The following is a 71,650-nucleotide window of genomic DNA, read 5'->3' on the forward strand; positions in this document are numbered from 1 at the left end:
TTAACCTGACCAGAACAAGAAATGGAGTAACTGATGAGAAAGAAGCAGGAGGAAGTGGTATATATAGAACACTACCAGCATGTTAGAGTTGAAGCTCGATCAAGGACAAAGACATTACAGCAAATTAAATAAACTCAACAGGACTTCATTGTTCAGAATCCTCCTAAAGACGGTATCATCAATGAACGCATAAAACAGAATCTATACGTAAATTGAGTACAAAATGCCCAAGTGAAAACTATGCATTGCAATAAACTTACCGTAAATATCCAGCACATGGGGGTGTGCAAGCACACAGACACAAAGAGGGAGAGACAAGGTAGAGTGAACTTAAAACTCTAACCACACGCAGTTCCAACTTCCAAGATAAATACTATAGTTTAGCTTGAAACTTACATTTCTGTCAAAATCCAGCATGAAGCATCGCTTGACATCTTCCTGTGTAGGCTTACAACCACAACGATCACGTCTTGAAGTCAAATCTGAAAACTTGGAGTATGTATAGTGTAGAACAGCAGCCTCCTCAAATTTTATTTCTCTGTATTTTGAAAACAAATTTTGTTACATCATAAAAGAACTCTGATTTTTCATTTGGGGCATTGAAACAGAAAATGGACAAGGAAATTCACATCTTCTGCTACTTTTTCTTTTTTCTTGACAGGAATAGAAAAACTGAACAGTTGAATATACAATTCATCTGACTAGCACATCAGTTCCCTTGCGCTGGCCATATTGTACAAACCGTTTTTGTTCTAGAAAACAACCCCAAGCTCTAGTTAAATGTTTAAGTTTCTAAAAAGAACTGATCTGTCTATAATCTAAACATCCACTGAATAAGAAGCAAAAAGCACTATAAGAAGACAAACTGTACCAAATATGGCAGTGTCAACACTCCACCTACACTCCCACAACCTCGTTGTCATTTTTCTTTGCACTCAATTAGATAATCACCTATTAGGCAATTTTTACAATTTCATATGAGAAGCCTTCTCTCTCTCTCCCCCCCCCCCTCCCCTTCCCCCAAAATGTGGATAGTTGGTACTATGTTTTTGGCAGTTGTATTAAAAGAGTGTGAAGGAAAAGATTTTCAAGATAATAAGCCCACTGGAAACAATTTTCAACTGTGTTCTGAAGCAATAGCATGTATAAGATTTATGATGCAATTTATAACAGCTGTGAAATAGAATGTATAGGAAAAAATCAGCCAAAATGGACCCAAATTTCTATGTTTCAGGCACAACATGAAACAATCATCTCTATTTATGTGAGAAGGGGCAGTGATATAGGTCCAGTTTGCAACAGATATGAAGGAATTTAGCTAAAAATGGATGTTTAATTTCAGTTCATATCATAAAATGGAATCTACTTGGGTTCCTTCATGTAGTTATGCCATCTGTGAGCTCCATTGGGGCGAAGATTCTCCTCAATACGAGCAGCTGATTTCCCATTTCCATAAGTCATAAAGTAATTTGGGTTACCACGAGTTGCTGCCTTGTAACTCCCAAAGTAAGTTTCTTTGTTGAGATGATCAAAATTCTTCTTGAACATTGAGACCTATATTAAGTTGTTGACAGAGAGATAAAAGGCTTAAATACAAGAATCTGGAGAATGACCATAATTAATTTGAAAAGATACATATATAGAAAACTTACCTGTTGGTAAAAGAAAAACAAGGTTTTACATGAATAATACAGAGATTTGTAGGATACCTAAGCAATTTCTATCTATATAGAATAAAGTTTCCATCATCTAGCCTTGATGATTATGGTTGTTATTAGTTTATCCTGGTTTGTCTTTTGGTCATAGTGTGTGTGTGAATCATCATGTAAGAGAGCAAGTCTTTCTCTTCGACATAATGTCTAGACATTTTACTATTACTTCTCTCATTTTTGTCTCAGAAGTTGCAGATTCAGCAACAGCTGCGACATAAGCTGATTGTTTTCCTTTACTATATGAAGTTACTACTTCTACTTCATACAAGAGGATGATAATAACCATTTTTTACGTCCTTTTCCATGAACCTGGGGATTCAGCTCAGAAAGAATATCTGAGGCCTGCAATTTTCTAGCAATACAGAAAATGAAAAGGCACCCCAATAGTTTGAAAAGATACCAATCTTTATAAGATTTCCATCATCATCACCTATTTATAAGATTGAGAGACTAAGGATTTTATCAAGGTGTATATCCTTTAACCAAAATAACAGTCATAAGACTGAACAGAAGCATTTGAACTAAGGTCATAACTTCTGGGCACAAAAATCTCTAGAACTAAATGCAGAATGATTAGAATTGTAAGGCATGCTCCATTTTTGTTTGTGTTTGTTGTGACACAGAAATTCTGACTTGAAACAAAGGAATTTGTTGCTGAAACTGCATCATTAGGTTATTCTGAAAGTGCAATTGCCAAATCCACAAGTGAACTTAAGGGCAAGAGATGAAGAAATCTTACTTCACTGAAGGGCTCCTTTATATCGTCCCGTTCAATGCTACTCTCCTGAAGAAAAAGAGAATTGTATTTTGTTTAAGTATAACCTTAAGGATACAAGAGACTATCAGTCAATTCCTATGCTATTCTAGCAACTTTTCAAGACCAGAAAAATCCACAATTGAAAGAAGCTCACTTACATAATTAGGAAAAACTACCATATCTACATCTTCAGGTACTTCTGACAGCAGCTGTTGAACAGAGTAATGGCTGGTGCCAGCAGGATATATCAACTCATCAGTATCAAGATGTATAATCCAATCCATACCAGCTTCCTGAGCAAGTTACCAATACGATGAGGCAACAAAGACAGAAGGACGCAGAACAACAACTAAAGCTGCTATTATTAATTTAGTTAAATGAAAAGTCATACTCTTGCCATGACGATAGCCATTTCCATGTTAAGCGTTTGCTTTACAAATAACTCATAATTGCATGGCTTATAGAAGAAGTTTGCCAGCCAAGATTCATTCCATATACGGCTGCAGCATCAAAATTCAGATCAACAAAATTGCAGCAATCGCTTGTAGAGGTCTTGAAGGAAAAAGAAGAGAACTTTGCTCATGTAGAATCAACTATAAAACTAAATCTCAGAGAATGAAAATTCATCAAATTTAAAGGACAGTAGTTCAGGACATGAAACAGGAGAACTAAAATTACTAAATTAAGGGAGGAGGGGCGAAGATTCAAGAATATTGCACCATCATGGCCACATTGTATTACTCTTTTAACTTATCCTTGCTTCTCCAAGCAACTTCATTGCCCAATAGCTGTTCAGCCAACTTATTGCCTTTAAATTGTGCACTGAACAATGAGTCTAGAAAACTAGAGAGGTGCTTCCTTGCAATTCCAATTCAATTCATGAGTTACTGTACCTTGACTATGTCATGACAGAGAATCCAATTTCTGATTCCATTACATTGACAAGGGAATAACCATAAAAGATCTCAATGTGTCAGGTTGTCTAGCATTCAAAACAACAACATAAACTTCAAGCTGTGAAGAAATTTAATGTGAAACTATGAACTTGTGAAAAATCTTAATGAGACAAAATGACAACCAGATATTTACTAACTTGAATCATTTATCTGCAAGTAAATGATGTGAGCAGAGCACTGAATGGCAACCACTGGGTCAACAATAGCAGGCAAGTTATGGAAACATGATCAGCGGGCAGAAAGACTGACCTTTTAGCTTGTTCTTCTTCTAGTTCTCTTGTCCTATATATAACTTTTACTCCCTGGAAAATCGTACCACTGTATTTCAGCAAAAAACTACTTAAAATTTCAAATGAAACCCAATATCAGTCTAAGCCAAATGGAATTTTAAGATCGATAAAAGGTTAGGTCTTGATACTCACTGGAATGGACTCTAAAACTTTTGATACATTTTTGGATGCAGCTTTCCTCTCCACAAACATGAAAAAGTTTGTTATCCCTAAAACCTTATGATAATATATCCATGGCAGTGTCTGCTCTAAGCCAGCAGAAGTGCTTGTTGTGATACATATCTAACATAAAAAAAACGTTCCATCAATAAGTGCTTATTGATCCAAGTCCTATGAGGCAATAAACAGCTGTGAGCTACACAGAGAGCAAAGAGTCCTTGCAAAAAGTTAAATGTGCAATCTGGAAAAAAAAAACAAAAAACAAAAGAGGAAACTTAATACATACTCTTGTGCTCCTTCAAGGAGGCAAAACGTAACAAACTTAAAAAACAGAAAAAGATTTCAAAGGAGGCATAATGCCTTTATTAGGAATGAATATCCTAAAGAACTTATACCAAATCAACTGGAAAAATCTAATTGCGTTTCTCCCACTCTAATCTATAAGTACTTATGCTTCCTTCCTTAGTTATTCCCTGGATCAATCCTCTGATTTTGTTATTTGTACAAACTAGTGCACCTATTTTAATCTCCTTAACATTGCTGCACTGTCTTCAATACTTTTCTCTTCTTTTAACCTCTTAGAGATATGGCCGATGTTGTAACTATATTTACTATTGCTCTTTGGATCTTGAAATTCTCGCTTCAACTACTCAAATGAGTGACATGATTTTCATGATTTGCACAACAACCGTACACTCAACATGCTTAGGTATATTTTCATTTTAAAATTTGCTTCTCTTTCGTGCTAGCACATCTGTATCAGTTTTGTTGAGAATAATTTCACTTGTTAACTCACCCTTTGTCCTTAATTAAGTTCCCATTTTCACAGTATTCCACCAGCAAAATTTGTTGACCAAATGGACGCATTCTTTCTACTTAGTACTACAAATCTACTGGACCGGATCAAATAGTGTAGGATCTAATGAACTACATTTCGGTTTGAGCTCAAAACCAAAAAGTAAAAGGAAACGGAAAAGACTGTATATCAAACTCTTTATTTGATTTCTTTGTAAGCTGAGAAATTCATGGCGAATGAAACGTATAAGACTAGCTGCAAGAACTTTCACATAAATATTGCCTTTCCAACTTATTAAGACAGAATAACATCTAGAAGACCCTTTAAAAAGGCATCTAGATTCCATAATTATATTGATATGTAAAAAAGAAATGCTTATGAGCAGTATCTTTTTCTCGTACTTTGCCCTCAAAACCTTCACAAACCAAAGGAAATTTTTCCACAATTCTTTATCAGTTCTTCTCAGCATAAAAAAAGAATGATCTTGGACCCAAACCTTAACCTTTTTTGTCCTCCTTTAGGCATCAAGCATCAAACAATTACCTACTATTCTTGACTTCCCAAAATTCAAGAGCAATAAAACATGTATAGAACCACAGAGTTGTTCCATCGAAGACAAATATGTAATTTCTCAACAAACTTGGACCATGTAGAGCTAAAGAAAACACTCTATTATCCAGGAATGAATTGTTTTATTCTGCATAGTGCATAAAGAAAAAATAACAGAAACCAAAAAAAAACCCTCCTAAATTTGAACGGAAAAGGATGTAAGATACTTAATAACTTATTCATCAATGTTTCTTACATCGTGTTCAGCATCTGCATGCAAACACATGCACGTAAATAATTCATTTTCATACATAATTACGAATTACACACAAAAAAAAACTCCCAGAAAAATACGAAGTCCACCCCAAAAAAAAATTGAAAAGCTCTTAGCATTAAACGCATTAAGAAAGGAAAACAAAAACCACTCTTGAAGAGAGAATTTTTTACGAACCTCAGGCCCCTTTTCGGATCCGGATCCGGGTCCAAAACTGAAATTCCAGTTCCTATAATATGTGAACGATGCCACGCGGCTTTGGCCAAGAACATCAGCACATGCATCAGAGGAGGACGAGGATCGACCGGGTCCGGCAAGGTCCATGGCCAGGAACCCAAGAGGGTCATTTTCGTTAGGCCATCGGGTAATCAGGTCGGGTAACCCGCCACGCCATTGAATAATAAAAGCAAAGGTGGCGAGAGAGATTAAGAGGACTGAAAGAAATAGTAAAAGGCGGGAATGTGTCGATGTTGAGGATACAGACGACGAAGAAGAAGCGGGTCTTAGCGTTGCATGAAGACCCGCCATTGAAATTCAAAGAAAAAAACTATACAACAGTGAAAACTTTTCCTATTGGCTTATTTTTATTTTCATTAAGAGCTATTGAATGCTTTGTACATGTCTTTATAGTCATAAGTTATATCAGAGGTTTGAGAAAGAGAGAAACAGAGAGAGTTGGTGTGTGTGGTGTGTGAGAGAAAGGAGATGAGACGGAGAAACGAGTTGAAACTGAACTTTGAAGCAGATAGAAACCAGAACGAAAACAACTGAAAAAAGACCCGTTGTGTCGTTTAGGTAATTACTACTATTTCTTGTTGCAGCTCTTCTTTCTTTATTTTTTTTCATCTTTTTGTCATTCAACTTTGGTCTTATTGTTTTTTAAAATTTTCTACTAATAGAAACTCCTTTTTTTTTTCTTGTTTTCTCCTTTTTGTTGTTCAACTTTATCCTGGTGTTTTTAAAATTTTTCCTAGAGTAGAAATGAATTCTCCTGCTGGATTAAAATCTTTTCAAGATAAGATACCTATTATCCGATGTTTTTTAATTTTTTGCTTTGAGATAAGAAACGAATATCTAAAAGTTGTTTAAGAAGTATTTTAATGAATCTCATGTGGAAAAAAAAAATAGAGAGATCATGTGAGAAAAAAAAAATAGAATGTCATGTGAAAAATAGAGAGGTGAGAATGGTACGAGGGAATCTCCCTCTGATACGTAGAGGTTAGCATGGAAAGGAAAGAATAGTGATGGAATTAGGGATGGTAACGGGGTGGAGTTAGGGCGGGATAGCAATGGGGCGGGGGACCCGTCCCCCATTCCCCGCCCTGCTGCCTACAAACTCCCCCCGCCCCGCTTCCCCCGCTAGTGCCCCGCGGGGCTAATAAAAATTTGTTATATAATTTTATTATGGTTAAATTTTAGCAAATAATTAAGTACTAAAATATCAACATATCATCAAATTATTATTCATTATAATTTTACAATTGAAACTTATAAAAACAATCAAACAAAAATTATTTGAATACAATCCAACATGATGAAATAAATATAACTAAAGTAGTCAAGTTTTCACTTTTGGTACAAATACAATCACTAATTCATTATTGTGCTCTTGTGCTTTTTTTAAGAAAAAAATGTTATTGTATTAAGTGTAATTAGGGATTTAGTATAAATGTATTAGTAAATTTAGTATAACCAATTAATAATTTGTATTAGTACACATATATAATTATTAGTATAATTAATAATATCAATATCAATTATATTATATATACTAATAGACATCATATAATACATATAACTAATAATATCATTATCATAAGTTTGTAATTAATTAAATTATATATTATATATAATTATATACATAAATATATTTTATATATTTATTTTTTTAAAGCGGGTGTTCCCCCGCCCCCGCCCCCAGCCCCAATCCCCTCCCCACTAGCCCCCCGCGGGCACCCGCCCCCATTGCCATCCCTAGATGGGAAAAAAAATCTAATTATTGTTGTTGAGTTATGGTTTTCGTTCAAAAATGGGTGGAAATGAAAGGAAAATGAAAGTATCTCCTTTTCTTTTCCTTCGATATTTAATCCCAACACAGCGAATGGAATTATGGAAACTATTTTTCTCTAGTAATCCTTATCCTTTCCTTTCCTTTCCCTAGCTTTCGTTCAATCCAAATGGTGCCTTAATTCTTTTGAATTGTCAGTAAGAGTGGATCAATTCATTTAATAAAATGCTCTACATGTGAAATGTTTGAACAATTATAAGTAACATTCAGTGTGGGGATGTAAATGGAAAAATCAAAAAGTCTTGCACCATGAAAATGAAAGGGTCTGCAGACCTAATAAAGTAGGCACACAACTAAGTGAATCAAATGAAGTATGTAATTCAAATGAAGTATTTAATTTTTTTAGTATAAGTGAAAGGTTTTGAATTCGGAACCTGTCATTTACACTCGCTTCTCCCGTACCACCCAATCTATCGCTACCCCAAAAATTGGTATTAGTTCCCGATTGGTTTTTAGAAATATTTGGGCTTCTTTTGTCACTCACTTGGTAGCTTTTGATCGAGTACATCCATTAAAAAGACCATTTTAACCTATTATATTTAATTTCCAAAATTACTCTTTTTCTTACTTTTCCAAATTATAGAAATGGAATAATACAAAAATAAAGATGACAACGAAATCCTATCTCAATGAAATTGATACAACAAGTTCCTTTGAAAAAAAAAAAAACTTCTTCCACTGCAAAAAGATGTTGCACAAAAAAAAACTTGAACGCTTAATACGAGCATAAATTTTAAGATTCCAAACATTTTTTGAAGAGAAACGCGTACAAACATTTAGCAGTCTACAGCAAAATATATCTCACTACTAGTAGTAAAATGAAATACAAGAATTTAAGAAAAATGAAAAGTGATAGATTTAGATATACTAAGCATATTAGCAACGGATCCATGAATTTGAATATTTGGAATTTAAAGACATTGATCAAAATAAGCGATTTGCAAGAAAGACACATACACCTCAAACTAGTTGGTTTTTAATCACAAATTACAACAAAAATGTCGAATGTGAAATGGAAAAGAAAGAAATAAAAAAAAAGTGGTAAACTTAATTAATCAAATGTACAAAAAGGTGAAAATTAATCTCGAATAAAGATTAAGAAAGTACTTTCAACTCAAAGTTTGATTAAGCTTATTTTTATGGCTATTTTGTCCTTTACACTAAAGATGGGATTGAGGAAAAAGTAATAGAAAGGGCCTACATGAATTTTCTTTTTCCAAAAATCAAAAGGGGTGTACTAGATATTTTATGGACCCCAAGGTTTAATTATCCATTTTTTCAGTACTAACTTTTAAATAAGAAATTGATGGTAGCAGAAAAGTATTTGTTGGAGAACAATTAGTTGCCCATTAAAGTCCTCCTTTTCCAAAGAGGTTAGATACATATTCCCTCAAGGTAGTGCTATTATTCTCCATATTGTGGGATGACTGGATGATGTACCATAAGAAGACAATATTTCCAACCATTCTAACAAAGAAATGGTTAAATTCCTATCAAGGCAATTCAATTTTGCTTCTACCTTACTTATTAGGTAACTCTTACAACATTTTTTGGTAGTATATATTCTGATACATTGAAAGAGGCAAATTTCAGTTTTTTTTTTTTTTTGGGCATTTGAGACAAAATGAGAAAGTCATATTCTGGTTCTGGTGGTTATTAACTAGATGTGTTTGTAGCATAAAAATTCCACTTAGGATCCCAAAATAAACATTTATCAAGAAAAGATCAAATTCCACACAACAAAACTGGTTTGTATTACTTGGCTAAATGGTGCTTAGCAACTTAATTTGCAGTAGGCAGGGGCATGTTGGCTGCTGCCCCTGATGAATGAACTACATGCTATTAATGGTCGAGAATGAACTTTTTTTTTTTTTTTTTGTCAATCGTCACTTCTTATATATAATATCCTACACTATTCTAATATAAGGGATAGACCCAACTGGATCTAAAGCGACCGGTGAGGACTGAACTACCACCGGACCAGACGGATGCACTACGTATTCATCTGGATTTTTTTTAAGAAGCTGGTGGAGAATGAACCATATTATCTCAGTCCAATTTGGACCGTACATTTGGAAATCAAATAAAATTGAAATAAATGGTCTTGATCGAATCTAGCTGATGTGGTCCGATACGAATCGGCATACAGCCACTTAGATGCAAGCACAAACTCTTAGGGCTGTCAACATGTCGTGTGGTGTTTGTATCGTGCACACAAAACCTCGAAGCCATCCATAAAAAAGGGAAAAAGCGATTCAGCAAACTTATGGAAGTAGCATAAGTTGTTTGATCCTTTAGCTCTCTAATCCCATGCATGGTTCAACAATCAATACACTGCCAGCCAAGAATGTACTGATACTTTCGTCAAGGTTTCTTGAACAAATACAACTTGAATAGTTACCAATGAAACAAGAAAAGTAACCTCTAAAAACGTGGTCACTAATCATAATCCTCTGCTTCTGTTGAAAACAAATATGTTGCTTCTCACAAATCAAGAGATTTTTGTCATGGAGCAAAATGAATCTTTTGAATATTCTCATACTGAAATGCTTCCCATTACTGAGTTAAAGTCACCTGTTTATTAGCTTTAATACGTCTCCAACCAAATGAAGTGAACCAGTGACAAGAACCTACAGACACAAATTGCACATCAAACTGATCAGAAAAGTTGCAGATGATTTTGAAGTAAATGAATAAGATTGATATAGTATATAAATCCAAATTCTCTCATGAATTGAAAATGGGAACCAGAAAAAAAAAAAAGAAGAAGAAAACCAAAAACCAACTACTTTTCGGGAAAGAATTACAAGTCCTATCGTATTGTTTGATAAAAATGTTTGGGATCACTTTCTTGAAATTCATGAGTAGGGGAAGCGAGTATAAGAACTCCAGCATCATATTTGTGTTTTCGATAATTAGAAACTCCAATACCAGGAGAGTTGATCTAAATGTAACTTATAAATGCTCAGGACGACAAAAGTTCCATAAAAAAGGATTCATGACAATACGAGTAAAATCACATTTTATGCTTGTCAGGTACCTGAATCCTAAGACGTGGATTTTCTTTAACACAGTCCCTCAACCACTTTATTGTCTGTGGCAGTGAAGAAACCACCGTACTGCATGCAAAATTTCCATCTGCAGGTTTGCAATGAGAAATATCCTCATAAAGGAAATTATTTGGTGGAAAACAAGCAGGATTTTCCTTCTTAAGAGGCTTCTCAGGAAAACCTGCATGGCCAGAGGTAAATGTACATTAATGCGCAAATCATCAAGACAAAATCATGTTCAAAAGCCCAGATTTCCCATAAGAAGAAAAAAAAAACCAGAAAAGAGCACCAAATAATGTCACATTGAATAACCTTTATTTACTTCCAGTTATACAATTGAACTTTCTTCAACCTAGTATTTGAAGAACAGAAGCTCATGTGCTGGTGCTGTGAAGGGGTGAGGAAATAGATAGGGTGGATTTTACAGTGGACATGGGAAATGGTCTAATCAAGCACTTGATGAGGTACAAGGTTAAGAAACTCAAATCTTAAAACTGGTATGCATTCAGCCATAGGTCATCAGTTCTACCCTAAAACCAAAAACAGGGAACATATGGCAGGTTAACAATCCAAATTCTACGAAGATTGCCTTCTACACATAGAAACAATATACACTTTTTAAGTCTTCAACAGCTTTGTAGTGGAGCAGTTTTAACAGTTTTGGTTGACATCTTATGATGTTGCTTTTTGTATCTTTTTTTGGCCCTTTTATGACATCAGAATTTTTACAGGGCCGTTATGTCATAGCTACTTATTAATGATATTAGAAAGTTCTCTTTCTTCATGACTGAACAACATGTTGCATTGTTTGTTAACTCAAATCAAGACATCTACAATCTAGGACTTCAGACTAGGGAATTGGGTTTTAGAGTAGTGTAAGTGCTATATTGTGTTGAATTTAATTCCCCAATTCAACTGTTTGTCTTGGTTATGTTATTTTGAAAGAAGTTTGATAAAAACTTCCTATGAGGCATGGGTAGCAAGATCAAGTTTCAATTCCACAAACAAACGAAAGGAAGGCAAACAAAGATAGACAATTTCACATTTCAACACTGTATCCAATATTGATCTGGAAGTCAGGAAAGGCAGGAAGCATTAGAGCCAATATCAACTGGATAACGTAAAAGTTTTAGCCTTAAGCTACAATAGCAAACCAGGCTTAACACCATGCAGGAACTTAAGTAAAAGCTTTGCAAACCTCTGCCATCCTCCTCCCTCCCTCCTCCTACTTGCCAGCAGGAAGAAAGAAAACAATGACAAACTATTAGACATGCATTTTATGAGCAGAAAGTTACCTTTTCCATGTAAAATTTTTTCCCATATTCTCTGAAGGTTAAATTGCCATGTCAAGTCCTTTGCAGGTAAATGAAAGGGAACAGCTGAGGCACCAGAAGTGACCTTGTTATATGTTGAGATATTTGGGACAAAAATGGCTTTTGAGAAATGTGTGCCTGAAAAATAAAAACGAAGTGACATCCATCATAACTAAATTAATTGCTGAAATGGTGTAGACCAGATATTTGTATTCATTATGAATAAAGGTGCAAAGTTAAAGAAAGACAGAAATTACAAGACATGGGCAAATACCATGAATTTCTACTAGCAACAGAATAGCTTCATCTTATGCTGGTACACAATGTAAAGACTAAAAAACTTGGGGGCATCCATGCTAAACAGGATTAATCTCCTTTGGATTAGCCTACGGAAAAGCTATTACCAAATTGAAGAACAAAAACTGACTGTTAAATTCATCAAAAAATTTAAAAAGATGACTTTTCAATATAATTGATTTAGGATCTTGAGAACATTTCAAGATTTTCACTTAAATGAAGAAATTTACATTGGCAACTCTAAAATTTCATCTTGTGAAAGCAATTACATCAACTCATAAATTTCTAAGCTGAAACAAACTGGAAGGACCTCGACCTTGATGCTTCAGTCACAATGAAACTAGTCACTTAAAAGTAATGGTGCTAAGTATTCTTCGGTAAAGGTTACATGAAATTGGAGAAACTGAAATAGGTTGTGAAAGTTCAGGTAGCAAATTGCTTCTATTTAAGAGGGGCCTAAGTTTCTCAAGCAGGTAACAGGAAAACAACAGATGCAAACAATTAAAATAGACAAGAAGCCAGAAAGACTTAAGGTCTTCAGTACCTAAGGTAGCACAGGTATTCACAAGCTGTGGTAGAAGAATCTGAGGATCTCTCACATCCATGCAATTGAACAAAAGAATCTGAAATAAAGAAGCATTACTTTTCTTGAATCTGGGTTGAAGGTGGATAAAAATAATCTCAATTATCTGGAAACTAAGGTTAGAAGAGATCTGGAGTCATAAAGCTCAACCACAGGAATGAAAAGAAATATGTCAGCAAAAACACTGCATGTCACTCTTCATGAAAAATTACCCGCTTTGATATCTTGTTTGATTCTTTGCTTCCAGTATACACGAAACCGTTTTCAGAGACTTCCTCCCCAATTCCAGTCTTGAGACAGGAATCTAGAGGTAATAAATTCTTGTCATCTTTCACAACAGTGGCAAACCATCTCCCACAGGCTTCCAAGCTTTCAGGACTGTGAGCTCCATCTAAGTAGAAGGTCAGGTCTCCTGAAGCTGCTCCATTCACCATGGACACAGTAGAAGAGTTTGAAGAAGAGTCATGAACAATCTGAGCCCTTCCAAAGAGGCGTGCAGTTGAAAGACCCCTTATAAATGGCTCTGGTAAACTGTCTTTGTCGTCCTGATTTCAGAGTAACATCTTAAACGCACAGGCAACAACACAAAATCTTGCAACTAAATGTACCAGCAACAAAAAGAAGAGCTACCCACAACTTTTCAGCAAAAAGCTGCTAAAAGAAATGTCAGGCAGTTTTTCTTGATCAAGTAGAAATGAAATGCATCAAACATTCAAACAAAATACAAGTTGTTGTATCGTTCTTGAAGAATAAAGACTTTAAGCAGTTCGTATAAATATGGAACTGTTGAAACAACCTATACTAGCCATCTACTTTCCCTGACTTCTTCCTCCAGCTCTGGTAAATTTAAGGAGCCATACTGGAAAGTATCCATCTTATGGTATTTCAATCAATTTATTATGGAATCATCTAACACCAGATTTCCTCTCTCTGACCACTTGGTATTTGAGTGCTTTCTTTTCAATAAGAGATTCTTGAAAGTGTAGGTTTTGAAAATGGGAAAGCTGCATCAAAATGGTCACATTTCGGATGTTTTCCCAAACAATGCCTCCTCCCAATGTCCACAAATGATAACCTCTCATATAGTGAGCATTCAAGCTGAAAGTGTCAATTCTATGATGTAGAGTAATTAATAATACAGTCATCACATATCATCTGCACCTTCCACAATTCCTTAATTTGAGAGAAAACTCTCGGAATAAGAGAAAGGGCATCAAAAGGTTGTTACCGCATTATAAGAAAAATGGCTCCATATGATGTCACATACTAGTTAATGCAACAGTGGTTGTAAACTGAGTTTCAAATCAATGGAAAGGGGTATGCAGAATTTAACTAACATGTTGGAACAGCTTTTCCCAGTTTCCTGTACTTCGAATCCAGCTTTTACAAAGAGAGGCAGCAAGTGCAGCATTGGAATACTGGTGATCACCAGACAAGCTTAGCTTTATTCCATCTAACCATTTGCAATCAATTGGTGCAACAACTTCCAGAGGAATCTGCAAAAAGCAAAACAAAATCAATAATACCCCAAATGTAGGATATAAATACTGGTTCTTTGCAGATGTGTTATGCTTCTAAATTTAATTCTTTATAGGCATAGACAAACACAGACAGGAGGAGAAGCAATTTGTAATGCAGTGCTTTGCGACATATACTCTTTGGATGATTTACTTTCTACTACCACATAATAAAGAAAAGGCAGAGAAAACATATTAGTTCTGTTACAAGAATACCCTTCCTAACTTATTATCTACAAGTTCCTCCCAAGATACCTGTTCACATGGTATCAGAGCAAGAGTCCTAGGGTTCAGGTTAAACATCTAGCAAAAGTACTGTTCACATCGCAGTGTTCACGCGTACTGTTCGTCTCGAGTTTTGACCCTTTCTTGGGTTTGAAGTGCTATTCGCTATGGCTGAAAGTTTATCAAAAGGTATTGTGACGTCCAATAATATTATGCCAATGGTGATGCCTCAAATCACAAATTGGAAGTTGAATGATACCAATTATCAACAGTGGTCAAAAGCTGTTAAGATTTATCTGACAGGCTTAGGAAAGCAACGTTATCTCACAGATGACTCTCCTACGGAGGACAGCAAGAAACTAATGTGGATTCAAGAGGATGCCCAAATTCTTGGAGCAATATGGAATTCTATGGAGCCACGAATTGCTTACATGTGTTCTCATTGTGAGACAACAAAAGAAGTTTGGGATTATGTCCGGTTATTATATTGCAGTAATCTCTCACGGATGTATGATATTTCTTTGGAATATTTTCAGTTGCAACAAGAAAACAAGACTACTGATATTCTCCTAACAAGTTCTACTAACCACATAACAAAGAAAAGGCAGAGAAAACATATTAGCAACTCATTGCACAGCCTCTTACATGAAGTATTAACAAAATCTTGTTCTGAGAAATAATGGCTAGTAAAAGTAAGTGAAACCTTGATTTCATGTAACAGTGCAATCACTCCAGAAAGAATTAACAGAAACATGCACATTACCATCAGTTCATTGGCCCTCTCACTAAGAACATCCATTGCCTCAGAGCGTTGTGGTACAGTGAATGCAGGGACTTGAGGCTTCAGAAGGAGGTAAGATATCATCAATCCAATTCAGAAAAAACTTAAAAATGAAAACTGCCAATTTGGTTCAAACAAATTTTTGCCATAGATAATCCATAACAAGGAAAGCCGCTGTGCTAGCATTTCAAGTATAGGACAGAAAACTGAACCTTGAAAATTCCTGCCTTATGAGATGCAATCTCAGCAAGTGTATCTCCTGCATATTTTAATGGCAAATACATAAGTTTTACATACTTTTGCATCTATCATTCACCTGATGCAACTTTCAATCACCACAAAAGGTAGAATAAAGGAAGCCTAGAGCAAAATCAAGTTCAACGTATCATGTACTAACAGGTAAGAGACTAGTGAAAGAACAAAAGAGAATACTAACAGGCCAGATGCTTTCTCTAAGATCATAAACAGAGATTATACCATCATCGGGCAACACATCAAATAAATCAGACAGGCAAGACAAATGAATGACAATAAAGCATAAATTCTAATCAGAAGGACGCACCCAATGCTTCCATGTGATCCATACCCAGAGAAGCAATGCCACAGACAACAGGTTCCTTGATCTGCATAGTATTAAGTACCTTTTCTTACTACATTTGATATTGTATTCTTGCCAGCACAAAATGATCATGTGTCGGTTATACATTGGTACAAATTGTCAATGTTCTTTTTAGGTGATTCTGTAAACCTACTAATTAGAAAGCAACACAAATACAAAATCAGATAGCAGACAAAAGCATCAGCACAGCAAGTTTGTCAGAAGATGCATTACCACATTTGTCGAATCCTTCTTCCCTCCAAGACCAACTTCAATAATAGCAACATCCACCTGGAAATAGAACAAATCCTTCAAACTCACTCACAGGACATACTGAATGATGCTAGCAACTTGAAATCTTACCTTTTCTTCTACAAAAATCTTAAATGCCATAACCGTGAGGAATTGGAACAATGGAGGCATGGGCAAATCCTCTGTAAGGTTTTCCTGCAGGTCAAGCTTCAACAATGAAGCCGATTCATTCTTTAAATTTCTAACAACCCGAACTTGTTGCCTAGTTTATTTTTAACAAGGATCAACATTATTCATGATTTTCCTACCACATGAAAAAAACTGAAAATCAACAAAAATCTCACACTTTATCATGTTTGTATTAGAAACAGGAAAATAGTAATAAGAAGTCCATATCAACAAATATGAAAAATCACAAAAGTCACATACTTTTTGCCATGTTTGTATGAGAGGCAGGAAATTTGCAATCAGACATCCCCAACAACATTTCAATGTATTCACTTTAGACTTGGAAGGTAAACAGACCTATTGAGAATCTGGATTTAAACCGTACTTGATTTTATTACCATGTAAGGCATTGATAACCCCAATTGCGTGAAAATACAAAACCATGCACTTCAAAAACTGTTTTTGTGAATAAGGACATTCATAAAAAGAAAAATAAGATAGTTGAATAGGAGGATCTCTAAAGAAACCAATGGAACTTTAGTGCGCTCAGCAGATCATACAGAAATGATCGAATGCCCCAAAAATGCTATGAGGTGCTCCCAATGGTTGAACTAATAGAATAGGAGGATCATTAAAGAATTTCAGTTCATAAAAAGATGTACAGATACCTTACCTTTAGTCGGTGCCAGCAATCCCAAAAATGCAATAGAAATTTATCTTCTGTGATGTCCAACCTACAGACCAATTCAAAGACATTACTGAGTAGTAGTATTACAATGAAGATCCACATAATTATGAAAGAAAAGGTTTTCAGCTTGAAGTTACGGCACAATGGTGCTATCACCATAAAAAGCATTATCAGATAGCTGAAGTAGTGTACTAAAAACATAAAGAAAGAAGCTTAGTTATCGCATATGAAAACATATTTCTGACACAGGTGTCGGGGAAGATATTCTGCACGTACAGGCTACATGCATTTTTTATGTATACATGCATATTTGCAGATTCTTATAAAGATATGTGTGTCAGCATCTGTGTCCTTAATAGTTCACCAACCTACAGATCAATTCAAAGACAGTTTGACTAGTAGTCTTACAATGAAGAGCAACACAACTAAAAAAGGAGAGGTAATCTCCTTCAAAATATGGCAAAATGGTGCTATCATCATAAAAAGCATTTATTGACTAGCTGAAGTAGTGTAGTAAAAAGATAAAGTAAGAAGCTTAGTTCTTTCATACGAAAACATCTGTCTGACACAGCAGTATTAATGTAAAGGTCCTAGTTTATATCCCCACTACACATTTCTTGATAAGCTTTTGCTTCACTACCAGGTTTTGGTGAAGAAATTCTGCACCTATTGGCTGCATGCAATTTTGTTTTATACACGCACATTTGCAGTTTTTATAGAGATATGTGCGCAGGCATCTGTGTACTTAATGGTTCACCAATATTTTTCCTAATGAACAATTTTGTGTATATCTTGAGATTGACGTTTATAATCTGAAATATTGTTCTCCAACCTAATTTGTAAGACATATGAACTTTACCTTCCATGCTGTGGATTCAAATGTTCTATTATTAAGCAGATACCCAAAATTCATTTGATGCAGTTGTCATCATGCACATAGCAAAGAATATTAACATCCCAGAATATGTACAACAACCATGGATGTTTAGATCTTTAACAGAAATCTTCATAAACTTTTTGACATTTGCTATATTAAGGGAAAAATATATACCAATATTCACCTGCCTACAGAACATTAAACAGATCAGTACCACAAAAATGCTTTTAGCAAATGTCTTCTACAATAATTTCAAGTAGGAGTATAAATTTCATCAGAGGTCATGCATGTCATTTCTCACCCGTTGATACGGAATCTCTCTCTAACATCAATCAAGTGTGGAGAAGTAAAAAGTCCAGTTCTGAACCCACACTCTCGCAGTATAGCCTCACAAAATGCGCATGTTGAACCCTGGATAAGATTTGCATTGCAAGATAACATAGAACTAGAAATGAGAAGAGACGGATAAATATCCCCCATTCACAACTGAAAAAAAAAGGATTGCAACTTACATGGGTAGTAAGGCAGAATCTCTGGTACCTAACGTTTACAATATACAGAGACAGAACTTCTTCCAAACGTAATAAACACCCAAGCAGTACTACAAGCATCGGTACTGAACATAGTAGAAATTTAGCTAATAGATGCAAATTTGGAAGAAAAATGCCATGTCAAATAGTTTTGCGAAGAGATAAATCCATATGGATGGATGTGTACTAATTTCTTTAAGATATTTAAGAGAAGTCATTGCTCAGTTAAGTACTGTATCAGCAGCAACACGAAAGGTTTAAAATCAATCTAAACTATCCTCACTTTTTACTTTCACAGTGGTTTGACTCGCTTCTGAGTAGCTAAAAGACAAATCAATATACCTAAACAAGAATAGTCAGCACATTAAATTTGTCAAATAGGCAGTATCTTGCCACTCAAGAAGCCAACTTAGGAATAAGTAGCCTCAGCTTGCCAAACTTATGGAATCAACAATAGATAAAGAATCCATGTGAGCAACTTTGTTAAATATTTTAAGGGTAAGTTACACTTTAATCCCCCCGTGATTTAGTGCCGCCATGGTTTGGACTAAAGTGTCAAAGTGACGGAATTTGAATTCCATAATGGAGTCAACTAAAATGTCAAAAATACCCCTATGTTAAGATGGAAATTATTTGTTAACCACATGGGGGGTAACGTATAGATTTCAAAAACCATAAAGGGTTTATGTGGAAAAACACTAAACCATAAGGGGCTAAAGTGTCATCCACACTATGTTTATATATCTTGACCACTTCACTCATTTTAGTTTCTAAATGAGGATAATTTCGACATTTCAATTGGTTCCATTATAGAGGACTATTTTTGTCACTTTGACACTTTAATCCAAACGATGAGGGGGTTATGTATAGCTTTTGAAAGCATAGGAGGGTTATGTGGAAAAGTGCTAAACCACAGAGGTACAATGTAATTTACCCATATTTTAATTCCTTCAGTGTACCATGTGAGCAATACTGCATCCACACTAATCTTGAACAACTCCGCCAATACAGTGGGACTTAAAAAACCAAAAAATAATGATGTTCATCATGCTAACCTGAGTACTGCTAGCAAAGGAGAAATTAACTTATCAAAGCACGTCTCAACTTATAGCTAAGCTGAATGTACCTTTCCCTTAGTTCCAGCAACATGGATGGTTTTAAGGCCACCAAGATGTCCTTCCAAGCCTAAAATCTGCAAGAAAAAATATATCTTTATAGTTTTCTGCATTCACATTTTACGTGAAAGAAAAATAGAAAAGCAATGAGTGACTGCGAAAACTCTAGAGCCATTTGTAAAGGCATGCATTTTCATTGAAGATGTGCAAATGGTAATAAAAGCCATAAAAATTTACAAGAAGAATGTAATAATACAAGCTCATTGCTTTCACAAAAAATTAAAGGTGCACTGAAGGCCTACCACAAACCAAAAAATCAGCACATTTAATTACTTTTTGAAGGAAAAAGCAATGGTAGTTGTTCTTTCTTTGTCTGTAATTGGTTAGCAGTAAAGCTGACTTGTACTATCCTTCATTTTTCTGCATTTTGTGTGTGTTAGTCATATTCAGTTACTATTTCTAGTTAGAAAAAAAAGAGCAGAAGTTATTTTCATTGTCCTTGATATCTAAAGAAAGCCGTATACAGTTCAGATTGGGGAAAACAAGATGGAAGGGCCAAACCAAAGAAGAAGTTGATTAAAAAGTTTTGGCCATTGAACCCTCAATCATTTAAAGTTATTAGGCGAACTTTATACCTCTTTCCTGTTCTACATCACATGGTTTCTATATTATGCTCCAAAGTTTTTTAGCCAGATAAACATTAGATTTTCCTAAAATGGCTTCTTTTGCTCTCCTTTGACAATCTATTACTTTAAATTATGCATGATCTTAGATTCCATATGTCCCAACTTCCAAGAGAGGTTCAGGACAAAAAATTGAGTATCCGTTAGACTCCAATTTTACTATGGAGCACTTCACTAACAGAACTAGAATTAAATAAATGAAAATGAGTGGTAACAGAAGCCATAACGAATTCTTCAACTGTACTGTGTGGAACTAAAGGAACCAGTATTAAGGTTAAACAAATAATTTGGATCCTGCTAGAAAACCAATTCCGTATTACTAGCAGAACCTGACACTTTTAGAGTGGCATCAGAAATATAGAATAGCAGATAGTTTCAAAAGAACCTTTTAAATGATTAGTAACTTATGCAACATTAAGAAGTTAAGCAATGTATCATTACTTCATGAACAAAAAGAGAAAACACTAACCTTGATGTACATCAACATTCTGTCCAATTTCTTGTATTTGCCACCTATCTTTGATGCACCTCCACGTTTTTGCCTGGTGATGAGAGAAGAAAGTGCTTCCATGGCAGTCTCATATGCAGGTGAAAGCCTCAACGCTGCTGAGTCTTCTTCTGTGGTTACATCCATATCCATGGTCTTCACAGCCCAAGTTGACATCTTTCTAGAGCTTGGATCTAAGACATGAAGCCACAGAAGCATTTCACTTAGTGATTACATAGAACACATTGAAAGAAAAAGACTTAAATTATAATTAACTCCAATCGGCTTCATATAAATTTGTCTTACATGCAAACAAAGCACAAGCAAGGAATTCATGCTGTTTATGCTTCAAGATCTAATATGTACCCACAATAATGAACAAAAACAATAAAAGGAGATAATGAAGAGTGATTTTAACAAGAATATGAGATAAAGACTGAAATACATATGACAAACAATAACAGTTGAGGAAAAAGAATAAATTGAAGGCCCAAGTACCCTTTCACTAAATTTGAAAAATATTCAACCATGTCTTGTTACCTAACAGATCGCTAAAGGGCCTTGACAAAACAAAAGGAAAAAGCACTTGCAAAAAGGAATGGACAAAAAAGCAGATCACTGGTACCTTTCTGCCTGACAATCTCTTGTGAATGCAGCCTTCTGACTCCAAAGAGATCAAGGTTACAGTTGAAAAAGGGGAAGCATGGAACCTTCCAGTTCAAGTTATATGGAAAAAGCTGTTCTTTTAAATGGAAGAGCAAAACACCAGGTAGTTCCTGCTTCACATACAGCTTTAGGTGCACAAGCATCAGGTGGATTCAATCTTGTGTGGGACAAAAGTTGACTAATAACCGGCAAAACTAATCATATTTTCAGAACATAATATCTAGAATTATTAACTGCTAGGATAGTAGGTGTAAAACAGACAACAGCTAAAAGCTGACAGAAGTGTAGAAAGCAATGAGCAACATGATTTAAACAACATCCATTAAGTTCCATGCAAATTAATCAACACAAACACCTAATTGAAAACCTAGTTCTTGCATTCATGGAACCTTGAGCAAATGCGTCACCTCAAATCTAGAATTATTAACTGCTAGGATAATAGATGCAAAACAGAAAACAACTAAGAACTGTTAGAAGTGTAGGAGACAATGAGCAACATGATTGAAACAACATCCATTAAATTCCATACAAATTAATCAACGCAAATACCTAATTGAAAATCTAGTTCTTGCATTCATGACACCTTGAGCAAATGCATCATCTTAATTTCCAACCAAACATAACAAAAAGTTTGAGCTTTTTCCATTCACAACAGTTCCCCTTCCCCCTCTTTTGGCTCTGTGAGAATAAAATTCAGTCTTAACAATCATCCAGAACAACATTTTATCTTGCCATGCTACATGAAAGCAAGCCATATGCACTATCAACCAATATTTTCTAACTAAATTAACTGTTAATTAGTGAAACGAACAGAATGAGACCTAGTAAACTGAAGTTTGAACAAGTAGTTCTTTTCTTGCGACCTTTTTGTTTACTAACATTTAAATATTTTGATTTCTGTACTCCACTATATAAGCACGTATGTCCATGACATAACAAATCCGTCCCCACCTTCTGAAGCAAGCAAGTAGCATGTAAACAAGAAAAGAAGATGCTTAGGAAAACAGATTCACCAAGGGCTCCAATGTTTCAGGAGTCCGGGTGCTCAACTCATTGAAGACACCTTGAAAGCAACAGTTGCTTATATCATCTTTAATTCAAAAAACCAAAAATTATTTTTTCAATCAAAGTAATCTTTAATCCCTAAATAAATCCACCATCCAATTCTCTCACTCGCTGTGAGTTCTGCTCCAATATACAAGATAATAAACCATCTTGATGCCTCTCTTCAGTTAACCTTTATAATCATTCACCAAGTTCCATCAAATTCCATAGTGGGCTCCAAGTAAAATAACTACATAAAGAGTTGAAGACACATTTAAGCCCAATTACCGAGTAATCTAATACTTCCAAATTAACACTCCATGTCAACTCAAACTCAAAGACTTCTCCCAAATTCAATCTAAAAGTTACCATATCAGTTCTTTTCTTTATTCCTTATGTCTTTCTTCACTCTCAGAGGCAGGAAGAGAAAGAACAAATATTTAAATTTACAAAAATCCCAGAATGCATAACATCTTTTTCAAAAAATAAAATGAAAGAAAAGCATATAGAACAAGATACAATGCAGAAAGACACTGAAAAATTTATGGGTTTGGGAGATTACTCTAGAAGTATCTGGAAAAAAATGCATGGTGTTGGTGCTGCAGAAGCCATTCTTCTTTTTCTTCTTCCTCACATCAACTGCCCTTTGTTCTAGTGCGTGTGTCCGTGGATTTGGGTGACAACGGCTAACTTTATTGGTCGCTGCTGCTAAGGCAAGCAAAGTGAAAATGGACCATATTTATGGAATGTTTGGTCAAGAGGGCTCTGCTAGTGCCACTTACCTTGTAGCATAGCAGTTATTTTAGTTTGTACTTCCTAGTTCCGACAGTGATTGCCCTGCAACTCGGCACTTTTCCCCGTTCCTTGCACCACAATTTCGGTCCTTTCTTTTTTTTATTCTGTTTTGGTTAAAAAACACCCGCGATATGTTTTTCTGTTACAGGTAAAAATATAAAATTAATCTTTTTTACGCTAAAAATGTGTATATATATATATATATATGGATCTACATGCACGTCACATTATTTTAATTTGAATTTAAATACCAAATTTTACATAAATTAATCTTTTATAAACTAATATTATATACACTATTACCACTGGCGATATGTTTTCTGTTTTGGATAAAAATATAAAATTAATCTTTTCTATACTAATCGTGTATATACATGTGAATCTTATTGCATGTCACATTATTCTAATTTAATTTAGGGAAAATCGCCAATTTAGTCCCTAAACTTTTTTTTTCCGTCAATTTAGTCCATATACATTATTTATAGCCAATTTAATCCCTAAACTTATATTTCGATTCCAATCAAGGAACTTAGCGGCGGCGCCACCTCATAATTTCCATCGGCTTCCAGATCTAGGAACCCAGAAGGGGTATTTTAGGGACTTCTATATTTTTCATATTTCCCTTTGACTTTCATCTTATTTCTATATGGTCTTCACCTTCAACGACACCTCCCTCTCCTCTATCACATCAGAGCGTCTATTCCGGGCTATGCAGAGCGTCTACTCCGTCCTCTGCTCCCTCAACCTCCAGGACAAGGTCTCCATCACCACTGCCCACTCCCTCGCCGTCCTCCAGACCTCCTACCTCCCCTTCGCCTGCAGGTTCCACCCGGACCTCACCCCCTGCTTGACTGCCATCCTCAACTTCCATCTCAAGACCGGCTCCCCTTTCCTCATCAATGCCTACCCCTACTTCGCCTACAAGGCCAACCCCAAGCAGGTCCCTCTGGAGTTCGTCCTTTTCCAGCCCAACTCCGGGATCGTCGATCCCGCCACCCCTACTGTATTTATTCCAGTGTAAACAATTATAATAAACCCCAGTTTCCTCGAAACTTTGTAAAAAAATTAAAGAATTTCCATCTTTGCCTCCTCATCATCGGGATGAATTATGCAGAGTTATCTCCTTCAAAAGCTTGTTAAAGTGCTGGGAAGAAGATCAATGGGGTGCGTGCCATAGCTGCTTTGGCATTGTATAATGTATAGTTCTAATATATAGTATATCCAAAGCCTTACTCATCATTACGCACCACATACAATTTGTCTGGTGCTCAGCGAAGAAGGGCCGGCTTAGATTATGGGCGCACCAACTACGAATGCTTTGCAAAGTTGAATTCCTTCAGGATTCCGCTATTTGCTTTGTATCTCGACGATCCCGCCACCAATCTCCACTACGACAACATGCTTTTCGCCCAGATCGACGCCGTCCATTTCGCCGTCGAGTCCTTGGGGTTCAAGGACGACGCGGTGTGCGTCCAGATCTCCGAGACCGGCTGGCCCTCCAAGGGGGACACCGACGAGGCCGGAGCCACTCCGGAGAATGCCAAGAAGTACAACGGCAACCTCATCAACAAGCTGGTGTGCGGGAAGAAGGGGACGCCCATGAGGCCCAACGCCGACTTGAACATCTATGTCTTCGCCCTTTTCAACGAGAACATGAAGTCCAGCCCAACCTCCGAGAGGAACTACGGCCTCTTCAAGCCGGATGACTCCTCGGCCTACTACATTGGCTTCAACAGCACCGGTCTCCTTTCCACTTCCTCCAATACCTCCACTACTCCTAGTAGTACTGGTAGTAGCAGCAGCAGCAGTAGTAGTGTTCCTCTTGGCTCCTCCTCCTCCTCCGGTAGCACCACTTCTTCCACAGCAGTAGTAGTATCATAAGATGAAAGTCAAAGAGAAATATGAAAAATATGGAAGTCCCTAAAATACCCCTTCTGGGTTCCTAGATTTGGAAGCCGATGGAAATTATGCGGTGGCGCCGCCGCTAAGCTCCTTGATTGGAATCGAAATATAAGTTTAGGGATTAAATTGGCTATAAATAATGTATAGGGACTAAATTGACGGAAAAAAAAAATTTAGGGACTAAATTGGCGATTTTCCCTTTAATTTAAGGACCAAATTTCATATAAATTAGTGTTTTATATACTAACATTATATACACGACCACCACTGGTGATATGTTTTTCTGTTTTGGGTAAAAATATAAAATTAATTTTTTCTACACTAACAGTGTATATACATACGGATCTAAATGCATGTTACATTATCATCTTTTATACACTGACATTATATACAATATCATTACTGTATGCATGACAGCTAATTTGAATTTAAAATTCAAATTTTATATATGTATCATACATCTAATCGTAATAGTGTATACACGGTTAGTATATATAAAATTAACTCATTATATATATATACATATATATATATATATAGTATGCACATATATATACTTGTATATATATTGACAATGCATAAAATATTTACCAAAAAATATATGGCGCACTCAATTACAAGGAAACTTCTCCAAGGACATATTTACCATAGGGAAAATTCTGCAGGCACATCAAGGGAATCTTAATCAACTGGGGAAAATATACGAAAATGTGATTAAGACAAATTACTCCCCTCTTTTCTATTTTCTAACTGAAAAAATGATTTGTGATTATAGATTTCTTTTGCATCTCCATACGTTTTTTGTTGTCGACTGGACATATTACATTATTACTGATACAATGGTTCTACAAACCTAGAAGTCAATGATTGAAATCGTCCCTTTCTAAGCTTTCTTTCTTTAGTATTTGAGAAGGAAAGTAGGTTGTAGTCATTAAAAGACTTCCTTGTCTTGATCAATTTGTTTGTGTATAATCATTGATTTCTTTTCTGGAACATAATTTGGAAATTTCTTACTACTTCATTAGTAAGGAATTTCTTTAATTTTCTGTGATATATAACTGATTTTTCGAAAGCTGCTACTGATAAGTAGGATTAATAAATGTCATACTCATCTTAGATAAGGTACTAAAGCAATATGTGTTACCTTAAAAAGGTTTTCATTATTATCATTTCAATGAAGCAAATGAATTCACAAAAATATGCAAGTCAAACTCATTAACTTTTAGCCCTTAAACTTTAGGTGTTCACGTTGATTTTTGGAGGTCGGTGTGCATAGAGAACACACTAATTTCTTCTAAGAAACCAAGCTAGTTTGGATATATCCTACTTGCATTAAAAGACACCTTAACAAATGACAATCTAGCATTGCTGATTTATGTAGAAATTTACTAAATTAACTCATTACACATTCTAGCATGGTTAGTTTTGATATTTCTTTTATTGATCTAAATTTTCTAGGATTTGATTATTAGATTGAAATTCCTTAAATTTATCTTGTCGGATCTCATATTAACATTGGAGTTTAAGTCAATTCATTAGTAGATGTAGGAGAAAATAAGCCATGCAGTTGAAATATACACAAATAGTCTCTTTTTTTTTTGTCAACACAAGGATATCCTGACTTACGTCTGACTAGTCTCCCTGCGGTAGTACAGAGCCCACCCTAAGGATGCACCACACGGTAACAAGCAGGAGCCAAAACTGTGACCTCTGCATAAGAACCCAATGAGGTCACCATCGAGTTACCCGCTAGGGGCTATACACAAATAGTCAAAGGACTATGAATGTTTTATGATTTGATTATCATATTGAAATCCTTAAATTTATCTTGTCGGATCTTATATTAACATTTGGGTTTGAATCAATTCATTAAAAAATCCGAAAAAAAGTAAGCAGTCCAGTTGGAAAGCATACACAGATGGTCATGGGACTATAAACGTTTAAGTATTTTTTGACTTTCACAGTGTAATATTCTCTTGATTTACACAGATGGTCATGGGACTATAAACGTTTTAAGCTTACCCTTTTTTCTTTTAGATATTACCTAACACATGCTTAAATTAAAATTTGCATCTTCAAGAATGTATGGTCCCCTGGAAGGGACTAAGGAAAAAAAAATGTTTAGTTATTTTCTACGGCTGATCTTGTTCATAGTGTCACTTTGCAAAGTACACGACTTTTGACTGTTGCACAAAAGAGCTGTATTAAGTATTAATAGGTTTAGTTGGCTTGTCGGTGGCCAAGAAGGAAGCGTAGGTGAGGTCAAAATCATCTTATATAATATATGCTTTATATTTTGTTTTGAGAAATGATATGTTGGATGATATATATTGAATCTTGAACACAAAATTTAAGAGAATAGTGGTAGGCCATATCTATCTAAGGCCCTATTTAATAATTTAATTTAGTACTTAAACTTAATATATTCAAATTTTAACATATTCAAACCATTTGATAATAAAAAATTGAACATCTGAATTATTTAAGCGACACTGAATTTTCTAAGCAAAACTTGATCTGAAAATTAAGTGATAACCTATTCATTTATCATTGAATATGATATGTACTCAAGTGTATTAAATTTAATAATTAATAATTTAATGATTTCAGACTTCAGTTTTATCAAACGAGTAATTTTTTTCATTGCTCTTTTCTTTTCCCTATTTTTCATTTCTTTAATAACTCTCTACATATCTTTTATATGAAGTATGAACCGATCAAATGAGTTAATAATGCAACTGCAATGTTATATCAAATTGAGTATTTTCATCAATCATTGCTATCTCTTTCTTTCTTTTTTCTTCCCTTTTTTTTCTTTTCTGTTGTCTGGAGCTGGATTTTTTATTTTTTTTTGGGAGCAAAGAGTTGGAAATCAGCTTGGTAATACTAATATCGTAATGGATACATCTATTCTATTAATAACTGAAATTTCGTTATTTTTTCCTTTCTCAGTATCCCTTGATCAATTAGGAATTTCATCATTTTCATTAGGAAGTAGCAAAATTTGTCAAAGCTACAAACATGTAGGAACAGTGGAACAATAGTGGTTGTGCTCATCCATGCTAGAAAGTGTAAATCACGGATTATAACTCCAAAGTGATAAAACAAAGTTTTTTTCCCTCAAAATTTTTTTGAAGGTATTGCTAAAACAACCTTATGAATTGATACACACACCTTATGCAACTAGTACTTTTTTTTTCCGGAGACGACAACTATTGTATAACTTATCTATCCTATACTACAGGGAAGGGGGAGCCAAAAGAGGCTTTGTATTAGGGGATAGTAGGTACACAGATCTTCCTATACCAAGAGAGTGCTTTGATATAACTCTTAAGACGCACCAACAGCCCAAGCAGGGTCTTAAGACTCACCTTGGTGGCCACTGAGCCAAGTGGTTATGCAACTAGTACTTAATACCCAACTTAACTGATAGGGATATTATGAAGCAACTGTAAAGTTCCAATATAGCTCTTAAATTCTTCACTTTTCCACTTTTCCTTTATAAGACTTGGAGTCTTTTTCTTAATTATTAAAAAAAATGCATACAAATATGGAGCTTTCCCTTAATCATTAAAAGAAAAAAAATCCATACAACTGCAGATATCTCTAGTGGCAAACTGCAGAATTCAGAAAATCTGTAATTACCAAAGCAAGATGCTCCTTGATCTATGGCACTAACCAGACAGTCCACTCTTTTTGAATTTTTTGTAAGTGTATCTCATTTATACTCTCTTTTTTTCGTGTCGTCCAATTCAACGCTCTCTCAACTAAACAGTCTGCTTATTGGTACTTTATAACAAGTTAGCTGGCCACCCAACCACTAATAATAATTAATTTAGCCCTTTTCACACCCAGAAGAGAAGACTATTCTTGCTTGTCAGCAACATCAATAGACGATGATATTCTCTTGAAGATTCGAATTTTCGACAAAGCATGTGTGCGGTTTCTTTGTTTAGATTAAAAAAAATACAGAGAGAGAAGCATGTATTAAATAAGTAACAAAGGATGCTACAAGATCAAATAAGAGCCTAAGAGCACAACAAAATCAAACAAGAACCTAAATAGTATCTTTTTCTTGACTTGTAAATACTTAAATCTTATCTCAATATCTCATATTAAATAATAAAAAAAAAGGTAAAGCACGTTCCCTAGAAACTAAATATCCTTTTCTTTACTCGTAAATATTTAAATGTTATGTCAATATCTCATATTAAGATTATATGTAAAATTTAAATAGAACCAATTTTTTTGTCTATTTTAATTATATTCTCCTTTTTCTTGTATTCTACTATTATTTTTTTCCCCTCATATACTTCTTCCTCTTCTCTTTCCTTAGCTATTAGTGGCCTTGTACATACCCATAAGGACACACGTACAATTGAAAGAGACTAGTGTAATTCACGATCAAACATTGTAAATAGTTGGGGTGGTGGAATGTGGATTAATGGCGGGGCAAGATGGTGGCTTTACTCAGTTTTAACAAAATGGAAAACTCACAAAACAGGTCGATAATCAGGCAGGCAAGACAAGGTGCTTCAACTGAACTATGATTATTAGAGCAATAAGCAAAATTTGAGGAGAGATCAGATAAAAGCTTGTGAAGGACATTGATCAGGTAATTATATTACATGATCGTCTATTATTGATGTGAGCAACAATGAGAGGCTCTATGTTTCCATTTAAAACAGAGGTTAGATCAGGCAGTTGAATACCAGTTTTTACATCTTGTACAAGCTTGGCTGGGTAAAACACGTATCTTCTAGTAGTCTCTTGACACCACAAATCAACAATGGCACTTCTGTCAATGTCTTCTACCTTTGATATTCTCTGGTTCTCCAAAACAGTAAGAAGTTTGGCCTTTAAGCGGTTAAGGGCCTTCATCTTGTTGGCAAACTGGCTTCTTTCACCTAGGAAAAACAGAATCTGTCAATGTCTGTGAATTGACTCCATCATCTACTACTTCAGCTATCATTTGCAGCAATGTGGGCTTTAAAGAATCAATGGTTGCATATCACATCATTCCAAATATTCACGTAAAACTCAAAAAAATTTCAGAAAAGGAAAATTTTTTTTTTTAAAAAAAAAAGAACAGCCCCTCAAAAGTAACAATGTTCGCTTTCAGGATAGTACAAAGTTTTCTACAATGAGGACTTCGAAGTTGTCTGAGGTGCAAGCATCCTTTACTCTGGTGTTTTGTGATAAGGTGCCATCCTTTATTAATTATTTCTCTTCCCCAAAAATCTTGTTACCAGAACATAACTTCTTAGAGGCACTCCACATTTCCAGTTCCCTGTAGCTAGGACCTTATGCTATTTGTTAGAAAAGAAGAGCTCCCATATCATTGCAGAAATGTCTTCCAGGAAGGTACAATAAAGGGAAACACGTATATTCAGTTTGCATACAGGTAAACAAAGGCAGCAAGAATATAATCCTGAGACACAATTCACATGCAGATCCATGCTTCAGTTGATTTAAATTTATGTTAAAGCCTCTAATGAGTACAATCTGCAGAATTTTTTTTCCCCATTACTGACAATGTGCAGAATATGTTTCTCTATGCACCTTTTGAATCCTTACAATGTGCAAAAAGTCTACTTAGATGCTACTCCAAAAAAAGATAAACATACTATTCAGCCTCATTATTAGATATCGCTGAATCTATCACAATAACTTATTCCACCCAATGACTACAGTAAAAAGGTTATTAAATAAACTTCAATTGCGGTAGTTTCTCTTTCAAATAAATTCATATATCAAAAAACTTCTATTCAAATTCCAGATATCAGTTGGTGCTAATCATGTCATGCAGACTGGAACGAGTTTTTCATCATCAAAACTGAAACATAGGTTTAAGAAGCTTTTTGTTACCTGTTGCTTTAACAGTAAAACCAGTTGGAATATGCTGTATGTGGACAGAAGGGCTAGTTCTAGAAAGATATTCTTCATCAGTTGATGAGAATGAGATCATTAGAACCTTGTCGTCAATAAAGATGTCGGGCACTGATTCAAGAAAAAGAGGAATAACATCCACAGTAGCTGAACTACCCTGCATTATATTAAGCCAGAAACTAGATTTTTCAACAACAGGATGTATATACAGTTTGTGGAATAGATATTTGAATGACACCAAACACCAGAAACACTTATTCAGGGCTAGTAGAAAGAAACAGTAAGTCAACTGTAGATCAAAAAGAACACAAATGAATGCTGAAGACAATGCGATGTTATAATAATTGAATAACCAAACAAGATCTTTCAACAAAAAATTCCAAACCCCTTTCCATAAGATCATACAAACGGCTCCCACAAATGATGACAGTTTAGATTGCAACTTGCACATCCATCCTTATTACAGAACTGAATAATTGTCACTGTAAAGATCAATCTCCAATATTAACAGGATCCAATCAACATGAAGTTACACGCACAAGAAGTAACCTTTTATTACTACAATGCCACAACAAAAGATAGTCAACTACAGTTTCAAACTCAAAACATATAATTCTTATAACAAAATCACTTTTTAACGATTGACCAATTATACATCCGCTATTACTGGCCTCACTGAAGTCAATAATACATTGACAGTGAAGGTGTGATTTTTGAACAAAATGCCTGTGGACTCTTGTCCAAGCCCGGTTAATGAACTTTTTCCACGTTCGAAAACCCAAAAAGAGACACTTCTTAGATGGAGACCTCTTATTGCTGCTTCGTTATAAGATAATAAACAACTGCTTTTCGCATCAACAAAGAGAACCTCCATTTGTTCAAATGGAGGAAAAATTTCCCAAACAAACACTTTCCAGTTTTTCATATGAAAGCTTTGCTATGCTTCAAAAGAGACCAAATGTACAGATGTAGTGAAGATCTTTCCTCCTCATGCATAAACTTCACTTGTTTATGGCACCATAAGATGCACCGCTTATGCGAGTGCAGCACTAGTCAGTTCAGCCTGCATTAAGCTTACTTTTTAGGAAAGACATCCTCACATTTTATCAGAACTAAATTATCATATTTATGGGTTTTTATTTGTATTAAGAGGTTTTCACACTATAGAATTTTGTACGACTGTTTCTGATGCATCACTCACATAAGCGATAAAAATTGTCTTTAGAAAAAATAAGCTTCTGCCCAACTTCAGGATGCCTGTACAAAATGTAGAGTACTCCCCATCCTATCAATCCGGTACTCTTAAGCCTTGTCTAAATCCATGTCTCATCACATTTTTCTCCTTCTATGCTAAATGATTAATCACTGGAATTTTTACAACTATGCTTGAAGTGACAACCTTGAACTAGTTTGCCTAATGAGATCCAAATAATGTCCATTGGCTTTGCAAAGAAGTTAACTTCAAATTTTTGTTACTAACAAATAAGAGAACAAAAATTAGCAGTTAAAGGGGAAAAAAATGGCTGCTTGAGAAAGCTGTGCCAATAGAACAACAAATGAATCACTAAATTGAACCTCTGAGATCTAGGCTAAAAGAAGCTCTATTCGCACCTCAGATGCCAAGGATCCATCAGGCGAGGCTTTTATCATACGGTGAACACCTCTTTCTCCCATCAGGTAGCCATAGACAAAGTTTGATTCAAACTCAAGGATTGCAGACTTGATTCCACCATTCTTTGAAGGAAATTTCTCAATTATCCTCCACTTGTGACCTTGCTTTTCAGCCCACTTAATGTACATTTGTACCAGTTGTTCGGCCCATCTCTGTATCAGAATTTTAAAGCATTCAAAAGTAGAACAAGACAAAATTCAATAAAGTATACTGTTTAAGTAAAATCTAGTTAAGCTTAAGAGTTTAAAGTTGTAGACAACATTGAAATACAACTTAGTAACTGAAGACAAACCAAACTCTCTAAAATGAAAGCATACTAATTGCCTAAAGGCATATTTAGAGGTTCTCCTAAATCTCGATGAATTTGCAGGAAACGAACATGGAAAAAGAAGCAGTCCAATCATAGCTGAAAAGTGTTTTATCACATGCAGCAACCAATAATTTGATCATTCCAATGATACTTTTCGAAATCTTCATAAGCTAAACCCACGCAAGGTGTTGGCATTGTATTGACAGCATGCTAAATCTACTCAAGATGTTTTCATCATGTTGACAGCACGTAGTTCAGTAAAGAAGAAAATGAACAACAAAATTGACGAACTCACTCCATGCCCAGTTACCTAAGAAGTAAAAAACAAGAGCACAATACCCCTAGCCTCTTATATGTTCGTTTCACAACAAAAGCAACATAACAAGAATATTAGAAATTATAGACAGAGATTCAAAGAGACATAAAACGAAGTACAAAATATAGAAAATTTAAGCACAAGAACCATAACTGAGAGCCATCATCCAATTGCAGAGGCTGAGAAACCAAAAAAAGCATAAGATGAGAATAAATGGTGTGAAGAACAGACAGTTAAGATCCTATATCGTGAGCCCAATTCAACTTTGCTCAGCAAATACAACACAACTGGCAAATATTTTGTACTTAATTGCGCTGGAATTAGTGTAAGAATATAGTAAATCACAGGCTTTCCATTGCTAGTCAGCTAAGCAAAGCTACAATGGTGCCACAGTCACAGCAGGAAAAGCAAAAAGAATGTGTTTAAGACCTATAAGGTAGTCAAAGACCTCATCGTGGATGCCTTCATGTCCAGATTCTATGGTAATGCAAGCTCCCTCCCTTTCATATGGTTCATTAAGAAGCTTGGACATTTCATACTTCTTCAAAAACTTATTTACGTACACAGATGCTGAATAAGCCTGGTTAAATAGCCCATCATTTATAGCATCCATCTCTGCCAATTCCATGATCAGCTTAGCTTCCTCAGCCTGCAGACAATATTGGATTGGTTAAACATATACGACATCTATGCGATCGAGGGTATAATTGTAATACAAAGGAAACAAATTTCTAAAATCAAATGATCAAAGTAATCATAATTTAACATTCTTTTCTACGTCACAACAATAAGTAATTGCATAGCATATTACCTTATATCTGAGATCTTTAAGAGCATCAACCGCCTTATCACTCTCAGCCAGTTTGACAAGGAATTCATTTGCTTGGGCTATGTCATCCCACAGATTACATTCACGAATAACTTTTTCCAGCTGGATGCGTCTAGCTTCTTCCTGTTCCAATGCTGTGGGTGCCAATATCTCAGCAGAAAGAATTGAATCTTCAATCTTTTTCCTTAAGGCAAACATACCTATAACAAGTCCATGATCTTCACCATTTAGAGACAAGATCAAAATAAACCATGGCAGAAAGGTTGCAGACCCAATTGATTGTCAAAGAGACATAAGAATTAACCATCATGTATTGGACTCTGATAGAAAAATAAGAACAGGAAACATTTGGATTCTGGTCCACCAAATGAATTGCAACATTATTTATGTTTATTATGAGCCTTTAGGATTTCCTTTGCAATGCCAGCAAAGGCAGAGAATCCACAAACTTATGCACAAACCAGAATAATATAATAATGGAGAAGAAATAAAGGACTCAAGAATATTTATAATATAGGATGAGGATTAGTTACATGTACCTTAATGATAACTTCCCTAAGAATGTTAATTAATAAATGTTTCTCAGACAACTTAGATACGATACGAGAGGTGCAAATCCTATATATTCTTTTAACCTATCTGATACAATGTGTGCCTGTCATATGATGTGGCAAGGGGAGACATTTTCCAGAAATTATATTTTGGCATGAGTCCAATTGTGTAAGCCCCTGAATGCTCTCATGCTAATGTATGTCCACCATTTTTCACATTACTAGCTAAAGTTGCTTACAGTGTTCTACTCAGTCATAATTAACCTACCTACTTCATCTGTTGGCCAACCTGCAGCTATCGTTTCACCATCCAGGTTGATAGGGAAGTTTGACAGGAATATAGCCACTTAAGTCATGGGTACTTTTAATATGAGTCTGCATTGAACTATGGATAACTGACAACTTGGTGATGTAATTATACAGAGATTACAATGTGCATATGCCATCACTAATGGAAGAGATACTATGTAAATAAGGATTCAAATGCTCATAGTTCTCACTAGATTAAGGCACTAAATATGGCCTTAGCCACTGTAGGAAACTCCACCAATAAGAAATATGATAAGATTGATGCCTCCCTCAAGAAAGAAGAACAAGATTGATTCATCCTGAGGAAAGAAGGAAGAAAGGGATGCTACTGTCGATAACCTGGAGTTGGAAATCGATTTCTCAGAAGGTGAATTTGAAAATCAACTTTGAAGAACTTCTCCATGTTTTGCCTAGTTCTCATTCATCTTTGCCAGACATGAACTATTGCACAAGCTTCAGTAAATAGCTCCCAAACTAAGGTTGTACAAATATAAGTACCAACTGTTGCTAATAAAAGCCTCAGCTACCACTTTATCCCCCAAAAAATTGGCATTTCAATCTGCTAATCAGAAAATAATGTTATTCTCCCACCAAACACGTCAAAAGCATTGCATATTTGGCATAAAAGAAGCCCAACCTTGTTGTCTGTTAACAAACAAATCTTATTCCCAGACTCTGAACTTTGTTTGCTAGAAACTTAAAACACCCAAATTAGTGTTAAAAGCATACTGATTGGTCAATCTATCGTGATTAAATTACTAATGATGAAAGATGCTACTTAGGCTCATACCAAATAGGTAAAATCAAAGCTACTCCTATTATATAAGTTAAAGCTACAGAAAAGAAAGGGGAGTGAAGCATATATAATTAGCCAAATTGACCCATTAAGCATTACATGTGTATTTATATCATTTTTCTGAAGGAGACACCAATTAACTTATCTTAAAACAATGATTTCAATGTTCCCCTTTTCTTTTCTTTCTTCTTGAATCTAGGTATAGCAAATTATTTTCTTCTTATCACTCCCCGAAGAGACTCTGATTTCTGACATGGGTCCAATTTTCCTCCATTTTCCTGATATTAAAGCACCAAAAAAAAAAAGAAAAGAAAATGACAAGACTGTTGCATGACTAACTATTTTAACTATCTTTACATGAACCCACATCCTAATCAACAAATATTGCATCATATATCGTGTAATAAAAGCAGGCAATAACATATCCAGACAGATAAAAATTCAAAAATGTAACCGTATGGTGAGTGACACAGAGAGTAGAGGGAAATCGAAACGAACCAAGTTGTTTATTGGAGTTGCTTTTGTCATTGAGGGGCTGAGAAGCTCGAATTCTTGAGCTTTTATGTCGCCGGCGGACTGAGGAAGCTGAAGAACTAAGAGCTGCACTTAGAGAAATGGGTTCAGCTGGAACTTTCGCCATGTTTTTGCTGCTCAACTCAAATACCTGTAGTTCTGACACGGTTTTTTGATTGTTGGAGTTCGGACGAACTTGGGAGTCTAAAATGGTACGAGTGGAGTTGGTGCTGGCAGTCGACCGTCTACAATTGTAACTCGCCCGATGCCAAGTTGCCTCTCCAGTCGTGCGTCATTACAAGCTCCTATAGTCCTATGGCTATTTCTCTATGGTCGAACAAAAAACTAACAATTCCCTCTTTTGCCTCCCTTATGCTTTTTCTTCTAATAATAATTTTGTTATTCTTTTCTTACAAATATCTTATTGAATTTTATATTTTTTATAATGAATAAACGTGCAATTGTATCTTGGATATGGGACAGGACCGTCCCTGGATGGTCTCCTCACAAGCCTCAATAAGTGGCTGAAAAAGAGCCACGCAGCCAAGGACCACAAGAGAAGCAAAAGTGTTGTCGTTCAAATTAGTAAAATCTAAAAAAAAAATTTGAGTTGCCTTATCTTAACGGACTGGGTTAAACTAAACGAAACTTTCAAAAGTTTGAATTTTGAAATGAAATTTTGAATTTGATAGTTAGTTTCAAGTTAAAATTGAGAAAGTCATTATTCAACACAATGTTGAAGAAAACAACTTTATCTTTCTAACCGGGAATTGAAAATTCAACATCATATTTACCTTCAAGGAAACTAATTTCTCTCTCTAGCTGGGGATAAGAAAATTGCTGAGAGATAACCTTCTTCCTCTTTGTTGAAACTAGAGGAGTAACGTGTTGTGAGGGATATGTGCTTGATGGATAAGGGTTATTCAAACTGAAGAAGCAAGCTATAGCAGTGTTTCATCATTACAAAGGAGATTTGTTGACGATTAAGGGTAAAGACCACAGATGCAACAGGTATTGACGCCTTGCTATTTCGATCATGAAGCAAATATTGGGTAGCAAAATAGAACTGAGTAAATACACCACTATCCCCGATGGCGAAGTAAGGTTGAAAAACAATGGTAGAGGTAGACGAAGGTAATTCTACTAACCCTTATCCTTAATTTTGGTTATTCATAGATCGATTAGTAACTCTTAAAATAACCAAATCATTAGATTGATAAAGGAGTTTAAGCTTCATACAACTGGGGAAAAATGTTAAGTATAGTTAGGAAAACTATGTTATAACGCAAGAGTTATGTATTATACAATTCTTGTGTTTGTATGACTATATAGAAAGTGAGTTAAAAGTTACAATCTATTGATATGATTATACATGTATAAATTTTGCTATTTGTAATTGCTTTTAAAGTATGGCATAACTTTTGCTAACTTGTAGGATTTTGTCTAGATAAGGTGTGTGATGTACACCTTGTTTATCAGAATGTATGGTATGTTATTCATCAATAACATTATATCAAAATTTTTTACTAGATGGTTATTTGTTCCAATCACCTACTAAATTGACTATTAGTACTTATGAGAATGAATTAAATATTTAGTAGACATGTAGTTTACTTCAATAAGTAGCATGTATATATATAAATAATTAGTGAATGTACAATCTGGTTAAAATAATGTACACTGTGTTACTGACCAAGTACGATGCAAAGAAATTGTTAAACAAACAATTATTTGTCCACATGCATCTTGCAATCAGTCATCGCAACCATATGCATAGTGCAGTGGTATGCATACATTTGAAATGATTATTAGTGTTTTGACCCACTTATGTATCTCCTTGCAGGCTGCAGTGGTTGTGTAATTTTATTTGTATGACTAATACTCATTTGCCTATAAGTACCTTACACGGGGTGATCTATGAGATACAATCAGTTTACTAAAATGTACATTATGTTAGATATTAGTTACTTGACTGTGTATATTTATGAAAGGTAGTACAATGGTATGCATAAATTTGGAATGGTTATTGGCCCTTTGATCAACTTGGGCATCTCCCTATAATAGATATGTAATTTTACTTGTACGAGTAATACTTGTTTATCTATGAGTACCTTACACGGGTTCATCTATGAGGTACAATCAGTTTACAAAACTATACATCATATTAGGTGTTAATTACTTGACTATGTATATTTGTAAAAGGGAGATTAGATATAGCGCAACAAAAAGTAGTTACATGAGTTGGAATGTATTTTACAAACTTTGGTATAGTTGATATTAGCATTTTTCTGTAGAGTGTACACGTTGTTAGTAGGTATGGAGTAGTGCTATATCTTATGTATGCTTATATGGCCATAAATTTACAAAAGTTAGTCTATTGTTTGAATTTGTAACTGGTTGTTAGCTCATACACACTGTCACATACATACACATAATGTAATAATGAATTTACTATATAGTTGTTTATTGGTTCATAGAGTTCATATAGGCGTATAAATTGGGATCTGATTAACTATGCCATGTATGTAATTGTTAGCACATTATATCTTATTGATCTTATTCTGTAGTGTGTCATGGGCAAAGATAGTTTCTTTTGACAAATCAATGGATATCAATCAATGCTGGTCGAGTAAAGGAAATTAGATTAGACAATTAGATAGTTCATTACGCTAGACTTGTAATACTAGTTAGAATGTACTTACATTTAGTTTTTAATGCATTACCACATGTTCAATCCATTTTACAATGTATTAGCAGAAAAAAGTTAATTATTAGTTTTAGATTCTGTTTATCAGTGTTGTATATTTAGTTAGTATTTAAGTATTATTTGTTGTTAATTTTTTATTGTTAGCTCGATCTATTTTACAATATATCCAGAGCAATAACTCTATTCTATTAATTAGTAAAAAAAATATTTATTTTTTATTGCTAATATTGTATCCAATATTTGTATTTATTGACTTTCCGTTGCTAATGATTTACAAACTATTTAGTCCATTTTTGATATGTTTAAAAAAATAAAGATTTTTATTTCACAAATTGGTAAAAACTAGTTATATTTGGTTACTTATATGTTACATACACACTGATTGAACAAAAATTTAATTAGTCATTTACTACTATTACGGAAATAGTGGATTTAGATAAGATTTTAGTTGTCAATATATGACAATCTCAAAAAGGAGTAATTACCCATGCATATTGCAATGAGTCTTTGCAGTCACATGTGTAGTGCAATGGTATGCATATATTTGGAATGATTATTGGTGTTTTGATTCACTTGTGCATTTTCTTGCAGGCTATAGTAGGTGTGTAATTTTATTTGTATGACTAATATTAATTTACCTATAAGCAACTTACACGAGATGATCTATAAGATACGATCAGTTTACAAAATTGTACATCATGTTAGATGTTAATTACTTAATTGTGTATATCTATGAAAGGTAGTGCAATGGTACGTATAACTTTGAAATGGTTATTGACCATTTGATCAACTTGTGCATCTCCCTATAATTTATGCATAATTTTACTTGTATGAGTAATACTAGTTGTCTGTGAGCACTTTACACGGAGTGATCTATGAGTTACAATCAATTTATAAAAATTTATATCATGTTAGGTGTTAGTTACTTGATTATGTATATTTGTAAAAGGAAAATTAGATATAGTGCAGTAAAAGATAACAACGTGAGTTGGAGTGTGTTTTAGAAATTTTGGTGTAGTTGATATTAGTATTTTTCTGTGGAGTGTACACGTTTCCGTTTTATCCACAAATTTGTAATACATAGTGTCACTTATTTCCATTTTTATCAAACCCCAAACTAAAAGCCTTAGAAATGTGGTTGGGATGTCAATTTTGGCATACTTCTATCATTTAATTGCTCTTTGAACAAATATCCTTAGGTTTATTAGGTATGATGCATATAAAAATAAACCAAATATACACTCCAATTATAACAATATGTACAACAATTCTAATAGATATATACAATGATTCAAACAAATTTACAAATTGAACAAAAATCTATGATGATTACAATGATATTTACAAGGATTCGTACCTATCACTACATAACATTTTTTATAAATCGAAATTGAAAATTTACAAATATTGTGCTAACAAAAATCTATAAAAAGAAAGTAAAAGAGTTATACAATGCTGTTAATTGAGTTTCACTTGCTCCATTCTTCTTCTCAAGTTGATTTCTCTTTTTTTCTTTCTAATTATAAATGGTGGGATTGGTTCTGCAAGCTCAGGAGTTCCCACTTTTCATATTTCTTCCTTTTCACATGGATTCTTCTTTGTCCTTTTTCTTGCCATCTTGCCACTGCTCATGGAAATTGTAAAGGTTATTCAATTTGTTCAACACATGTCAGTTTTGCTAAAACTTCATATACTCTTATCTATGCAATTAAAACAAAGTGAGACCAATTTAACAATTCGTAATTGCAATCAATCAAACAGTCACGTCTCACTATCCTGCCAACATACTAGTACAACATAAAAGCATTGACAAACTTACATATTCAAGGATTTTGATGGTGCTTCAAGATGCTTTTTTAGTCGAACTTCTCAATCTCCTTCATGTCATTTGCACCAGTTTTTGATAAACAATTACTTTTAAATTACATAAGATTTTCTCCCAACATTCCTAAATCAAGATAAAGTAGTTCTAAGAATGATATAGCAAATTCAATTATGAATAAGACATTCTGAACAATAAGTACATTCAACTTAATATATAGACATTTTGAACAAGACATGCATGATCTATAAGATATAATTAATGAGGTATTAGTTACTTGACTGTGTATATCTGTAAAAGGTAGATTGAAAATAGCACAATGAAAAGTAGCTATGTGAGCTGGCATGTATGCTAGAACTTTGGTATAGTTGATATTTACATTTTTTTTGTGGAGGTATAGCTATGTGATTGTTTTTATGTTGATAAAGTTTTCTCCTGACATTCCTAAATCAAAATAAAGTAATGATATAGTAGATTCAATTATGTGTAAGACATTTTGAACAACAAGTATATTCAGCCCAATATATAGGCATTAGAACCAATATTCATGCCAATCAACTTTCATACTGTGGGCTTCAATTACTGGTGTGCTACAGTTAATTGGGGTTTCAACTTATAAACAAGAGTAAACTTATGTCTGCATTTCTTTCCTCACAAGGGTTCCATTATCAATTTCTAGGACTTGATTTAATATCATTATGCTAGTTGATTGTGCATTTACAATCGTGTCAAAGTATTTCTCCATTGTCACTGTTCTATCACAGAATGTAATAGTTATCTAACAAGATGTACATGCACACTAATTAAGATAACTGATAATCATTTTTCCACACTAAGAAAGGCAATTTGAACAAGATGTCTTACCTTCTTTTTTTTCCTTCTTTTCCCTAACTTATTTCCACTGCATGTTACGCGTAATTGTCACCAAGCTCATGTATTGAGTTCTATAGATGTTGCGAGAGACAAACACCAGCCACTTACATATTAAGTGATTTAGATGGAGCCTTAGGTTGTCTGCCATCAAACTTTCATGTTGCTTCATCTCTATCACTTTTCTTACTGGAAGTTCTAGATTTTTTTTCTGCCATTTAAACTGGAGTTTTATACAGACAATTGCACTTCAGTTCCATTATGCTTTCCCTACTTATTCTTAATGCATTACAAAGTACTAACATAAATAATATATCACTTTCAAATCTCAGTAACAATAGTTATGAAAACTCGTAACTTATTTTCAACATTCTGTTTGCCAAAATTAATAGTAGGTTAATTATTCTGTCTAGCCAATTCGACTTACAATCTACTCTCAGTCATTTATCAACTTTGATGGGATTGACTTCTTCTTCTATTTATTGTCCTACTCTACAAATATGAGTTAATGTAACAACCAGGAGATACCAATTTCACAGTTATGTTGACAAAATTTTACAGAGCAGTTCTTATACTATAATTGCTAACTCACTGCGTGTTACAGTTATCCAACTTCATGTCCAAGTACACTAGCAAAGTAAAACTTGTAACCTTTTTCCACATTGAGTATGCCAAGCTAAATTCATTCTGCCTACCCTGTTTAGATTGTCGTCTGGTGCCCCAGCTATCAAGTTTCAAACAATCAACCTCTTCTTCTATTTATCCTGTGATTATGCAAATACGAGTTAACTAACAAAGAATAGATAGCAATTTCACAGTATGTTCATGCAATATTACATATCAGTCAGGCTATTGTAACTGTTGACTAACTCCATGTAACAGTTATTCAACATAGTGTCTAACCCCACTAGCTAAAAAAATTTGTCTGCAATGCGTCTACCAATCTGAGTGTCATGTTATTTTACTCTGCATAATAATTTTACTCCTCGTCATTATTTATTCTTGTGAAATGTCTCTTATATAACATGTTGTAAGAGGCATTTTTAAGGGAATTATCTTTGTAATACTTTTTTTTTCACTTTGTATGTTGCCATGAATAGTATGTACAAACCACACATAAAGTATAATCTGCATGCAGGCACTGCTAATCAATAAAATCTATAAGAAATTCATAGAAACAACCAGTACCTTTGTTATATTATTACCCAAACAATTTCCCATCCTATTCACATGATTTTACAAACACTTGGCGCACTAAGTTTTCCTCACCTATCCTCCCCTATGTTGACTACCAAAATACCTACCTTCTTCTACTCAAGACTAGTGAACAGTCTGTTCTGGCAAAACCATTAATGATCAATTAACCTATTCATTCACAATATTGTCCAACAATGACAACTACTCACATCGCTCCACGACCTTGTCAAATTTCAAAAGTTATGTGGTACCATTGTTGTTTTGTTACCTGGGTGTTTCCTGCTTTATCTCTTCTTCGGATGCGAAACTCTGCTCTTCTGTCGCTACTTCTTCCTTTTTCTTGTTGTAATATATCTCAGCGCAATTATATTTCCCTTGCTTTCCCCTATCCCTAGTCTGCCTCCAATCACTTTCTAGTTCTGCCTCCAGCCACTTTCTTGTATTCTTTGTTTGCTTTCGTTTTCTAGTGTTATGGACAAATGAAAATTGGCAATTGTTGTGAAGGGAAAACAAATGACCTTTTTGTTTGACGATTCATTTGCACCGAATTTTGTGGAACGGAGCTAATGCTTCATGTCGAGGTCCGTCAAAAGCGTCAATTTCTTTTTTCCATTACTAATTTATGTGGCGTCATTTTTCCACCTTCCCAAAATTGGTCAACGTGATTATTTCTAATCATTTCGCTTGGAATTGTGAGAGGACCGTTCAGAAACGGTCATCATCAGAATGAACGTCCTTGTCCCGTATCCTTGTACCTTGACATTTTTTTTATATAGAAAAAAAGCTCAAGGAAGGTTAACTTCCTGTATACGCACAAGACAGATTTTGAATCATTTATCTAATGTAAGAAAAGATCTTAGAATTAAAATATAATATACAACATTTGACAATGCATTACATTTAACTGTTTGTGATTGACTAACAAGAAGTACGATTGTAAGACGTCAATTGAAGTATTAGTTTTTTAGAGATTGGAACTATTTCAATTACTTAAATACACAACATAAAAAGGTGTATCCACTAACGAAGGCTGCGTTTGGATTGAGTGTTTTTGCACCTGTTTTTGAAAAACTGTTTTTCACATTCCAAATGCTACAGTAATGTGTATTTCAAAAACAACTTAAAAACACACAATATCCAAACAATATATCAAAAACAACTCCAAATATATTTCAATTATGTATATTTAATTTGTATATTTTAATAAGTATATTTCAATTTGTATATTTTAATTATGTATTTTAATATGTATATTTCAATTATATTTTAATATATTTTAATATGTATATTTCAATTATGTATTTTAATATGTATATTTCAATTATGTATATTATATATATATATATTAATATAAATATATTTATTTCAATTATGTATAATATTATATATATTATATCAATTGAAATAAATATTATATATTTATATAAATACATTTATTTATATATAAATTTATAAATATATTTATTCAATTTTGTTTTATAATATATATTAATATGTATATTTCAATTATGTATATTATACATAAATTATATTAATAATAATGTATATTATATATATTATACATTTCTAATATTATATATTTATACATACATATTATAAATATTTTATTTTATTTATAATATATTTTTATATATTTATAATATATTTACGTAAATATTATATGTTATATAAATTATATATAATATAATATATAATATATTATACATTTATATAAATGTACATTTATACATAATATATAAATATTTATGTATATTTATAATATACATTTATATTATGTATAATATATAATATATAATATAATACATTTATATATTTATATTAATATATATAATATTAATTTTACATGTATACATAATATTAATACATGTATATATTTATATTAATTATATTAATAGATTTCTACATAATATTAATATATATTTATAATTTATTAATTTATTAATTTATACATTTATACATTTATATAATATTCATTTATAATTTATACATTTTTAATAATATACACTTATACATTTAAATATACATTTATATTATGTATTATATATAATATAATACATTTATATTATGTATTATATATAATATAATACATTTATACATTTATATTAATATACATAATATTAATTTTACATTTATACATAATATCAATACATATATACATTTATATTAATTATATAAATACATTTCTACATAATATTAATATATATTTATAATATACTAATTTATACATTTATAATAATATACACTTATAATTTATAATATATTTATAATATTCATTTATAATTTATACATTTATAATAATATACACTTATACATTTATAAATATATTTATATTATGTATTATATATAATATAATACATTTATATATTTTTATATGAATATATAAATATATTTATTTATAAATATCTATAAATGTAGTATAAATGCATAAATGTATATTTATATAAAAATATAAAAATTATAATATTCTAAAAATACTCAAAAATATGTTTAAAAAATACCTCTAAAAATAATCCAAAAAAATCTACAGTAAAAGTTTTTCATATAGTTTTTGAAAAACAACCCAAAAAACAACTAATCCAAACGGACTTGTTTTTCAGATTCAAAATGCTACAGTGGTGTTTTTGAAAACAAACCCAAAAACAACTAATCCAAACGGAGCCTAAATATCACCCAAAAAAGCAAGAGCAATATATAGCATGTTAACCAAACACCTTTAGGGTATGTTTGGTTCCCCATGGAATTGAGGTTTAGAATTGGAATTGGAACCCCAATTCCAATTCTGCTGTTTGGATTCCGTCCCACTCAAAGAATTAGAATTGAATCTGAATTCTATGGGGTCCAATTCCATGAATTGAATTCTTTACTGGACCAAAAGAATTCCAATTCCAATTCCATAACTAAACCCTGAAAAATGGGTCTATACGCGGATCTAATATGGGTTAAAAATTAAAATCGGGTCAAGCGGAAATATGAAGCACGGGCACTCTTTCTCTGTTCCGATCGCTCCTTCTCCACCATCTTTCCAGCTCCAACCCTAACCCCTCCCACCACCATCTCCCTCTGCCTTCCGTTTCAGTGGATGATAGTCGACAATTTTGTTGGCGTGCACGCCTTGAGGTAGGCGAACCTTCAGGAGTCAGAGAGACCGAGATCCGTTCTGCATATGCATCTTTTCAGGTTTACCTAAATTCTTCCCCATTAGCTTATCAAAATTATGCGACTGACTATGAGTTGGCCTTTCGGCCCCATAATCTTATTATCCTTTCTCTGGGCTCTCTCCTTCAGCTCTTCTGCTTTCCCCAAATTTCAGACACATTTAGGGTTTGTGAAAGGTAACTTTATCTTTGAAATTTTTTCAATTAATCATTGGTTATGGGCTTTACATAGCTTTTTTTCATTGGACATATTGCAATGGTTTGTTATGTTTTCATGTCTATTTTTTCTTATGATGAATGCTAATTGACTATCATCCTCTGTTATCTCTGTGTTTAAGAATGGAGATGGTAGTCTTGGAAGAAGGTGTATGTTTGTAGTGTTTTTTAGGTTTTTATTTCAATAATAGTGAGCAGGTACCACTTATGAATGTGATAGCCCGTTTCCCTACTTTTTTTCCTGTTGCAATGCGCTACACATCAATGATATCTGCTCTTTTTTTTGGGTTACAGAGGAGGGATTTAAGGCCCCTTGAGCAGGAATTAATGATATCTGCTCTTACATTAGTAACCTTCCAAAGTATGCTTCATGGTCTTTATTTCTATAAGCATGAGCTATTGTTGATTGGGATTCTTGATGTCAATTAGTAATTATATATCCTGAATAATTACTAACTATCCAGTTATTAGTTTGGTACAATAAACTGAGATACTTTGTACGGTGGCAATGTTTATTGATTTAAGTGCGGGTTAATTGTTCCTGAAATGGTTGCTTGTCTTCAATTTTTGCACGCTTTATGTTAAGAGCATGCATCAGTTATTCACAAATATTCGGAATACCCTGAACACCCATCTGCTTATGCACTATAAGCTAGTATACTGGTTTTCTACTAAGTTAGAGAAGTTGAGTGGGCGAATTTTTGGACTGAAAAGCAAAGGAAGATTATTTCCTTTTTCTTTTTGTATTCTGCTCAACAGACTTGTGTCATTTTCACTTGTCTTGGACACCTATAAGAATGTACTGCATGCTACCGATATGTAACTTTGCATTGCCTCGTTGTGGCGGCTGGTGTTCCTGTTTTTAGGACTGCCCATGCGCATTTTGTTTTACCCCTAAGAAGTATCACACATAGATACTTTGTTGTGCCAATCAAGTTACTATTCAAGGCTAGCTCACTGCTGGTCAAGCAGGTGATGAACGTCCAATATGATCTATGATGTAGTGTTTTTCATTTTTTTTGTGAGAATCTGATGTAGTGTTTTTCATGACTGTCTAACATTATATGATTGTAAAGTAGATGTTCTAATTTCAATTTTGCATAACTTTTGAATGGTGAAAAATTTGTCAAGTTTATGGCAAGTTTTGTAAAAATTAGTCAAATTAATTTCACTTTTGTGTATAATAGTAGTTAAACTCGAGCAATGAAGTGTATATGTTATAAATGCCAAAGCTTAAACTTAATTTCGATGTTGGTGTATCAATGTTTGCTTTTTTCAGACGCCAAGAGACTACTAATGGCTAGGACTGGTGTTGCTTCCAGAGGCCAAAAGTTTCGATTGCTAACAAACCATTTCAATGTTAAAGTAGCCAGAAATGAGGGCTACTTTTTCCACTACAGTGTATATAACCTCTATCTCTATGATGGTTGTTTAAGCAAGCAATTTAGCACAATAATTCTGTTCTTGAAATGCAAGTGTCGATTTATATTATCATTGTTGCAATATTTTCTATTTATATTGTCATTGTTGGTTGTAATTTTTCCCTGAATGTCTTAGCTGGTTTCGGGGTTTTGGCTGATATTTAGCCCAAAAAGGAAGTAATTTGCATTTTCATTAAAGCTTGAGTAACAATTAGCTAAATGCAAGAAAAAGTAAATTATTAAAGGTACAAATTGGTTTTTTCCTTTAAATTAAATTTTTAGTAAAAATTGGCTAAATGTAAGAAAAAAAGAAATTATTATATATAAAAAAGAAAAAAAGAAAAAATTTATGTAAGCAAATGTTTCATGAAAACAATTCTAATTCCTAATGAATTCTTTTCTCATCCAAACAAAGAATTTGGAATTTCAAATAAATTCCATATCAATTCTATGCATTTTCCAAACGAAAGAATTGCAAGGATTTGGATTTCCAATTCATAGAATTCCAATTCTATAGAATTTCAATTCTAATTCAATTCCAAGTTTGTAGAACCAAACGTACCCTTAGAATAGTTGACCACCAACAAAAATCTTAAGACTCTTCTTGCATTCATTTTCAAAATTTTCTAAAAATTTCACCAAGTACAAAAATACCCGTTTAGTCTGATGATAGTTTAATTTCCTCCAAATTCTCTCTTAACCCATTTGAGCCCACCCCTCCCCCTTGGTATAGAGTAAAAATAAAAATAGAATAAAAAAGCTATCGTGTTGACAATATACATACATATATATACACATATATATATATTTATATATATATATATATATATATATATAACATGTTAACTTATACGTTCTTGAAAAGATAGGCACTGCAATATGTACTTTCCAACTCCGGTTATTTCGACAAACATATATTTACAAATTCTCACAGCTTCCCTAGTTCAATGGCTTGCTCATTTAAGATTAGCATGACTAATCTTAGCGAGCATTTACAGCGATTCTGCAAATTGAGAAGCCTCCAGATCAAGTTCTTGTTTCATGATGCAGGTCATCAGCCAGTCACTGCCAAACGTCTGCATGCCATTCCTTACAGCTAAGAGTGCTTCTTCCATATCCTCTTCAGATGCAATATATATTGTTTTTGATGATTCATTCACTTTTTGCATTCCGGAAACCACCTTCAAATTATAGAGTTAAGCAATTATGATTATCTCAATTAACAAGGCCAACTTAAAAGCATAAGCAATTTCAGAAAATGTTCCAAAGCCATAACTTGTGCGAGGAACTAAAACTAAGCAGCTAAACCAGCAAACACAAAGAAGCCAGATTGTTAAAGTAACAGAAGCGAAAGGAAAAGCAGCTAAGAAGAACAGATATCAGCATAAAGGCGCTGGAAGCGTAATGTAGTAGCCATCTGACACAGAATGTTTCAGAAGTTCCTTCTCCTACAGCTTGAGCTTCAACTGGCACAGAATTGGTATGAAGCAAAATATAACATGGTCTTTTTGGACTACAGAAATTTTAGGAACAATTGGGCATATGCTTAATCTGTTGAGAAAGGATAACTCATAGCAGACTTACATTTCCCCCAGCAGACTTTATGATGGTCGATAGAGTGCGCATTGGGGGTTGAACATGTGCTGCGAGACATATGTCATGACCTTTAAGTAAAGAATTGGGATTTGATTTTGCTCTAAGGACCGCAGCTTTCAGCTCTACCTTATACTTGCACTCATAATCTTCGTCTTTCAAAAGATATGGCATTTCATCTGTTGTGATTGACAAACTAATCACATATCTCCAAACTTTAAGCATATTGAAGCATCAAATTTAACATTTTGACCTACCCACAAATCTGCCTCTCCGATAACTTTCCTTTAACCAGCTAGGTGAGATAATCCAAGCTCTGCATAACAGGATACATCCAAATAAATAACAAAATGAAACATAAAAAGAAGAATTTAAAAGAGACTAAATTTTGATGGATGAAGCCATTAGAGCGTGCAAAATTAGCAAGAGAGTGCATAGTGTACTGCAATATTATGATCTACATGACTGGGGAAAGGAAAAGTTGCAAGAAGAGTAGATCCAAGGTCAATTTTGGCAACAAAGTAGAAAATAAGCAGGCATAATTGTTTCACCAAATAATTCCATTTTTATTCACAACCTCATCTATCACCAGTGCATGTTTGCTTGTCTCTGAATTGTACAAGACTCAGGACGCCAGGTAGCTATTAGTTTTGTAATTTTCACTGATTGTTATTTGGATGTTATTTGGATAACAAGCAATCGACTTGTTCTCTGCTTCATCCACTACATACTGCCGTAGCCTAAAATTCTCTTTAGTTTCCAATTGATCTCCAGTTCTGAGTTGATAGACATGATCCTCAGCTATTGCTACATCAATTACTACTTGACATTTCCATAGTTGCAGAGTCAATGAACAAATGGTGTCTTTGATATTGCATGATTGTGATTTCAAGTACTGACCTGTCCTTTTGAACCTAATATCTTCGTAAAGCTTAATCATCTAGAAAGTGAATTAGAGCAAATGAATTTTGCAGAATGTCTTAAAAGAAGCAACATGACAACAAAAGAACCAGATGTAGTGAAGTGGTAAATGAACTGATCTTGACTTTCAAAAGGATTATGTGGACAGTATGAGTTAATGAGCATGTATTCTAATGATTGCATGTCAAAACATTCAAATTCAAACTAAACTTACCCAGAGCAGAGAGCTGTGCAGAAATTCAACGTTTTTCTCACTTTCCCTGTCACTACATGTGAGCTTACTCTTCCATCAGAGGTAACAATCCCACCTAGGTCCTCAATTATCTACACCAACAGTATCAATATGGCATAAGAAGCATAAAAGCTACTTACCAAGAAAGCTAAATTCTACAAGAAGAATGAACTCTAGTCTAAGCCTTATTATATTTCTTTAGGGGAGGTGCTGAGGTTGAAAAGTGAAATAGGATAAGCCAGTATCAGACAAGGACTTAAAACTGCCAAAACTGAAAAAAAAATACACCATATTGGCATCATTTTGATTCTTTAGAAAAGAAGACCAACATTGCCAAGGGCTTTTAGATCACAGCGCCTCCATTACCGTAGAGAAAGGAAAGAAGACTTCCATCTCCATAGTTTTAGATGAACCTTACCATCCCTTCAATATCTTAAAATTAAAATAGAGAGCTTAGGTGATATAATTACTCTACCTTCACCATGAATTACTCATTGACTACACTGCAGTTTACCGCATCAATATTTAGGACCCTATCCTTTCAGGTCACATGACCGACTGCTCACCAGTTCTACAAGACAAACCACAGATCTGGTAGTTCAGCTTGAAATTTCAAATCTGGGCTTACCTTGGTTAAACTTGATTTTTTCTTGTCATCAGCAATATTCATTAGCATTATTTTGAAGCATATATCTGTTGACAAAAGTTTACAGCTGCCTTTATCTTCTGATGTCTCATTAATTGCTCCACATTCTACATTGTTCTTTTCCAAACAGTCATTTGCGAAAGCATCTCCACCCACCAATAATTTGTTTCCATAAAGAAATGTACTTGAATTAGAACAACATTCACCACTTGAGCCAAAATTTCTGGGATCTGATTGACAATCAATTGCATGACCACCCTTTACTTTCTTTGAATTCATTGAGGTAAGTGAGGCTTCCCATATCCTTTTCTTTGTCCCTTGTGTTGAACACGAACATTTCTTCATCTCAAAATCCTCTCCACTTTTTCCAAACTCCGAATTGTTAGCCGTATTGATATATTCCAAAAGCTTTCCACTATCTGCATCTTGGCAACCTGGAATTTCAATGCAACTGGAGTAAGCATTTCCAAAGTACAAAAAGAATTAGGACTCCACTAATAGCCAGAGCCTGAAAGAGGCAAAAATAAAAAAGAAAAGGAGAAACCCAGAAAAATATATTTATACTTAAAGAAATGATGTTTTAGGCCAAACAGACACACTGTATCTTACCAAGATAGCATTTCAACAGTTAAAAGCAAAGAACAACTAAGCATGGCCCTGGTCCATCTTGCATGGAAATGGTGCTAAGATTATAGTACAGTGCATCCATAAATATGTTGGTCACCCAAAGAAAGATAGGATATCCTTATAAAAAAAGGGACTATCCTTACATTATCAATTCTCATAGATCATGTAGGTCAATAGCTGGTCTAACTGATTCTCCTTGAATTTTTTTGCAGTTGGCCTCAAACATACAGAAAAAAAAATCTGCTGTGGCTAGCTGCCTCATCAGATCAAGTGTTGAAAAGTTTGGCATTAGTGGATAAATCTGATAATATATTCAAGAGAAACCACTTTGCTTATTTCAGCACATTTAAAGATACAGGAGAACACCAGGGTTTCATAGGGGGCATGATTAAATTCAAACTTACAAATTTAATATTCTTTCCAAAGGTATCACTAAGAGGATGCCAAGGGCACAAGTAATAAGTTAGTCATTGAATCATTATGTAGGCATTGAACCTTCATCTCTGTATATATATACTGTTTTAGGAAACATAAATGCATTTTAGATGAGTACACATAAATAATGCATGTGAGGATACACAGAGAACAAGACGAGAGATTTCACTTACCATCAAATAGAAATCTCTCGATAACAAGATTTTCAGCTTGAGCATATGCTGTGCTGCTGATTAATTGATTCCCTCCCTCTGAATGGCCAGACTCCTCTATGCACTCTGGTTGCAGCTTCTGAACAACATCAGATAAATGATGCTTCATGGGAAGCTTTAGTGGGTACAACAGCTTTATTTGCTCTGCAGGATCAGCTGAACTGTCATTAAGGTGAGATACCATAAGGGTAGAACCACCAGGGAAGCACAATGCCTTTCGGATTTCAGCCTTGATAGGCAGTCTCCGTGCTCTGCCCTTTGTGTTGACCTCTCCAATCACCACAAAACCCTGTTTTTGAATCCATCCTCACAAATCAATTTCCAAGAATAAGTGAAGCATTGATATTTGCAAAGTTGCCCAAGACCATATACATTGAAAATAGAAGAAAACATAAATGCTAGAGAATATATCTAGACAAGGAGGTCCTCTTCCCTGGGAGAACATCGCAGAATATGGAGATTGATGAAAGCAACTCAATAGCACAAGCAAGCAGACAGATAAACCCAAATATCAAGCATCCGTTCTCCAGGATATACCTGTTTCAGCCAAAATCCTTCAGACTCCTGATCCCCCCAACATAAAATTGTGCGGATGCCTACTTTCTGCAGTCTGTTTCTCAATTCCATGTACAGAAGGCGACCAATCCCCTAAATAATGCTTAATTATCAGCAACCATTTGAATGCAAGACAAGCCCAAAGTATTAGCACAACAGAACTGAACTCACTAGCAGCATGAATTTCAATTTGAATTAGAAAAATAGGAATGTCTTAAACATAAGTAGATACAGGAGAATAATGTAATTGACAGGAAATCCAGATCTTAAAATAAAGTGTAAGATAATAGGAGAAAAAGTTGCAGCAGCTTATATATCATCTGGCAATGAGAGAAGCTAACCACTTCTTAGTTTTATGTACTTATCCCACTACACAATCTCCAACTAAACTTCTAACACCACCATCCACCACCCACCCACCATCCAAAATTCTCTCCCCAAGGAAATATGGGGAGAGCATAATTTAGCCACATGGTTCTTAAAGGGACAGACCACTTTGGAAAAGACCGAAAGATCAAACCAAGAAAAGTAGCAATACCAACACTGACACCTGGTGATAGATTTACAGAACAAGCAGATAACCTTTTTCTGGTACATTGAACTGACAGCGGCTAATGGAATTTCAGCATACTGTGTATCAGCAGGGACTATTTGATAAGTGATAGCAGAAAGAACCTGTCAAAATTTGAGATTGTCAAAAGAATTTAACTTTTTTAATAGATAAGTTATTAACAATTGAATGAGTCAGTTAGATATAGCACAGCCAGAAATGAAAAATCAGCAATCATTTAGGCAGGTTTGTTATTGCAGTAGTGTATAACTCACCAGCATGAATCAAATCTATGCAGATTATGCATACTAACATGAATCAGTCTCCTAAAAAGGCTCTTCTCATTTGTAAAAAGTGTGTTCTCCTTTACTTTTATCCTGGAAGGTAAACGTTTGGCAGACCTTTACTAGAATCCCATGTGTAATTACAGGCCCAGCCCAGAAACATTCATAAATTTAAAAGGCACCTTAACTCTAGTCATGGAACACTATCTGAACCTCTTAAGACAGCTACTATTATTATTTGATTAAGACACATATTTTGCTACAATTTCAAAATTAGCTGCTCCCATTCAATTCAATGTTCATATTAAGATATCATAGAACAGTATTAAAAGGAATGAATGGGGTCACAAACATGTCCCCTTTTTCTGCAATACACAATCTTGGAACAACATAATTAATCATTCATTTGTGGTGCGAGAATCTCAATACAAAGTGTATATGGTACTGAAAGTGTATGTTAGGCATTCAATCTCAACGATTTAATCATCACTTGCTGGGTTAGTCAGCATGAAAATATTGAGTGGGCAGTATTATTCTACAATCTACTCTTGTAAGTTTTTTACCAGCTCTGTTGAGAGAATTTGACCCATTAAGGTGCATTCAAACTACAAATATAATGCCTGCTCTGGAATTAAAGTACACTAACCACCATAGTTTTTTCTGAATCAAAGTCTACAGTTAAACTGTCGCTTCAAAAATAATGTAATAAATACCACTTAACTGTTACAAAAGTGATGGATTTCTTTTTAACTTGAAGCAAGTGAAAAAGTACCCTATTATTGTTCGTAAGAACTAGTACCGTCTCAATCTCTAACAATAAGCACCTACCAATAACTATGACTGAATGGATAAGGTAACGTAAAGTTTCACTCATGTGCACCAAAAAGTTCCTATTTGTCCTAAACACCAAGCTAATGCACATCCCCTTTTAAAGTTCATACTGCCTTACAAGAAAGCAAATACACATAGAAACCAAGTCCATAATCTAGTACAGAGACAAAGGAGTAAGTGATCTATTATGAATAAACTGTCAATAGGAATTGCACAGAAATGCTGAAGTTGACATTCAAAGACACTAGGAAACAGAAGAAGAAGAAGATAGCATTTTCTGTTATGTCTCTGTGTGAGGAAACGTTTAATTCTTAAAACCTATAGGCATACAAGATGTTTATGATCCCTGATGGAGAAACTCCTCCACACAGTTTATTTTATTATTCAAAGGATTTGGTTTATTTACATGACACGCCTAAATAAAATCTTTAACTGCTTTAATAACCATGCACATAAGAGTTAAAATATATAAATAGTCTTGTGAGTTTAGTCATGACAATATTCTCTAGCATTTGTCCCACTTTTGTGGGTTGTAATCACACACACCCACACATTTGCAGGAGAGAGAGAGAGAGAGAGTTAGAAATACTGCCATTTGAGCAATAAAAGCTGAAGCCAGTGGCATGCAATTGAGCATTATAGTTACTCTGCTTAAAAGAGTTGCTAGTATATGGAGTCCAGCGATTAATGTTATACCTCTCCTAGTTGGTCATTAGACTTGCATATAAGAAGTAATGTGCAGTACTTCCTGCAAAAGTCAAACATGCAGAAACTTCTCTGAGAAACAGAATGATTTCAACTTCCAATCAGCAGATATCCAAACACATAGCAAATTCCAAAAAAATGTCTGCAAAGATACTAGTACATAATTTTAGTAGTGTGCGCAACCAACAGGATAGAAAAGAAGTTAACACATGCAGGCATAGAACGTAAACATAAAAGAACAGGGATGGGTATCGTCTTTTACCCGTTTGATACACATCTTTCAAGAAACAATGATTCCTTCCCAGTATTAGCTGCAAATTTCATTGCTGGAAGCTCTTTTGAGTACATGTCGAGTACTTCCTGAAACAATGGGCACATACTAACATACATCGTAGATGGAAGTGAAAATTTGGTCAAAATTAGAGTCAGCGTAGGGGCACAACATTCTTCCGGTATGAATCCACAAAAAATAGGTAATCATACAAAGAATAGTGAACAGACTACAAAGAAGGCTATAGAATCAAAAATCAACCACAATAATTTGAAAAGACCACCTACACCGACTTCCTTTGAAATTTTGCAAATTACGGAAAGCCAAAATATGAGTAGCATCTTCAGAAAACATGGCAAGAACTGAAGATGACAAAGCACAGCTTTAGCAAAATGTAATTCACAGCCCCCAAAACCGACAATTATAAATGATGAAGTGCCTAATAATCATGTGTAAAGTAGTAACTTTAGCAAGTAAAAGGCCAAAATCTGTGGATTAGTGAGTGGTATGCCACATCAAAATGTTATCTCCCAAGTCAGCAGTCATAGCTTGAATCAAATCCAAGATAAAAGTCTTTTTTACCACTTTACGATTATAACCGCCAAACCATGCATTTTTGCGGAAGAAAAAAGAAAAAGAAAAATCACCCTTAATTGTTTATCCAAGCTCAGCTCTAAAATTTCTCGTTTATTTTATTAGTGCCCCTCAAGAACTCACCACATTTTCTGCACACTTTAGCATTTCTAATGTTATATTGTTCAAAATTCAAAATCTACTTCCAATAGTAAGGACGTAAAAACAAAAAGTTAAAAAAACTTTTGCAAAGAGGCAACTTTTGCATATAGGTTAATGAAACCAAAAAAAAAAAATCTAGAAGAGTAAATGAACAGCATGAAAATGTGAATTGAATGTGAGCGTTACCTGAAGCAAAGACTTGGTTTGGTCGCCTGAATCTTTAGGGTTCACAAGCACGAAATAGTACCCACCTAATCAACATTACTTAAAATAATCACTGGGCACAAAAACGATTTTTTTTCTATTTTTCGTACAAATTCAAAATAAACAAAAATTACCAGAAAAAAAAGGAAATTGGAGTTTGAATCCCTACCATTTTTTTCAGATCCAGAACCTGGAGTATCGTCAATCGTATTTTCACATTTCGCCGCCTCCATCACTGCCAAGAACAGCACCCAATCACTATCGTCACAATAATAACAGTAACAATAGCAATATAGCTACCAAAAGAGTAAAAAATGATAGTAACAGATATCAAAATGATGGCGACGATACCTGAGACTTTAATTTTGACATTTTTCGAAAGAATGATTTGGAGGCTATTTTGGTTCGATTCAGAGGTAAAATTCCTAGCTTCCACGACAACCTCGCAATTTCCTGTGGGGATTGAAGAGAAAATTAGAACAATTAGGGTTTCAGACTTAGAAATTAAGTAATAGAAATGATTCCATTCTTTTATTTACCGATTGGAATCGGAGCAGGGGAGAGACGAAAGGGCTTCCGTTTTGGCGCCATGATTTTCCAGCTTTGAAAATGTGATCCAAGGAGGGAGTGGGGAGAGGGTATTTATAGCTGGGCAAGAGCGGGCTAAGAATGTAACTTTAGTTAAAATCTGAGGCTTTTTTGGTCAATTGGATTGCTAGCAACAAAAAATTGGCGCCTTCGTATTAAGCACGCCTATGTGTAAGTGGACGACTTAAGGGGGTGTTTGGCGAGTTGGAATTAGCAATAGGAATTATGCGTTTTCTGTTGTTGGATTTTCTTTTTTCTTTATTTTGGTTTAAAAAAAAAAAGAGAAAAGGAAGCAACTTCCGACTAGCATAACAAACCCGTCCTAAGGAAAAGCATAAGGTTTGGTAAGGGGATATGGGATTCGGGGAATGGAATGAACCCCATAAATGGTGTTTGGTTCACTGGAATGGGATTTGAAATCTTAGAATGATTTCTAAAAATTTGGTGTTTCTCCATTCCCAAGTATTTTGGTGGGTTTTGTCCGATTCCCAAGTTTAATTCCAAGAAACAAATCCAATTACATATTATAATTATACAATGATATAATTAATATTTATATTTATTATATATTATAATATATACATATATATAATATATTATAATTATAATATTAGTACATTATATAAATATATATTATAATTATTTAGTTAAATATAATTATATTCATATAATATATATTATAAATTTATTAATATTATATAATAATATATTTATAATATATATGTATATTTATAAATGCATATTATATGTGCATATGATTATAATATACACATGTATATAATATTAATAAATTGTATAATTATATTTATAATTATATTTATTATTTTAAATACAATAATATATAATAATTACTATATCTAATATTAATATGCATTATACTTATATAAAATATGAGTACAATTAATATTTATATATTATATAATTATAATTATGTATTTATTTTATAGCGTTTGTATAATTATAATTAATTATATATATAATATTTAATTTAATTAGTTACAAACTTATAATAATGATGTTATTGTATTATATAATTATATATTATAATTATTTAGTTAAATATAATTATACTTATATAATATATATTATAAATTTATTAATATTATATAATATTATATTTATAATATATATGTATATTTATAAATGTATATTATATGTGCATATAATTATAATATATACATGTATGTAATATTAATAAGTTATATAATTAATAATTATTATTTTAAATATAATAATATATAATAATAACTATATTTAATATGTAATATATATTATATTTATATAAAATATTATTATAATTAATATTTGTCCTCTGTTACTTTGAGGACAAATATTAATTATAATAATATTTTATATAAATATAATATATATTACATATTAAATATAGTTATTATTATATATTATTATATTTAAAATAATAATTATTATAATTATATAACTTATTAATATTACATACATGTATATATTATAATTATATGCACATATAATATACATTTATAAATATACATATATATTATAAATATAATATTATATAATATTAATAAATTTATAATATATATTATATAAGTATAATTATATTTAACTAAATAATTATAATATATAATTATATAATACAATAACATCATTATTATAAGTTTGTAACTAATTAAATTAAATATTATATATATAATTAATTATAATTATACAAACGCTATAAAATAAATACATAATTATAATTATATAATATATAAATATTAATTGTACTCATATTTTATATAAGTATAATGCATATTAATATTAGATATAGTAATTATTATATATTATTGTATTTAAAATAATAAATATAAATATAATTATAATTATATAATTTATTAATATTATATACATGTGTATATTATAATCATATGCACATATAATATGCATTTATAAATATACATATATATTATAAATATATTATTATATAATATTAATAAATTTATAATATATATTATATGAATATAATTATATTTAACTAAATAATTATAATATATATTTATATAATGTACTAATATTATAATTATAATATATTATATATATGTATATATTATAATATATAATATATATAAATATTAATTATATCATTGTATAATTATAATATGTAATTGGATTTGTTTCTTGGAATCAAACTTGGGAATCGGACAAAACCCACCAAAATACTTGGGAATGGAGAAACACCAAATTTTTAGAAATCATTCCAAGATTTCAATTCCCATTCCAGTGAACCAAACACCATTTATGGGGTTCATTCCATTCCCCGAATCCGATACCCTCTTACCAAACGCCCCCTTACTAGATATAACGTGAACATGCCTTGTTTGGTTTGCTTTGCTTCTCAAGTGATACTGTATAGGGTTCGAACTTGGGAATCTTACTATATGTAAACGTGAACAGCTTACCAATTTTACTCTCTTAGACATTACACTCATTTGTTTGCCAATTTTGCTCTTTTCAACATTCATTTGCTCGCCAATTTTGCTTTCGCAAACACTTGTTTGACTTTTGGCAATAAGCAATTTTACTCTTTGAAGCACCCATTCATTGACTTTCAAGGAATACTTTAGCACTTGTATTCCTTGGTTTGGACCATTTTTGACGATTTTGCTCTTTTAAAATTTCACAATTTCGACGACTTTGCTCTTTTAAAATTTCATGAATTACAGACAATTTTGCTCTTTTAAAATTCCATTAATTTCTTATTTGCTTCAACCCAAACCTTGCCAATTTAACTCTTATCATTAGTACTTGTAATTAATTCTAGCATATACGTATGGAGAGGATCGAATTAGATGATTAAAATAAGAGGGATTGTAAATAAAAAATTCGATTAGATTGGATGGTTAAAATATGAAGAGGATCGGATTGAAGGGTCAAAATGAGATAATAATGGATGGTTAAAATACGAAAAGGATCGGATTGGATGGTCAAAATGAAAGGATTGGATGATCAAAATGAAACGAATTGTAAATCAAAAGTTCAAGTTCCAAAAAAAAATTCTCATTATACGAAGTTAAGTTCCATCGGACAAACGTTGAACAATATAAAATTTACCCTAGTATGATGCACCATTTCTTATTGTATAGAATAGACTATCACAACCCTGGTATGATGCATCATTTCTCGTTGTTTAGAAAAGGTTATCTCATAACTGAACAAAGCTCCTGGAAGGTGAAAAAACGAATTACAATTCAGAATTAAAGAGAGAGTTTTTACATTGACACTACAATATGGTACAGAGCCTTAACAGGGTAAAAGAAAGTGCTGCAGATACCTAAGAGCATCATCAATACAAACATATCTCCAACTCAAAATACTCAAAACTCCCACACTTATCCTCTCAACCATCCCTTTCCCACCACTTTGCCGCAGCCCCAACCTCAAATCCGCCACCAACCCACTAGCATCCCCGCTGGAGCAACACCCCGACTGCGGAAGCTCCTGCGAAAACCATCCTTCTTGCCCCAGAACGAAGCTTCCTTTCACTTTACAGTCCATCATCGTAAAAACACTCCTCAACCCGCCTAACACCACATTCCAAGTAACCCTCAAGCTATCCAATGCTTCTATTGCCACTGATGGATCACCGTGACCATTCCCAAGATCAGCATCAATATCGAAATGGAACAAGAAACTCTTGTCAACGACGAGTTGGTTACCAGGTTTTATAGTTGTGCTGAGGCAGACGTTGCCGTTGAAAACGTCGATGGCGAAAATGATGCTGTCGAGGGAAAGATGGGGTTTGAGCGGTTTTTGCAGCCTGAGTTTCTCTGATACGCATCCTAAGTTGTATAGACGGCGGTAAGGGACGGCGAGATTGGCGGCACGGAGGTTGCAAAGGGACGGATAAAGGGTGGAGCAAATGGGCTTCCAAAGGTGGTCGGAGGACATGCAAATGGACCATGACTTGCATACACAGGAGGCTATAATTAGTGTTTTGGGGTCAAGATGGTTGGCGACTAGGCTAAGAACACTCCATGGAGGTGAGGATTTGAGGGATTTTTCAGACATCGTGATCGTGGTTATGGATAGTTTTTGTTTCCGTTGTTTTTTTTGGGTTCAAAGGATCAGAAGCCGACATAGGGATCAAGTTTTGTTCTGTGAAATGGAAGGATTCACGATTACATGATATATATGACATCCGAGGAGAAACCTAGTCATCCTATGTCGCATGGTAACCATGAAACACGTGTAACATTGTTATGTCCAGTTGACACGTGGCTTCTAGTTTCTTGTAATTGAACTACTTGTTTATTTCCTTCTCTTTTTCTGAGGCCAACTTCCTTTCTCTAGAGCAAACGAACAAGTTTCTTCTTGTTAATATATATATTTCTTTAGGCTAAACTACCTAAAGAATCCCTAAACTATTATAAATATTAACTTTTAGTTCCTTATGTGTTTTAAATTTGAAATGAACTCCTCAACAATGTTAAAAAGTGTTACATTTTAATTCTTTAGTTTGCCTTTATAGCTAATGGATCTAAGAGAAAATTTTGATGGAGTCAAAAGGTAGAAATATGTTGAAGGATCAAATTTTGATTTTTTTTAATTATTGAGAGATTATTTTAAGACTTAAATAAATGAAGGGCAAAAAATTGATACTCTCTCCGTCCTATTTATTCAGTCATGTTTGAGGAATCCAACTTTTTAAAAATAGTGATTTAATTGTGATGTTTGTACATCTCTTTCCAATTTTACCTCCATAAATTCAAAATTTAAATTTGAATGGTAATATATACATGATTAGAAAGAAGGGTCATATTGAAAAAAGAGACTAAAAGGTGTTTTGACTTTTCTAACATAACAATTGTTTTGAAACATCTCAAAATGAAAAGTATGACACTTTCAATGAGATGGAGGGAGTAAGTAGAATAGTTTAGAGACTTCTTAAGTGGTTTACCCTAACTTTTATGATTTGTGTGATTCAAAAATGTTGGACACACCTAGAAAAAAAACAAGTTTACTCGGTGTGTTTGGATATGTATTATTTGAAATAATACATATGCTTATATCACAAAAATGTTTTTTAATTATCTTTTTTATCTCTTAATCATCTTTTTATCATGTACATATCACATTATAAAAACGGCTATAATAATTATTTTAAATAATATTTCAATTTTAGAATATTTTTTAGCAACCGAAGCTTTCCAAAGTGCAAGTGGCAACTGGTATTATTAATAAAGTGAAAGTGACTGTTAGCCCAAGGGCTAAGACCCCAAGACTAAAGGGAACTTGGGATTTGGTACTTGAGCTGGGGAGTGATCAGATGCTTTGCTAAACACTCTTGCAAGTTCACCAACTGAGCCAATATTCTTGCATTTGTAGTCGCCACAATGTGGATGCTTTGAGCCATGACACATTGAGTCTAGACTACAAAGGATTTGACGACCAAACTCCTGCCTGCATTGCAGAATCTTGAGGAATTAACTCTTTGTTAGTTTAGAAACTGATCAAAGTGGCCGCTTTTTCTCATATAAAGACCATGAGAAAACACAAAACAGAGTTTCAATTTGTCATGGGAGATGAGACTACGAGACAAAGATTCGCCAAGCTGTCTCAATATTTGCCGCCTGCAAGTTCCCGTCGAGAAGACCAAGAAGGCCTTGTGAGTTGTGACCACTACTCTTTAGAGAGGCTTATAGTAATTAGTACTATTTCGTTGCTAGGTCAAAGTTTCTAATCCTTTAAGTAAATGTGTTTTTTCATTTTATCTTTTAAATTCTATTTCATTCATGGATGGAGAGTACGTAGGATCTGAGCATCCTAATTAATAATCTAATTTAGTCGGTAAGAATATTAGCCGAATAACTGGACATGATTGGATTTTTTTACTATATCTTGGTACATGTAGTATAACCATCCCATGCCGACACCCCCAATATGATGGAAAAATTAAAGAAACATCTTATATTGAAGAAACAACCCAATATTTTAGCTTATAGAACTTTGAAGAGTCCACATAAATCTCGAATTTAAAAATTTATAAGAAACTAAGTAAAATAGTAACCAATCTCATCTCAATGAAATTTACGTGACCCAAAATTTTCATATTGTTCTATTTTGAACTTTTTTATAACCCAAAAAAAAAATGCAAAACTAGAGTTAGTTAAATATAAATGATGTGAAATTAGTTTTCTTTTTTTTTTTGGCATATATATGTTCATGTATGACTTTGATTTGTAATCTACTCCACAAAGTTCTATTGTTTTGCACATGTTTGCCTTTCTCATTTCTCTTGAAGTTGTGATAAAAACATGATAGCTCAAGATTCCTAGCCTTTTTGCATATATGGTTGAATATAGACCTCCCATTTTTTCAGCAAAAATATGCACTCCAGCACAAACCAGTGAATTAATTGGTGTATTTTTAATTGGAGACCCTAATTCTAGTTTTAATGTTTGGATATAACCATATAATGCTGAAAGAATTAGAATTGAATTAGTTGTTTGAAATTAGTGCACATATTGATTGTTTAGCAAAATCTCCATTTCGAAATTGAACAATTGAGAAGCTGATAGCTAATGATATGTTTCCGTGGTAATTATTCTTGTTTGGTTATGCATCAGAATCCTTACATGAGAAATGCCCTTGTTGAATTTCCGGTCTAGTAATGAGGATCAACCTGATCTATTCTTTCTATGGATTTTACATACCTATTTTGTGATCCTCCACAAAGTTAAGTGTGTTTGGATAGTGATAATTTGGGATAAGTTTTGAAAAAAAAAATATTCTATCTCTTTTTTTTACGTGACATATATACGTGAGATAAAAAGATGATTGAAAAATATGTTGATGATTTAAACAAGTAAAATTGTGCCAGAATTTATGATTTCATCCTAGTTTCAGATTCTATAGTTCATTGCTGTCATTTAATTGGGCAAAAAAAAAAAAAAAATCTCTAGCTTAGCTATGAAAGCAAACGAGGTTCGAGGATCAATCAACTATGCCAACCACTCGGTACAATACATTAATAACAAGAGAGGACACATACCATCAAACGGGTAAATATGGTAACATGCATCTGTCTGGTGGTGTCCACTGTCCACACATGACACCATAAACACAAGATACTACTAATAAAGAGAGACAACTCTCAATGGGGCATGGGCATTGGGTAAGCCTAAGGGCTTGGCCTAATATCCATCTTATTTAGAGATATTCCGACTAGTACATCTTCTAGCTCTTGTACAGTCAAAAGTAGAAGGAGATAGCTAGCTCGCCTCAACCCACCCTGCAACACAAGGGAAAGATATACAGAAAAATGTTAAGACATTAGTGAATAAGATCCCTTCTATTTTTTGAGCTCAATTCTAGTTTATATAATTAAAGACGGTAGCCCTTGTCATCCATATATATCCAAATGATAACTATTTCTAGTTTGTATGTTTACTTAAGGAAGATAGTAGTTTGAATACACATTAATATATAGAAATAACAGCGAATCATAACATGGAGTTTTAATCCATTTACAGATCTAGAGGGTAATTAATTAAGCTAGGCCATGGGCATTCTCTAGAGTGTAAACTACATTCGATCAAGTTCTTTAGTAGCAAAAGATGGATCTTCCTTTCACTCGTTAGTAGAAATATTAGATCTAAATTTATTGAAAAACTTCCTAATCTGAAGAGCCAATTTTGTACGAGGAGGAACTACAGAACTCGATCACTTAGCTACCGATCTTCTTCTAGTTGTGGGACTAAGTCCTAGAGTTTATTGTTGCCTCCGAATAACCGGCAGTCCAACATTAATGTGTGCTTAATTCTTCCTTATCTTGCAAAATCCATGTTCCCATCAATACCCGGATCTTAAACAGATTAACTTAAAAACATAGATTGCTTGATTATTAAGAAATTAAGAAAGATACTACTAATACGTACGTGTTGCAGTTGACGCTGGTGCTGATTGGAAAAGGAACCCTGACGCCACATTTGCCCGGGAGTCCAGCAGCCAGGCCAGGGTTGAGGCCCGGAATTCTGCCGGCAGCTGCCTTCAAGCAATTGCAAGCAGTTCTCCGATCAGCAGGTGTCTTGGCTGCCCCGACGAGGGACCTAATCCCACCGCAACAACTAGGTGGCACTACTCCACCATTCTTTACGTAGCCAATGCACGGCGCCACCGCGCCCGATACTTGGCCGCATGTTATGGCCTCTGCATGGGGCACAACCAAGACCGCCATGCACAAGATGACTAGAGCAAAGCAAGCAAGTCCACCGTGCTTTGCCATAGCAGTTGACGACGAAACTCAAAAGGGCACAATAAAGAAAAAAAGGTCTAAGATTGGGCTTGAATTAACTCTATGGAAGTATTGGTGATTTGAGTGAAGTTGATCTAGAGATCAACTTCTTATATAGGGCTCAAGTAAAGGAGAGTTAATTTGACGGTGGTTGGTGTTAATTAAACTTAGATGCTTGATTGATGTATGCCCATATCTAAACTTCACTTGACTGATCAGGCTTGAGTAACAGCTGTTTGAAGTTAGAACAAGACACAATCTGATTCTAATTACGTTCAATCACTATCAGTACGTCGTGCATGGTGGTTGGGAGTTGTAGGATGCTAAAAATTTAATTTCTTCTGGTCCCCTTTGTTTTTTTTTTTTTTTTTCAATCCCAAAAGAATAAAAACAACGAAAAGAGAAAGAAGACCAGAAAACAGAAGAGTGAGAAATGAGATCAGTAGAAACTATTCAAATAAATCTGGTCTACACTGCCTAGTAGCTATGCTAAATTATTTACACCACATGATAAACTTGGTTACTTTTTGTGTTGAACGCTGCTATCTACTCATTGCGGTTCTGCATTCTTCTCCACTGAAATATTGACAACAGGACGTTAATGTTGCATACAGGTGGTTAGGTACAAAGTCGTTTTCCACGACGAAGACCAATGGATGGTGTATGGCTTGTACTCACAAACACAATAGGCAGATTCGAACGGTTTTCCTGGCAACTTTTAATGCTAGAAGTGACCCGAAAAGAATTTAGGACCGTATAATGCAATGTACCATATCATAAGTTAACTTCCATGAGTTCGTCGGCGAGGGCTGAGTTAGACGGTAAGATGAAATAAATTGTGAGTCAGAAATTTAAATTTAAAATTTCTTATTTTTTTTTAAAAAAAAAAGAAAAAGAGACACACATACAAAATCTCTTCTTTTTTTTTTGTACATGACAGTCTCGGTTGTGCCCCATGCAAAAAAACTTATTATGGTACATTGTATTAACAAGTATTAAGGCCAATGAGGAGGCTCGAGCATACTTGTTAAGGCCAATGAGGAGGTCGAACATGGTAATACTCTACACCAGCACTTATTAGCAAATTGAATATATATATATATATATATATATATATATATAGACATATACACACACAAAATTTCTAAAATGTGTGCCGTTTTGGATAATTTACGTATTTTACCTATAAATAGCTGAAATTGAGCACTAACTTGACTCAAGTGAGCTAGAAATTCAAACTCCCTTAAATATTTTTGAAGTGATCCAGAGCATCAAATTTAGTGCTCCATTGAACTCAGGCACAAGTAAATTGTTCGAGTTCGAGCAAGGCCAAATCATGACCAAGTTTAACTAAGGCAATATTCGTGCTCAACTCAATTTGCCACTCGTTCATATATTGTCTCTTTCAATTGTTTAAGAAGATAAAATCAACAAAAAAAAGAAGAACAAGATAAACTCAACAAGGTGCCAAATCAACCTCGACATGATCTGCAGCACTCCTAAATATTGTTCTTCCCCTTCTTTTATGACTTGGTCTTTGGTTTCATGAGTTTTTAAAACATTCATTTTCGTAAACATGCTCCGTGTGGGTTCTTGAACTAGCTAGATCTTATAAAGCTTTACGTGCTTCGAAGCTAGAATCTGCTCAAATGTATCACGAAATGCATACCAAATCCAATTCAAAAAGATTAATCTTTTCAAGAATGAAAACAGAAAAGGAAACTAGACTAGCGCAAATCTTTTTCATGGGTAAAACACGGGATAGAGTTACAACACGTTGAGGCATGTCCGCAGGTGAAAGTACAAGCTTTCCTATCATTAATTATCTGGTTACTTAGAAATCTCTGAGTTTTGATCTGCTCAAATTAACAACTTCTTGGTTTAGCATCAATCACATTCTACTTTTAATTCAAATATCAATGTCACACCATCCAACTTTCCGTCGCCTGCACAAGAGAGCAAGGGTCACCAATTTCTCATTGGTGATTTATGACTGTACGGTATACACTGTACTCAAATCAGTTTTCTTTATTCAGGTGCCTAATGTTTTCATTGTTAGGAAATACAATTAATTGGTTCCTAAACTAGGAATTCATATGCACCATATATATCATTAAAAGAGTTCCATTCCCTTTTCATGTGGGCTTGGGCAAAGGACATGCATGTTTCTCCCATCCTCTATTTCATTCCCAGTACGTCAATCATCTTATTTATTAAAGAAGATGTCGGCGGTCGGTTATACGTAAATCGTCGAGTGATTAGGACGTCTAATCTTTTTCTTTTTTTTTTTAAAAAAAATTCTACATAGACGTCATAACTAGGTCCATAAGTAGGTTAAAATTTGCAATAGAAGATGAGTTGGAAGAACACTCAGATTTTGTATATATATATATATATATATATATATTTGGATATATATAGCTTTCTTTTTTGGTAGGAAATTTCCTGATGATCGTTAATCGATTTTCTTTTTTTATTTGGATAAATCACTTTCTTTTTTGAAAGGATGGCCATTCACATCCTACCCAGAGAACGCCGATTGGATTTCGAGTGAATAAGTATTCGTTTTTGAAAGGACTAATTCTACCAGATTTGTATCTCATTCTTGCATCAGACTCTAAATTTTAATTTTAGATAATTGCACCCTAATCTCCTACATTTGTCCTCAGAACTTTGTGTGAGATTCTAAAAAATTAAAAATCGGTAGTGTGTATTATTTGCAAGAATGTCCCGATTTTGTCTTTGACAGCCAACATGATTTTGAGGTATGGAGTAAACGAATGAAAAAAAATTTCACAAAGTTATTGGAATTTGACCCGTCGTGGATAAAGGGCATGTGGAACCTACAGTAGATACAAGGTTGTCAGAGGAAGCACTTATAGAATTAGAGAAAAATCGACATTTGGATGACCAACATAATTTTTGGCTAATTGCTTAGATTATAGGTAAAAAAAAAAAAACATCTGCCAAATACATCTTTGACACGGATTTGTTCTTATTCTATGCGTGCCGTGCCAAAATTAAAATTCCCACAAGTCAAAAAATGTCAGCACTTTTAGCGATGTGTCAGTCGGAGACGTGCACAGTCAGCACGGCTCCGACTGACACAAACCTGAAGCCAAGCTTTTGCGTCAGTTCGAGCCGTGCATAGTCGGCACGGCTCGGACTGACACAAAGCTGACATAATTGTAGAATATTGCCTTTTTGCAGACTTTATTTCTATGCCTAGTCATTGCTGAAATTGTCTATCAAGAACCAAACTTTGAAGGCATCTTTTGCTTGATTGCAGCTGTGCAAAACCCAAGATTCTTCCTTTGTTCGTTGCTTCTAAGGATTTAGCTGTGAGCCCATAATTTTTTTTCCTCGGTTAAAGCAGGGTAAGTGCAGAAACTGCTTCAATCAGCTCAGGTTTGTATCTTTGGCTGGATTTGGACTGACCCTTTTGGTTTTTTGTTTTTCCTCTTTAAATAGAGGAAGAGGCCTAATGGAGACAGAAAATGGAGATGGCGAATCCCGGTTGGAAGAATATGAAGTAATGGAGCAGATTGGCAGAGGAGCTTTTGGAGTAGCATTACTTGTTTTGCATAAAATTGAGAAAAAGAAGTAAGAATCTCTTAAACCCTAGTTTTCCCATGTGGGTTGCGCCTAAGTGTGCGTGTTCTTGTGAATTTGTGTGTCTATATATTCTTTTTAATTTATGGGCTCTGTTTATTGGGTTATTCTGCACATATTGGTGTATTTAATGAAAAGCGGATAAATATTCATAATTCTTTATCTTTTTGGTGTTCAGTTAATTCTTCAAAAATAAAAAAATAATAAACATTATTGGCTTTTTCTTCCCATTCTTCTTCCTTCTTTCCTTCTTTCTTCTTTGGCTGCTTCTTTCTCTTTCTTTTTTCCTCTAGCCATGTGAATTTAAGCAGAAGTATTTCAACAAGGCATCGAAAAATCAGTTAATACCAAGAAGAAGATGCTAGAAAATGCCCATTACAAGTAACTCAAGTAGGAAACAGAAATCAATCAATTGATATAAAGAACAAGCAAGGATTCACAGAATTAACACATAAATAAAATAATGGTTCTTGGAAAGAATACTGGCAGAAAATTACTTGACAGTTAGTTCACAGTAGAGGTGTCAAAATGGGTGACTTGGACGGGTTTTGGTTGGATAAAATGGGTAATAGGTATAAGTGAGTCAACCCATTTATACTCGTTTAATTAGATGGGTATAAATGGATAAATCAAAAATGAATTGGGTAACCCAATTACCCATTTATAACCCATTTATTTTAACTTTTTGTAAACTCATTTAAATTTATTTTTGCAAACTAAGTTATCAATTTATACCGCTCTTTATACCCATCATTAGTTTTAAATATTTACTTATAATGTTCAATAAGCCTAATTACCAATTTTTTTTTCATTGATACTCTATGTCGCAAAGTTACATATTATTTAATAATTAAATAATAAGAATATAAAAATTTAAACTAAGTACTATAAAAGTTAATATTAAAACTTAATCCAAAAATTTTGAACCCCTAACATTTTTTTCATATATAAATTTAAAATTTTATTTTATAAAGATAAAAAAAGAGGCTAAAACTTATCATAAATTGGTAATGCTAAAAAATGAGCAAGTTAACAAACTATGAGAAAATAAAATAATAAGATAAACCAACAAATAATAATAATAATGAAACAAAAGTAGTTAACATCATGACAAAATGAAAAATCTGAAAAAAAAATGGGTGGGGGAAGAGAATTTTAAATAGGTTAATTGGGTTTGATGGGTTACTCAATAATACCCATTTAATAAATGTGTATTATTGGGTAACCCATTTATACTTATATACAAAAATTTAAGATACCATACCCATCTATTCATGGGCGGGTATAAGTAAATTTAGTTAAGTGGGTTGGTTTTACACCTATAGTTCACAGTGGTTCTGGCTTTTTCTTTACTATAATATTTTCTTGAAATTTTGTAATTGAGAAGGCAAAAGGAGCCTTTTTTGCTGATAATTTTAGTAATAATTAATATGCATCTGGAAGTAATGTTGAAAATTGAGGAGTGAAACTAATATATGATGCCTGTTTTCTGTTGCCTTGAAATGAAATTCTTTTGGTGTTGTTATTGTTATTTATTTTCACGAAATAGTGCACAAGAATATGACCCCCTGCCCCTGCTCATCCGGCTCAGACTTCACATGGCCTTGTCGGCTTTTGTGACTGTCAGGTGTCTGACGGTTTTTTTTTTTACTGCGTGCTGCCGACACGCAATAAAAAAGTCACGCCCATTCTGACTTTTTCAAACTTTTTTTAAAAAAAAAAAAAAAAGATTCTTCCATGCGGCCGTGCTGACTCAGCACGGTCGCTATAAATTGAGAAACACACCATGTCAAGGCGGATGTTTTTTTTTTTTTACCTATAATCTAAGAAATTAGCCAATAATTTTGAGGTATGGAGTAAACAAATGAAATTTTTTTTCAAAGTTATTGGAATTTGACCCGTCGTGGATAAAGGGCATGTGGAACCTACAGTAGACACAAAGTTGTCAAGGAAGCACTTATAGAATTAGAGAAAAATCGACATTTGGATGTAGGGTGTTTCATTATCTCAACATGAACTCCAATTGCACCTGTTCAAACAGTTTATGAATGCAAAGACGGTGAAAGAGACTTGGATAATTTTGGCGAATTCAAATTGAGGTCCTTTCAATGGAAAAAAAATAAAATTGCAGGAACTTAAAAGACAGGCCGAGTTACCCTAGATGAAACCAATGTGTCGGCTAAAGTTAGAAGAAGTTTGAGCTGTTGAAAAAGTTCTTCAGTCCTTGAGTTCTAACTTCTAAGTTTTGTACCAAGAAGGCGGTTCTTGAAGTCACGAAGGATCTTGATATGTTAAGTCTTGCTGACCTAGAAGGTGAATTGATAGCATATGAAAAGTCCTTGGAACGACCATCTATAAGTACAGTGAAGGAGGCGTTACAGGCAAAAGTTGATGAACACAAAGAAAAGAGCTCGAGACATCATCACTAAAGAATCCACTTGCACCTCGAGTTTCAGAAGCAAGCTTGAGTGGACAGTCAGAAGGGCAGATTGTCCAGTCACACACTGATTCTTCAACTTCTACCATGCAACCTGAGCTATCTAGTTGCCTACAGAGAGAGCGCGCCACCCGCCACCCGCCACCCGCCTACCATTGGTAGAGATAATGATTTATCTGACAAAAATATTGTTAATTTTGCACTATTAACAGATTGTGATCCAGTTACCTTTGAGGAAGCTATTAAAAAATGATCATTG

At 33.9% G+C, this 71,650-nt stretch overlaps 7 protein-coding genes across 12 annotated transcripts in view; 1 reads left to right on the forward strand and 6 right to left on the reverse strand.

The window, feature by feature from the left end:
- Positions 1 to 6,021, reverse strand: part of LOC113773724 (glycosyltransferase-like At2g41451) — a 7,009-nt gene extending 988 nt beyond the window's left edge. Inside the window, exons 1-8 of the mRNA XM_027318346.1 lie at positions 5,671 to 6,021; positions 3,848 to 3,997; positions 3,675 to 3,727; positions 2,861 to 2,969; positions 2,628 to 2,762; positions 2,452 to 2,496; positions 1,367 to 1,554; positions 397 to 538 (exon numbers count right to left, since the gene is read on the reverse strand). Of these exons, the coding sequence (XP_027174147.1) occupies positions 397 to 538; positions 1,367 to 1,554; positions 2,452 to 2,496; positions 2,628 to 2,762; positions 2,861 to 2,969; positions 3,675 to 3,727; positions 3,848 to 3,997; positions 5,671 to 6,021 (1,173 nt within the window). The remainder of the gene's footprint in view (positions 1 to 396; positions 539 to 1,366; positions 1,555 to 2,451; positions 2,497 to 2,627; positions 2,763 to 2,860; positions 2,970 to 3,674; positions 3,728 to 3,847; positions 3,998 to 5,670) is intronic.
- A 3,794-nt stretch (positions 6,022 to 9,815) lies between these two features.
- LOC113776216 (folylpolyglutamate synthase) lies at positions 9,816 to 23,217 on the reverse strand. 4 transcript variants are annotated; one of them, XM_027321326.1, is made up of 17 exons: positions 22,998 to 23,217; positions 21,351 to 21,501; positions 20,708 to 20,919; positions 19,567 to 19,632; positions 18,212 to 18,321; positions 17,019 to 17,079; positions 16,289 to 16,384; positions 16,160 to 16,216; positions 15,890 to 15,950; positions 15,540 to 15,586; positions 15,310 to 15,387; positions 14,142 to 14,300; positions 13,017 to 13,349; positions 12,766 to 12,844; positions 11,907 to 12,062; positions 10,602 to 10,792; positions 9,816 to 10,191 (listed from the first exon to the last, which is right to left on the reverse strand). In XM_027321326.1, exons 1-17 carry the CDS (start codon positions 23,022 to 23,024, stop codon positions 10,132 to 10,134), a joined length of 1,944 nt encoding a protein of 647 aa, XP_027177127.1. In that variant the 5' UTR covers positions 23,025 to 23,217; the 3' UTR covers positions 9,816 to 10,131. The 4 variants fall into 4 exon arrangements, with proteins under 4 accessions (XP_027177127.1, XP_027177126.1, XP_027177125.1 ...); XM_027321325.1 differs by having other exon boundaries at positions 16,289 to 16,372; positions 21,351 to 21,516; XM_027321324.1 differs by having other exon boundaries at positions 21,351 to 21,516.
- A 1,114-nt stretch (positions 23,218 to 24,331) lies between these two features.
- LOC113773726 (glucan endo-1,3-beta-glucosidase 11-like) lies at positions 24,332 to 25,111 on the forward strand. The gene is made up of 2 exons (XM_027318347.1): positions 24,332 to 24,365; positions 24,447 to 25,111. Exons 1-2 carry the CDS (start codon positions 24,332 to 24,334, stop codon positions 25,109 to 25,111), a joined length of 699 nt encoding a protein of 232 aa, XP_027174148.1.
- Positions 25,112 to 29,718: 4,607 nt separating this feature from the next.
- On the reverse strand, positions 29,719 to 36,617 carry LOC113775185 (peptide chain release factor PrfB3, chloroplastic). Of its 3 annotated transcripts, none has more exons than XM_027319950.1 (6): positions 36,303 to 36,617; positions 34,131 to 34,348; positions 33,768 to 33,968; positions 32,633 to 32,845; positions 31,001 to 31,178; positions 29,719 to 30,039 (listed from the first exon to the last, which is right to left on the reverse strand). In XM_027319950.1, the coding sequence occupies exons 1-6, from the start codon at positions 36,442 to 36,444 to the stop codon at positions 29,744 to 29,746; spliced, it is 1,248 nt and encodes a 415-aa protein (XP_027175751.1). In that variant the 5' UTR covers positions 36,445 to 36,617; the 3' UTR covers positions 29,719 to 29,743. The 3 variants fall into 3 exon arrangements, with proteins under 3 accessions (XP_027175751.1, XP_027175754.1, XP_027175753.1); XM_027319953.1 differs by lacking the exon at positions 29,719 to 30,039 and adding an exon at positions 30,212 to 30,422; XM_027319952.1 differs by lacking the exon at positions 29,719 to 30,039 and adding an exon at positions 30,212 to 30,435.
- An 11,937-nt stretch (positions 36,618 to 48,554) lies between these two features.
- Positions 48,555 to 57,099, reverse strand: LOC113776092. The gene is made up of 14 exons (XM_027321166.1): positions 57,046 to 57,099; positions 56,858 to 56,959; positions 56,676 to 56,741; positions 56,489 to 56,553; positions 55,559 to 55,656; positions 55,288 to 55,339; positions 53,509 to 53,601; positions 52,909 to 53,019; positions 52,333 to 52,660; positions 51,080 to 51,531; positions 50,434 to 50,543; positions 49,556 to 49,614; positions 49,290 to 49,477; positions 48,555 to 48,886 (listed from the first exon to the last, which is right to left on the reverse strand). Exons 1-14 carry the CDS (start codon positions 57,095 to 57,097, stop codon positions 48,698 to 48,700), a joined length of 1,965 nt encoding a protein of 654 aa, XP_027176967.1. The 5' UTR covers positions 57,098 to 57,099; the 3' UTR covers positions 48,555 to 48,697.
- A 3,179-nt stretch (positions 57,100 to 60,278) lies between these two features.
- On the reverse strand, positions 60,279 to 61,184 carry LOC113776287 (probable F-box protein At5g04010). The gene has a single exon (XM_027321412.1). It carries the CDS (start codon positions 61,115 to 61,117, stop codon positions 60,350 to 60,352), a length of 768 nt encoding a protein of 255 aa, XP_027177213.1. The 5' UTR covers positions 61,118 to 61,184; the 3' UTR covers positions 60,279 to 60,349.
- A 2,835-nt stretch (positions 61,185 to 64,019) lies between these two features.
- Positions 64,020 to 65,439, reverse strand: LOC113772930 (non-specific lipid-transfer protein 1-like). The gene is made up of 2 exons (XM_027317426.1): positions 64,987 to 65,439; positions 64,020 to 64,340 (listed from the first exon to the last, which is right to left on the reverse strand). The coding sequence occupies exons 1-2, from the start codon at positions 65,331 to 65,333 to the stop codon at positions 64,331 to 64,333; spliced, it is 357 nt and encodes a 118-aa protein (XP_027173227.1). The 5' UTR covers positions 65,334 to 65,439; the 3' UTR covers positions 64,020 to 64,330.
- Between the last annotated feature and the right edge of the window lie 6,211 nt (positions 65,440 to 71,650).

Source organism: Coffea eugenioides, chromosome 6 (genome assembly GCF_003713205.1).
Source record: "Coffea eugenioides isolate CCC68of chromosome 6, Ceug_1.0, whole genome shotgun sequence".
Classification (NCBI taxonomy): domain Eukaryota; kingdom Viridiplantae; phylum Streptophyta; class Magnoliopsida; order Gentianales; family Rubiaceae; genus Coffea; species Coffea eugenioides.

Excerpts from the sequence above, each read along its gene's own strand:
- LOC113776092 (XM_027321166.1), bottom strand. The coding sequence starts at position 57,097 with ATGGCGCCAAAACGGAAGCCCTTTCGTCTCTCCCCTGCTCCGATTCCA. Across the intron at positions 56,554-56,675 it reads TTCTGGATCTGAAAAAAATG|GTGGGTACTATTTCGTGCTT; the intron begins GTAGGGATTCAA and ends AATGTTGATTAG. Across the intron at positions 50,544-51,079 it reads AAAAATCAAGTTTAACCAAG|ATAATTGAGGACCTAGGTGG; the intron begins GTAAGCCCAGAT and ends CTGTTGGTGTAG.
- LOC113775185 (XM_027319950.1), bottom strand. The coding sequence starts at position 36,444 with ATGGCGAAAGTTCCAGCTGAACCCATTTCTCTAAGTGCAGCTCTTAGT. Across the intron at positions 34,349-36,302 it reads CAACTCCAATAAACAACTTG|GTATGTTTGCCTTAAGGAAA; the intron begins GTTCGTTTCGAT and ends GACTTGTTATAG. Across the intron at positions 32,846-33,767 it reads ATGAAGGCATCCACGATGAG|AGATGGGCCGAACAACTGGT; the intron begins GTCTTTGACTAC and ends ATTCTGATACAG.
- LOC113772930 (XM_027317426.1), bottom strand. The coding sequence starts at position 65,333 with ATGGCAAAGCACGGTGGACTTGCTTGCTTTGCTCTAGTCATCTTGTGC.
- LOC113776216 (XM_027321324.1), bottom strand. The coding sequence starts at position 23,024 with ATGCATTTTTTTCCAGATACTTCTAGA. Across the intron at positions 15,951-16,159 it reads AGAAGGATTCGACAAATGTG|ATCAAGGAACCTGTTGTCTG; the intron begins GTAATGCATCTT and ends AATACTATGCAG. Across the intron at positions 10,793-11,906 it reads AAAAATTTTACATGGAAAAG|GTTTTCCTGAGAAGCCTCTT; the intron begins GTAACTTTCTGC and ends CTGGCCATGCAG.
- LOC113773726 (XM_027318347.1), top strand. The coding sequence starts at position 24,332 with ATGAATTATGCAGAGTTATCTCCTTCAAAAGCTT. Across the intron at positions 24,366-24,446 it reads GTTATCTCCTTCAAAAGCTT|TATATCCAAAGCCTTACTCA; the intron begins GTTAAAGTGCTG and ends TCTAATATATAG.
- LOC113776287 (XM_027321412.1), bottom strand. The coding sequence starts at position 61,117 with ATGTCTGAAAAATCCCTCAAATCCTCACCTCCATGGAGTGTTCTTAGC.